General features: G+C 38.6%; 2 protein-coding genes across 2 annotated transcripts; both read left to right on the top strand.

Moving 5' to 3' along the window:
• The first annotated feature begins 32,013 nt into the window (after positions 1-32,013).
• Positions 32,014-32,967, top strand: LOC102393084 (olfactory receptor 2A2-like). The gene has a single exon (XM_025290752.3). It carries the CDS (start codon positions 32,035-32,037, stop codon positions 32,965-32,967), a length of 933 nt encoding a protein of 310 aa, XP_025146537.3. The 5' UTR covers positions 32,014-32,034.
• A 36,085-nt stretch (positions 32,968-69,052) lies between these two features.
• On the top strand, positions 69,053-69,997 carry LOC102392155 (olfactory receptor 2A2-like). The gene has a single exon (XM_025290753.3). The coding sequence runs from the start codon at positions 69,053-69,055 to the stop codon at positions 69,983-69,985; it is 933 nt and encodes a 310-aa protein (XP_025146538.3). The 3' UTR covers positions 69,986-69,997.
• Positions 69,998-72,089: the final 2,092 nt, after the last annotated feature.

A 72,089-nucleotide genomic window follows, 5' to 3' on the forward strand; every position in this document is an offset into this window, starting at 1 on the left:
TCCCTACTTTCTTCAATTTAAGTCTGAATTTGGCAATAAGGAGTTCACGGGCTGAGCCACAGTCAGCTCCTGGTCTTGTTTTTGCTGACTGTATAGAGCTTCTCCATCTTTGGCTGCAAAGAATATAATCAATCTGATTTCGGTGTTGACCATCTGGTGATGTCCATGTATACAGTCTTCTCTTGTGTTGTTGGAAGAGGGTGTTTGTTATGACCAGTGCATTTTCTTGACAAAACTCTATTAGTCTTTGCCCTGCTGCATTCCATATTCCAAGGCCAAATTTGCCTGTTACTCCAGGTGTTTCTTGACTTCCTACTTTTGCATTCCAGTCCCCTATAATGAAAAGGACATCTTTTTTGGGTGTTAGTTCTGAAAGGTCTTGTAGGTCTTCATAGAAGCGTTCAACTTCAGTTCCTTCAGCATTACTGGTTGGGGCATAGACTTGGATTACTGTGATATTGAATGGTTTGCCTTGGAAACAAACAGAGATCATTCTGTCGTTTTTGAGATTGCATCCAAGTACTGCATTTCAGACTCTTTTTTTGACCATGATGGCCACTCCATTTCTTCTGAGGGATTCCTGCCCACAGTAGTAGATATAATGGTCATCTGAGTTAAATTCACCCATTCCAGTCCATTTCAGTTTGCTGATTCCTAGAATGTCGACATTCACTCTTGCCATCACTTGTTTAACCATTGCCAATTTGCCTTGATTCATGGACCTGACATTCCAGGTTCCTATGCAATGTTGCTCTTTACAGCATCGGATCTTGCTTCTATCACCAGTCACATCCACAGCTGTGTATTATTTTTGCCCTGGCTCCCTCCCTTCATTCTTTCTGGAGTTATTTCTCCATTGATCTCCAGTAGCATATTGGGCACCTACTGACCTGGGGAGTTTCTCTTTCAGTATCCTATCATTTTGCCTTTTCATACTGTTCATGGGGTTCTCAAGGCAAGAATACTGAAGTGGTTTGCCATTCCCTTCTCCAGTGGACCACATTCTGTCAAATCTCTCCACCATGACCCTCCCGTCTTGGGTTGCCCCATGGGCATGGCTTAGTTTCATTGAGTTAGACAAGGTTGTGGCCCTAGTGTGATTAGATTGACTAGTTTTCTGTGAGTATGGTTTCAGTGTGTTTGCCCTCTGATGCCCTCTTGCAACATCTACCGTCTTACTTGAGTTTCTCTTGCCTTGGGTGTGGGGTATCTCTTCACGGCTGCTGGAAACAAAGAAAAGGTGAATTGATGTGGCACTTCAATCCAGTACTCTTGCCTGGAAAATCCCATGGATGGAGGAGCCTGGAAGGCTACAGTCCATGGGGTCGCTGAGGGTTGGACACGACTGAGCGACTTCACTTTCACTTTTCACTTTCATGCATTGGAGAAGGAAATGGCAACCCACTCCAGTGTTCTTGCCTGGAGAATCCCAGGGATGGGGGAGCCAGGTGGGCTGCGGTCTATGGGGTCGCACAGAGTCGGACACGACTGAAGCGACTTAGCAGCAGCAGCAGAAAGGAAATTAGTCTAAATTTACCTATGCGTATGTGCATGCTATGTCACTTCAGCCATATCCAACTCTTTGCAACCCCATGGACCATAGCCCACCAGGCTCCTCTGTCCATGGGATTCTCCTGACAAGAATACTGGAGTGGGTTGCTGTGCCATCCTCCATGGGATCTTCCTGACCTAGGGATCGAATCTGGGTCTCTTAAGTCGCCTGCATTGGCAGGCAGGCTCTTCACTACTGTCTCCACCCAGGAAGCCATATATTTGCTGGGAAATAAATCCAAGTAAGAATTATTAGATGGGCCAAATTTCAAGGATCCAGAGTGGGCAACAAATAAAACCAAAATTAAGTGTTCATTGCCTGATAAGAAACACTAAAGAAAACAAACACTTTTTCCATCCAAAAGAAATGCTTACTAATGATAATGGGTATAAATATTTTCTCTCATTTTTAAGAATATTTTATTTTTGGTTTTTAGAAGTGTGACTATAATATGTCCAAATGACATTTTAGTTCCATTTACCCTGCCTGTGATTTGGAGAGCTTTTTCTATTCATGAAAAATAACTTTTATTGTGCTTGGAAATACTCAAGTAATTTCCTCAAATTTTGCTTTTGTTCCATCGTATTTTTTACCTTTATTTCTCCAGTTTTATTGTGATATAATTGACATACAGCAGTGTTTAAATTTAAGGTATAGAGCATAATGATTTGACTTTCATACATGTGATTTTATCACAAGTTTAGTAAACATTTAACATTTCATATAGACACAAAATTATAGAAAGTGATTTGTTTTCTAGTGCTGGAAACTCAGCATTTTCTCCCTTTAAAACTTTCATATTTAATATATAACAACAGTGATAATATTTATTCTGTTGTACATCACATCCCTGGTACTTATTAATCTTATAAGTGGAAGTTTATAACTCTTGACTGCCATCGTCCAGTTTCTCTAGTCTCAATCCCACTGTATCTGATAACCACAACCTGATCTCCTTTTCTTTGAGTCTGTTTGATTGTTTGTTTGTTTATATAATTGACCGATAACACTACGTTAGTTCCTGCTACACATCATTGATATTTCTATACTTCTCAAATTGATTACCATGATAAGTCCAGTAAAAATTTATCACTATAAAACTATATTATGTAGGTGTTAACTATAAATCCCACACTGTTCATTTCATACTCCAGCTCACTTATTTTGCAATTGGAAGTCTGCACTTCCTAATTTCCTTCACCTATTTCTTTTCTGCTCTTCCCCCTTTCCCCCTCTAGCAACCTCCTGTTTGTTCCCTGTATCTGTCTCTAGTTCTGTTTTGTTATATGTTTGTTCATTTTTGATTCCACATATAAGTAAAATCATTACTCTTTGTCCTTCTCTGTCGGACTTATTTCACTAAGCTTAATAACACTGGATCCACCCATGATGCTGAAATCAGAAGATTTCATTCTTTTACATGGCTAAGTAATATTCTCTCATTCATACATGTAAATACATAATCACAGATACAACATCATCTTTATGCATTAATTTATTGATGGAATATCTTAAGGTTGAAATACTTAAGGTTGCTTAAGTATCTTGCCTATTGTAAATAATGCTTCAATGAATATAGAGGTGAATGTATCTTTTCTAATTTGTCGGGTTTTTTTGGGGGGGTGAGGGGGGTGGTGAATACCCAGGAGTAGAAGTGCTGGTCAATATGGTAGTTCTCTTTTCAATTTTTTGAGAAAATTCTGTATAGTTTCCATAGTGGCTGTAACAATTTACATTCCCACCATAGTCAACACATGTTCCCTTTTCTAAGGTCCTCATCAACATTTATTATTTCTTGTCTCTGATAATGTTATATCAACAGATGTGAGGTGATATCACTTTGTGATTTTTATTTGCATTTCTCCAATAATCAGTGTGATAATGAGCCCTTTTTCAGGTGCCTATTAGACATTTGTATATTTTCATTTTTAAAATATCTGTTCAGGTCTTATCACCATTTTTTTTTTCATTTGATTGTTCATTTTTTTCATATAGAGTTCAGTGAGCTGATATATGGGGCTTCCCTGATGCCTCAGTAGGTAAAGAATCTGCCTCAGCAGGTAAAGAATCTGCCTGCAAGAGACACAGGAGATGTGGGTTCAATCCTTACGTTGAGGAGATCGCCTGGAGGAGGAAATGGCAAACGACTCCAATACTCCAGTATTCTTTCTTGACAAATCCCATGAACAGAGGTTTGGATATTAGTTTCTTACTGGTCATGTTATTTACAAACTTGTTATTCCATTCCATAGTTTTGTTGTTGTTGTTGTTTGGTTTCCATGATTTCCTTTTCTGTGAGAAAGCTTTTAAGTTTAATTTGGTCTCATTTATTTTTGCTTATATTTCCTTTAGATTAGGAGACAGTTCTTAAAGAAAACTATTGCTATGATTTATGCCAGAGTGTATTCTGCCTCTAGTCTCTTCTAGGAGCTTTGTATTTTTAGATCTCCCATTTAATTATTTAGGTCATTTTTAATTTATTTTTGTATATGGTTCTAGAGAATAGTCAGATCTGATTCTTTTGCATGTAGCTTTCTGGCTTTCCCACCACCATTTATAGATGAAACTGTCTTTTCCCCATTGTATAATCTTGCCTTCTTTGACATAATTAATGGCCCGTATAACTGTGGGTTTATTTCTGAACTTTCTGTTCTGTTCCATGGATGTGTGTGTCTCTTTTTGTGCCACTGCTATGCTATTTTCGTTACTGTAGCTTTGTCGTATAGTTTGAAATCAGGGGCTGTGATACCTACAGCTTTGTTCTTCTTTCTTAAGATTGTCTTAGTTATTGGAATCTTTTGTATTTCCATACTAATTTTAGAGTTATTTCTTCTAGTTCCATGAAAAATTCCTTTGGTATTTTGATAGCTATTACATTGAATCTATGGGTTGTCTTAACCAGTATGGGCATTTAATCAATATTTCTTCCAATCCATGATCCAGTATATCTTTCCACCTGCTTGTGTCATCTTCAGTTTCTCATCAGCATCTTACAATTTCACAAGTCTTGATTATAGTCCACTTTGGGTTAATTCTCCTTGGCACTCTCTGTGCTTCCTGGACTGGAATCTGTATTTCCTTTCCCAGATTCATAAAGTTTTCAGCTATTATATTTGCAAATACTTTTCCTTCACCTTTCTCCTGTCTCCTTCTGGGACCCTCTATAATGCAAATGTTAGTACTCTTAATGCTGTCCCAGTGGTCTCTTATTCTGTTCCCATTTATTTTTGTTCATCTCTTCTCTGTACAGCTTCAGCAATTTCCACTAATCTGTCTTTCATCTTGCTGATCCATTACCTGTGTCATCTAATCTTGATTGTTTCTAAGGCATTTACATCTCAGTTCTTTTTTTTCTTCTAATTGGTTTTTTATACATTTTCTTAAACTCCTTGATAAGAACTTTAAACTTCTCACTCTATTCATCCAACCATTTCCTAAATTCTTTGAACATCGTACAGTCATCACCTTGAACTGTTTCTTGGGTAGATTGCTTATTTCCACTTCACTTAGTTCTGGAACTTTATCTTGTTCCTTTGTTTGGAACGTATTTTCTACCTCCACATTTTGCCTCCACAATTTGCTGTTTTTATTACCATGTATTCGGTAGGTTGATAGTGTTTCACAACCTTGGACATGTGGCTTTTCTAGAGGGTGTTCTCTATGTCCAAGAAACACACTAGCCTCTGATCACCAGGGTAATACTTTGCTATGGCATCACTAGAAAACTGACCTTTCAGTAAGAGATTTAAGAAATAATTGTCAGTTTAAAGTGTGCCAAGAAATGACATATGGAAGTCACTTATCAAATATAGTATTGGAAAATTCCCACCATGAAATGAAAAATGACAGATAGTACATTTCTTTTCAAGTTAGGGAAGAGATTTCTTTTTCATAATTGTAAATCTTCAAAATGAGATCTTCCAGAAAATAAGATCATATTTCAGTAATTACACAAAAATATCTTACTGTATTTCCAGTACCACTAGTATTTTAAGATGTCACAATAAATCACATCAGAAGTCCTTATTATAAGTCCTTTTCAGAAGTCCAGTCCCCCAAGCCTACATATCTCTGAGATACTCTGAAAGGAGCAGATGATCAAACTTCACCTTAAAAATTAATGAAAACCATTGGGAAATAAATACCATTTTGTGGACAAAGACTGTGCGTGTGTGTATGTTCTTAAATCCACAAACCAAGCTAATGATGAGCAAATTGAATTTAACAGAGCAAAAAGACAACTCCTCTTTGCTCAATCATTCCAACATTTGTGGTATAATCATCGAGAAGGGGACATTTGACTGAAATGTAAGAAGTCTTCTGAACCACAGAACCTACTTTCCAGGCTCCTACAAAGGTAGGCGTTTGTCAGGTGAAAGTCTAGAGAAGAGTCTTATAATTTATCTAAGCTTATATAATGTAAAGATAGTTTATGCTGTCTCTGAATAGACAGAATATATACTTTCATTTCAAAAAACACTGTTAGTCAATAGGAATATCAGAGTAAAGATTTCCAAAAATTATCTGCTACAGAAGAGCAAAAGAAACACTGACAAAATTTGTTAAAGTCATGTTATTCTAAACCCAGAAAGTAAAGGCTTGCAAAAATCTGATGAGTGTTAATCCAAGAAAAAGCTTGTGACTTGATAAGACATGAGCCCTGTGGAGTTTTAACTTGCTCCCTTGATCATCATTCCAGCTATGTGTGGTAACATAGAAAATAACAACCTGCAACCACAGTGAAAACGGGCATCCTTAAAGCCTCTGGGAGGAGTAGACAGGATTACAGGAACAAAATACATATGACATATAGAAAGAAAGTTACAGTTATGGCATGAACTTGGATGCTTCGATTAGAACTTAAGGAGAACATAGATCTTGTACTCATAAATTCTAATACAAATTTTGCAATCCAGTCTGAATTTTACAACCAACATTGGAAAAGAAAATAAATTCTTTTAGTTATTATTAGCAATAAAAAATGTATGTAAAGTACAATCACCAAAATAAACAAGGTTAAGAAACATTAAGCTTATAAAAGTTAAGTTTTTAAAATGTGTGTGTGTCAATAATAGTGGGAGACTTTAATACCCCACTCACACCTATGGATAGATCAACTAAACAGAAAATTAACAAGGAAACATAAACTTTAAACGATACAATAGACCAGTTAGATCTAATTGATATCTATAGGACATTTCATCCCAAAACAATGAATTTCACCTTTTTCTCAAGTGCACATGGAACCTTCTCCAGGATAGATCACATCCTGGGCCATAAGTCTAGCCTTGGTAAATTCAAAAAAATAGAAATCATTCCAAGCATCTTTTCTGACCACAATGCAGTAAGATTAGATCTCAATTACAGGAGAAAAACTATTAAAAAGTCCAACATATGGAGGCTGAATAACACGCTGCTGAATAACCAACAAATCACAGAAGAAATCAAAAAAGAAATCAGAATTTGCATAGAAACGAATGAAAATGAAAACACAACAACCCAATACCTGCGGGACACGGTAAAAGCAGTCCTAAGGGGAAAGTTCATAGCAATACAGGCATACCTCAAGAAACAAGAAAAAAGTCCAATAAATAACCTAACTCTACACCTAAAGCAACTAGAAAAGGAAGAAATGAAGAACCCCAGGGTTAGTAGAAGGAAAGAAATCTTAAAAATGAGGGCAGAAATAAATGCAAAAGAAACAAAAGAGACCATAGCAAAAATCAACAAAGCCAAAAGATGGTTCTCTGAAAGGATAAATAAAATTGACAAACCATTAGCCAGACTCATCAAGAAACAAAGGGAGAAAAATCAAATCAATAAAATCAGAAATGAAAATGGAGAGATCACAACAGAAAAAACAGAAATACAAAGGATCATAAGAGACTACTATCAACAATTATATGCCAATAAAATGGACAACGTGGAAGAAATGGACAAATTCTTAGAAAAGTAACACTTTCCAAACTGGACCAGGAAGAAAGAGAAAATCTTAACAGACCCATCACAAGCACGGAAATTGAAACTCTAATCAAAAATTTTCCAGCAAACAAAAGCCCAGGTCCAGATGGCTTCACAGCTGAATTCTACCAAAAATTTAGAGAAGAGCTAACACCTATCCTGCTCAAACTCTTCCAGAAAACTGCAGAGGATGGCAAACTTCCAAACTCATTCTATGAGGCCACCATCACCCTAATACCAAAACCTGACAAAGATCCCACATAAAAAGAAAACTACAGGCCAATATCACTGATGAACATAGATGCAAAAATCCTTAACAAAATTCTAGCAATCAGAATCCAACAACACATTAAAAAGATCACACAGCATGACCAAGTGGGCTTGATCCCAGGGATGCAAGGATTCTTCAATATCCGCAAATCAATCAATGTAATACACCACACTAACAAATTGAAAAATAAAAACCATATGATTATCTCAATAGATGCAGAGAAAGCCTTTGACAAAATTCAACATCCATTTATGATAAAAACTCTCCAGAAAGCAGGAATAGAAGGAACATGCCTCAACATAATAAAAGCTATATATGACAAACCCACAGCAAACATTATCCTCAATGGTGAAAAATTGAAAGCATTTCCTCTAAAGTCAGGAACAAGACAAGGGTGCCCACTTTCACCATTACTATTCAACATAGTTTTGGAAGTTTGGCCACAGCAATCAGAGCAGAACAAGAAATAAACGGAATCCAAATTGGAAAAGAAGAAGTAAAACTTTCACTGTTTGCAGATGACATGATCCTCTACATAGAAAACCCTAAAGACTCCACCAGAAAATTACTAGAACTCATCAATGATTATAGTAAAGTTGCAGGATATAAAATCAACACACTGGAATCCCTTGCATTCCTATACACTAATAATGAGAAAACAGAAAGAGAAATTAAGGAAACAATTCCATTCACCATTGCAACAGAAAGAATAAAATACTTAGGAATATATCTACCTAAAGAAACTAAAGACCTATATATAGAAAACTATAAAACACTGGTGAAAGAAATCAAAGAGGACACTAATAGATGGAGAAATATACCGTGTTCATGGATTGGAAGAATCAATATAGTGAAAATGAGTATACTCCCCAAAGCAATTTATAGATTCAATGCAATCCCTATCAAGCTACCAACAGTATTCTTCACAGAGCTAGAACAAATAATTTCACAATTTGTATGGAAATACAAAAAACCACGAATAGCCAAAGCGATCTTGAGAAAGAAGAATGGAACTGGAGGAATCAACCTACCTGACTTCAGGCTCTACTACAAAGCCACAGTTATCAAGACAGTATGGTACTGGCACAAAGACAGAAATATAGATCAATGGAACAAAATAGAAAGCCCAGAGATAAATCCACTCACATATGGACACCTTATCTTTGACAAAGGAAGCAAGAATATACAATGGATTAAAGACAATCTCTTTATCAAGTGGTGCTGGGAAATCTGGTCAACCACTTGTAAAAGAATGAAACTAGAACACTTTCTAACACCATACACAAAAATAAACTCAAAATAGATTAAAGACCTAAACATAAGACCAGAAACTATAAAACTCCTAGAGGAGAACATAGGCAAAACACTCTCCGACATATATCACAGCAGGATCCTCTATGACCCACCTCCCAGAATATTGGAAATAAAAGCAAAAATGAACAAATGGGACCTAATTAACCTTAAAAGCTTCTGCACAACAAAGGAAACTATTAGCAAGCTGAAAAGACAGCCTTCAGAATGGGAGAAAATAATAGCAAATGAAGCAACTGACAAACAACTAATCTCAAAAATATACAAGCAACTCCTACAGCTCAACTCCAGAAAAATGAATGACCCAATCAAAATATGGGCCAAGGAACTAAATAGACATTTCTCCAAAGAAGACATACACATGGCTAACAAACACATGAAAAGATGCTCAACATCACTCATTATCAGAGAAATGCAAATCAAAACCACTATGAGGTACCATTTCACACCAGTCAGAATGGCTGCGATCCAAAAGTCTACAAGCAATAAATGCTGGAGAGGGTGTGGAGAAAAGGGAACCCTCTTACACTGTTGGTGGGAATGCAAACTAGTACAGCCACTATGGAGAACAGTGTGGAGATTCCTTAAAAAACTGGAAATAGAACTGCCTTATGATCCAGCAATCCCACTGCTGGGCATACACACTGAGGAAACCAGAAGGGACAGAGACACGTGTACCCCAATGTTCATCGCAGCACTGTTTATAATAGCCAGGACATGGAAGCAACCTAGATGTCCATCAGCAGATGAATGGATAAGCAAGCTGTGGTACATATACACAATGGAGTATTACTCAGCCGTTAAAAAGAATACATTTGAATTCTTAGAACTGTCTAATGAGGTGGATGAAACTGGAGCCTATTATACAGAGTGAAGTAAGCCAGAAAGAGAAACACCAATACAGTATACTAACGCATATATATGGAATTTAGACAGATGGTAACAATAACCCTGTGTACGAGACAGCAAAAGAGACACTGATGTATAGAACAGTCTTATGGACTCTGTGGGAGAGGGAGAAGGTGGGAAGATTTGGTAGAATGGCATGGAAACATGTGTAATATCATGTATGAAACGAGTTGCCAGTCCAGGTTCGATGCACGATACTGGATGCTTGGAGCTGGTGCACTGGGACAACCTAGAGGGATGGTGTGGGGAGGGAGGAGGGAGGAGGGTTCAGGATGGGGAGCACATGTATACCTGTGGCGGATTCGTTTTGATGTTTGGCAAAACTAATACAGTGTTTGAGGTTTAAAAATAAAATAAAATTAAAAAAAATAAAATATGTGTGTGTGTGTATATATAGACACACACATACATACATTTTTAGTTCAGTCGCTCAGTCGTGTCTGAGTCTTTGCGACCCCATGAATTGCAGCACACCAGGCCTCCCTGTCCATCACCAACACCCAGAGTTTACCCAAACTCATATCCATTGAGTCGGTGATGCCATCCAGCCATCTCATCCTCTGTCGTCACCTTCTCCTCCTGCCCCCAATCCCTCCCAGCATCAGAGTCTTTTCCAGTGAGTTAACTCTTCGCATGAGGTGGCCAAAGTACTGGAGTTTCAGCTTTAGCATCATTTCTTCCAAAGAACACCCAGGACTGATCTCCTTCAGAATGGACTGGTTGGATCTCCTTGCAATCCATGGGACTCTCAGGAGTCTTCTCCAACACCACAGTTCAAAAGCATCTATTCTTCGGCGCTCAGCTTTCTTCACAGTCCAACTCTGACATCCATACTTGACTACTGGAAAAACCATAGCCTTGACTAGACGGACCTTTTTTGGCAAAGTAATGTCTCTGCTTTTGAATATGCTGTCTATGTAGGTATATGTAAATAATGGTGTACATTGTAAGCCAGACACTTTACAAAGGAGAGAGGAATACATGAGAGAAAATCTTATAATCAGCTCCTTGTAAGTGGCTTTTTAGCATTGGAATTACTCTAGGAAATGGGAGGTCAGAGGATCTGCTGATTCACTGATGCACAGTAGATAAACGTTGATTTTGGACAACTGAATTTGAGAAGAAATCTTGTGATATAAATTTGTGTGTTATCAGCATATGGAATGTGTAGAAATGCCTGGAATTCAAGAGGTGCTATAGAAAATGAGTAGAAAACAGCTACAAAGAACAAACCCTGAACAATGCCAGTGTTCCTAAATCAAGGAGGGGCATGAAGATCCAGGAAAGGAGTCTGAGAAGGAGCAATACAAAAGGTATAAAGACCACTGGAGGGGTGTAATTTTATAAAGTCAAGTGAATAAAGAGAGAGTGCCAATGAATAAGGTAAATGCCACAGGCAGGTCAAGTCAGATGATGACTAAGAACTGATCCTTGGATCTAGCAAATAGATAATTCATCTCAGTTCAGTAGCTCATTCATATCCAACTCTTTGCAACCCCATGGATGGCAGCACACCAGATCTCCCTGTCTATCACCAACACCTGGAGTTTACTCAAACTCATGTCCATTGAGTAGGTGATGCCATCCAACCATCTCATCCTCTGTCGTCCCCTTCTCCTCCCACTTTCGATCTTTCCCAGCATCAGGGTGTTTTCAAATGAGTCAGCTCTTTGCATCAGGTGGCCAAAGTATTGGAGTTTCAGCTTCAACATCAGTTCTCCCAATGAACACCCAGGACTGATCTCCTTTAGGATGGACTGGTTGGATCTCCTTGCTGTCCAAGGAACTCTTAAGAGTCTTCTCCAACACCACAGTTCAAAAGCATCAGTTCTTCAGTGCTCAATTTCTTCAGTGTTCAGAAAAACCGTAGCCTTGACTAGATGGACCTTTGTTGGCAAAGTAATCTCTCTGCTTCTTAATATGCTGTCTATGTTGGTCATAACTTTCCTGCCAAGGAATAAGCGTCTTTTAATTTCATGGCTGCAATCACCATCTGCAGTAATTTTGGAGCCCAGAAAGTAAAGTCTGCCGCTCTTTCCCATCTATTTGCCATGAAGTGATGGGACTGGATGCCATGATCTTAGTTTTCAAGAGGCTTTTAAGTTCTTCTTCATTTCTGCCCTAAGGGTGGTGTCATCTGCATATCTGAGGTTATTGATATTTCTCCTGGCAATCTTGATTCCAGCTTGTGCTTCTTCCAGCCCAGCATTTCTCATGATGTACCCTGCATATAAGTTAAATGAGCAGGGTGACAATATACAGCCTTGACATAGTCCTTTTCTTATTTGGAACCAGTCTGTTGTTCCATGTTCAGTTCTAACTGTTGCTTCCTGACCTGCATACAGGTTTCTCAAGAGGAAGGTCAGGTGGTCTGGTATTCCAATCTCTTTCAGAATTTTCCACAGTTTATTGTGATCCACACAGTCCATGGATTTGGCATAGTCAATAAAGCAGAAATAGATATTTTCTGGAACTCTCTTGCTTTTTTGACGATCCAGCGGACATTGACAATTTGATGTCTGGTTCTATGGCCTCTTCTAAATCCACCTTGAACATCTGGAAGTTCACGGTTCATGTATTGCTGAAGCCTGGCTTGGAGAATTTTGAGCATGACTTTACTAGCATGTGAGATGAGTGCAATTGGGTGGTCGTTTGAACATTCTTCAGCATTGCCTTTCTTTGGGATTGGAATGAAAACTGACCTTTTCCAGTCCTGTGGCCACTGCTGAGTTTTCCAAATTTGCTGGCATATTGAGTATGGCACTTTCACAGCATCAACTTTCAGGATTTGGAATAGCTCACCTGGAATTCCATCACCTCCCCTAGCTTTGTTCGTAGTGATGCTTTCTAAGGCCCACTGGACTTCACATTCCAGGATGTCTGGCTCTAGGTGAATGATCACACCATCGTGATTATCTTGGTCATGAAGATCTTTTTTATATAGTTCTTCTGAGTATTCTTGCCACCTCTTCTTAATATCTTCTGCTTCTGTTAGGTCCATAGCATTTCTAACCTTTATCGAGTCCATCTTTGCATGAAATATTCCCTTGGTATCTCTAATTTTCTGTAAGACATCTCTAGTCTTTCCCATTCTGTTGTTTTCCTCCATTTCTTTGCATTGATTGTTCAGGAAGTCTTTCTTATCTCTGCTTGCTATTCTTTGGAACTCTGCATTCAGATACCTATATCTTTCCTTTTCTCCTAGCTTTTCACTTTTCATCTTTTCACAGCTATTTGTAAGGCCTCCCCAGACAGCCATTTTGCATTTTTTTCCCCCTTTGGGATGATATTTACCCCTGTCTCCTGTACAATGTCACAAACTTCCATCCATAGTTCATCAGGCACTCTGTCTATCAGATCTAGTCCCTTGAATCTATTTCTCACTTCCACTGTATAATCATAAGGGATTTGATTTAGGTCATACCTAAATGGTCTAGTGGTTTTCCCTAATTTCTTCAATTTAAGTCTGAATTTGGCAATAAGGAGTTCATGGTCTGAGCCACAGTCAGCTCATGGTCTTGTTTTTGCTGACTGTATAGAGCTTCTCCATCTTTGGCTGCAAAGAATATAATCATTTTGATTTCAGTGTTGACCATTGGTGATGTCCATGTGTATAGTCTTCTCTTGTGTTGTTTAAGAGGGTGTTTGCTATGACCAGTGCATTCTCTTGGCAAAACTCTATTAGCCTTTGCCCTGCTTCATTCTGTATTCCAAGGCCTAATTTGCTTGTTACCCCAGGTGTTTCTTGACTTCCTACTTTTGCATTCCAGTCCCCTATAATGAAAAGGACATCTTTTTTGGGTGCTAGCTCTAAAAGATCATGTAGGTCTTCATAGAACCGTTCAACTTCAGCTTCTTCACTGTTACTGGTTGAACCATAGACTTGGATTACTGTGATATTGAATGATTTGCCTTGGAAACGAACAGAGATCATCTGTCGTTTTTGAGATTGCATCCAAGTACTGCATTTCGGACTCTTTTGTTGATCATGATGGCTACTCCATTTCTTCTAAGGGATTTCTGCCCCCAGTAGTTTTTATAATGGTCATCTGAGTTAAATTCACCCATTCCAGTCCATTTTAGTTTGCTGATTCCTAGAATGTCAGTGTTCACTCTTGCCATCTCCTGTTTGACCATTTCCAATTTGCCTTAATTCATGGACCTAACATTCCAGATTTCTATGCAATATTGCTCTTTACAGCATTGGACCTTGCTTCTATCACCAGTCTCATCTACAACTGGGTATTGTTTTTGCTTTGGTTCCATCCCTTCATTCTTTCTGGAGTTATTTCTCCACTGATCTCCAGTAGCATATTGGGCACCTACTGACTTGGGGAGTTCCTCTTTCAGTATCCTATCATTTTGCCTTTTCATGCTGTTCATGGGGTTCTCAAGGCATGAATACTGAAGTGGTTTGCCATTCCCTTCTCCAGTGGACCACATTCTGTCAGACCTCTGCACTATGACCTGCCCATCTTGGGTGGCCCCACAGGGCATGGTTTAGTTTCATTGAATTAGACCAGGCTGTGATCTGTGTGATTAGATTGACTAGTTTTCTGTGATTATGGTTTCAGTGTGTCTGAGAGGCATCAGAGGGCAGACACACTGAAACCATAATCACAGAAAACTAGTCAATCTAATCACATGGATCACAGTCCTGCTATTTACCTGGGGCCAAAATATGTTGGAGGTAATGAAGATAATGGTGACCTCCTTCAAAAGATCCCATGCTACACTCACTACCCCCAATCCTGCAGCAGGCCACCACGAACCCACATCTCCTCTGGAGACTTATGGACACTCACAAGCAAGTAAGGGTCAGTTTCCCACGGTGTTTCTGCTCCCTTCTTCTGGGTCCTGGGGCACAAGGTTCTGTTTATGTCCTCCAAGAGTCTTCTTCCCAGTCCTGTTTAAGTTCTGGTAGCTTTATGTTGGGTTTAAAGGTGACCTCCTCCAAGAGGGCTTATGCCATACCCAAATCTGCTGCACCTAGAGCCCCTGTCCCTGTGGCAGTCCACCTCTGACCCTTTTCTCCACAGGAGACACTCAAACACAGTTCTGTCTCAGTCTCTGTGGAATCCCTGGGCCCTGGCGCACACAAGGTTTGTTTGAGCCCTCTCAGCGTCTCTGGCGGGAATGGGGTTTGATTCGAATCGTGAATTCACCCCCTCCTACCATCTTGCTGGGGCTTCTCCTTTGCCCTTGGATGTCGGGTATCTCTTCACTGTCACTCCAGCACCTACCATCTTACTGGGGTTTCTCTGACCTTGGACATGGGGTATATCCTCAAGGCCAGTCCAGTGAAACACAGCCACTGCTCCTGACCTTGGATGTGGGGTAAATGCATAATTAGCATCTTTAAAATTTAGAGTTTCGCATTCTAACCCACTGTGTGCAAGTCAGATAGGAACAGAGATTTTATTGCTTGAGAGAAGTTCTTGAGAGAGGGTTTGAATTCATAGCATAAGTTTGGGGCTGTCCTTCACTAGGGAGAAAACTCATGACTCCTGAGTAAGAGAAGGCAAGTTGGGACAAATGCAAAGATTAATTAATTAATGTGTTAGTAGTGTACAAACTCATCTTATTGTTTCTGTGTTCTCAGTTACTCTCAATTACTAGCTGAGACTATGGGTGGAAGGACTTATAGAAGCTTAAAGAAAGAAAATAAGAGAAAAAGTCATCTGAGAGAAGACCAGTGAAATACAGTATACTTTCGGGGAACGTCAAAGTCCAAATCAATGTGAACACTCATGAATTTAAGGGATCTGAGTCATCACGCTTTGTGTTGTCTCTGGATTCGTGGGTGCAGGCAAAGCCATGTCTCATCTAAAGTCAGTGCTTACAACGATGTGTTTACAACAGAAAGGGACAGCGGCCTCTCTAAATGTAGAACATGTATTTCTGGAAAAAGTGTTTTCAAAATGGGACACATACTTAAAAAGTATATTAAAGCAAGAAAGCACTGAGGCCATAGGATTCCATCTCCAAAGCTTTCCAAGTAATGATTAGTATTTGCAATGGAAAATTTCTATAATTATTACACATTAACACTTTTCAGCAGACAGAGATTGTTCACTCCCTGAGAGAGAGTTCTCTGAGGGGCTACTTTAATAAGGTCCATGGGAGTCATATTTATTACATTATGAATCTTTCTAAAATTAGAATACAGAAGCAGAATCAATGTCAAGTATATACTGCATTCCTATCCTTGGAGACTGTACTATGGGACGTAATCAATAGAGTATGACTTATCTGTTAAAAATTTTTATAGCAAGATTCTCTTGAATACGGAGATCTTTGCCATTTTTCTTGAGATTTTCTCCTGCATAAGCAGGAGCACACACACACAGAGACACAAACTCTTTTAAATAACAAATCAGGAAACCCAGAGGGAAGGGAGAGTATTTGTACTACTTTGTGGGGGAAATGGAGAAAGGTAAAAAGAGACATAGTAATTGTTCCCTGAGCTCCACAGGACTCTGTCTGGGGAATGGGTTGGTTTTAGGTGATCAGACTCTAAAGCACTCAGACCTAGAGACTCCTGAATTCTGTTTCCTCCGTCAGTACGGAAAAGGTGTCTGGGACTTATCATCCTTGTACTCGCTTCAGGGAGCAGGCAACTCAGCTCCAACCATTTCCATCTCTGTGAGTTTCCTGTAACATTCAATCCCAATTTAATTAATTCCAGCAATTGTACCACAACCCCTTTGTAGAAATTATTATTTTTACAATGGTTACCAGGTACAGAAGAGCAGGACAGAAGATTGGAAACAATTATCAGGTTTAGGAAGAAGGAAAAGCCACCTTCATGAAGACCCTTGCACTGTGCCTGGGATCTCAGAATAACCTCTGATACTCATGCTGTCTAAATGTAGGTTTCTTACTCCTCCTGATCAGAGTCCCTCCCTGGTCCTGCATATAGGAAGGAAGGGGCTGGTGAAACTCAATGTCCCTGAGTCTTGGTATCAAACAAAAAGGGGCAGAAGAGCCATCTAGAGCTGATGCCTCTCCTACCAAATGATGAAGCCGGAGGTGTTGTGTGACTTGTCTTCCACTGTCTTTCATTTCTTCCCCTGCTAAGGACCATCTGCTCCTGGAAATATCCTCCTGCCAGGAAGTGAGAACAAGGGGGCTCCTTTCTTTGCTGCCCAGTGGGGAGGCGTTAGTAAAGAACAGGGAGAAATCCTCTAGCTATGTGATAAAGATCCCATTAGTATTTCTTTTGTAGCAGAGAATCTTGTATAAGTACCAGGTTAGCTTATCGTGATTTGTTGTCCAGTGTTACTCTCCAGGGATGGTTGTCCTCCTCTGAGGATAACTCTTTGTCATCCTCACACAAATATGACTGCCATTGTCACTTACCAATTTGGGGGGAAAGTTCTACCGGGTAAAAATATGGTAAAATGTCCCTACTGCAAAAGATATTTCTCTATTTTGTAATGCTTGAAATTAAAATAAATCATTGTTAAGTATTACCAAATGCATAAGGAAAATCAGGGTAATCCTATCTTTGTAATGTTACAGTCAGGCATAGTATTTCTAACAACTTCCTCTCAGTTCAGTTCAGTTGCTCAGTCGTGTCCGACTCTTTGCGACCCCATGAATCACAGCATGCCACGGTCCCTGTCCATCACCAACTCCTGGAGTTTACTCAAACTCATATCCATCGAGTCAGTGATCCCATCCAGCCATCTCATCCTCTGTCGTACCCTTCTGCTCCTGCCCCCAATCCCGCCTAGCATCAGGGTCATTTCCAATGAGTCAACTCTTTCAATGAGGTGGCCAAAGTATTGGAGTTTCAGCTTCAACATCAGTCCTTCCAATGAACACCCAGGACTGATCTCCTTTAGGATGGACTGGCTGAACCTCCTTGCAGTCCAAGCAACTCGCAAGAGTTTCCTCCAACAGCACAGTTAAAAAGCATCAATTCTTCAGCGCTCAGCTTTCTTCACAGTCCAACTCTCACATCCATAAATGACCACTGGGAAAACCATAGCCTTGACTAGATGGACTTTTGTTGGCAAAGTAGTATCTCTGCTTTTCAATATTCTATCTAGGTTGGTCATAACTTTCCTTCCAAGGAGTAAGCATCTTTTAATTTCATGGCTGCAGTCACCATCTGCAGTGGTTTTGGAGCCCAACAAATAAAGTCTGACACTGTTTCCACTGTTTCCCCATCTATTTCCCATGAAGTGATGGGACCAGATGCCATGATCTTAGTTTTCTGAATGTTGAGCTTTAAGCCAACTTTTTCACTCTCCACTTTCACTTTCATCAAGAGGCTCTTTAGTTCCTCTTCACTTTCTGCCATAAGGGTGGTGTCATCTGCATATCTGAGGTTATTGATATTTGTCCCAGCAATCTTGATTCCAGCTTTTGCTACTTCCAGCCCAGCGTTTCTCATGATGTACTCTGCATATAAGTTAAATGAGCAGGATGACAATATGCAGCCTTGACATCCTCCTTTTCCTATTTGGAACCAGTCTGTTGTTCCACATCCAGTTCTAACTGTTGCTTCCTGACCTGCATGTAGCTTTCTCAAGAGGCAGGTCAGGTGGTCTGGTATTCCCATCTCTTTCAGAATTTCCACAGCTTATTGTGATCCACACAGTCAAAGGCTTTGACATAGTCAATAAAGCAGAGATAGATGTTTTTCTGGAATTCTCTTGCTTTTTTGATGATCCAGTGGATGTTGGCAATCTGATCTCTGGTTCCTCTGCCTTTTCTAAAACCAGCTTGAACATCTGGAAGTTCACGTATTGCTGAAGCCTGGCTTGGAGAATTTTGAGCATTACTTTACTAGCGTGTGAGATAATTGCAATTGTGCGGTAGTTTGAGCATTCTTCGGCATTGCCTTTCTTTGGGATTGGAATGAAGACTGACCTTTTCCAGTCCTGTGGCCACTGCTGAGTTTTCCAAATTTGCTGACTAACTTCCTCGACACTACAGTAATTTCATTATTCTCACCCTTATTTCAGCATTTTAATAGTATAATTCTAGTCAATATTTAGGAGGCTAACAGAGTTTTCGTGTTCATATTGTCTGACTTCTGTTGTGTATAAGATAAGAGTTGATGGCCCGCTAACACGAAGTTACTGGAAAGGCATTCTCCATCGACCTCCATAGACCTGAGCTTCTAAGCTATCAGAGTCCCCTCAGCTAGTTGAGGTGTTGGACCAAAGGGTTTCACTTCTGCAGCAAGTCAAGGAAAGCAGTGATTATTTCCTGTAGATGTGAGGTAAGATCATTGGAAAAGACCTTGTTGCTGGGCAAGATTGAAGGCAGGAGGAGAAGGGGAGGATAGAGGATGAAATGGTTGGATGGCATCACTGACTCAATGGACGTGAGTTTGAGCAAGCTCCAGGAAAGCCTAGTGTGTATCAGTCCATGGAGTCACAAATAGCTGGACATGACTGAGTGACTGGACTGAACTGAACTGAGGAAATGTTCTAGGACTAATGCATATATAAAGATACAACCCTCTGATAGTCATCTTGCAATGTAAAATTATATATAATGCTTATTAATGCTGCTTATAACTTTCTTACTAAATAAACTTTTCTCAGTATATATAATATAATGTAATAATTTAAATATATTAACTGAATCTCCTCTAAGGTATATTCTAATATGTGACAAGTATATTCTTTTAAACTGTAATGACAACATATATGAAATACAGAATGAATTTTAGAGATATTGATTACTGGCAGCTGGACTTAGAAACTAATGTCAAATAACTGGGAGATCCCAACAGAGATGACAAAGAAAGACAGTTGTTTGAGAGCACAAGTCTGGGAGCCAAGAATCAGGCAGTGTTATCAGGGAGCTACTACTTGTAAGATAACTCAAGCTACTGCAGATTAGATTTATCTGCAAATATATGAATATGTACAAAAAGAAAATTCTACATTAAACTAAGTTGCTGAGTCCCTAAGCACACAACTCAAGACAGGAAGATAGACCAGAACCGGCAGTTAAACCAACAGCCAGTGTACAGAACCTGAATGCTGTGATGTTTATGCTAACATTTATTGTAACATCAGTACCTAAAACTTGAATGTTACAGGCATGCACTGATATAGGATGAAGGCTTTGGAGTCACTTTTATTAGCTGGATGAGTCAACCTGCTTGAGAGTATCTATGATTTCATGTATGTATGATGTATGTTCACATATTTTGCCCAATTTAAATTGGATTGTCTATCTTTTCAGTATCAATATACAGAAATTCTTTACATATTCTGAATATGAATACTATTGATTGCATATGTTATAAACATTTCCTTCCACTCTGTAGATTTCATTTTTATTCTCTTAATGATGCCTCTAGGTAGACAGGAGTTAGGCTCTTAATTTTATCAATCTTTTCTTTAATACTGTTTTTTATTTTGTTGCAGAAACTTTTCTTCTCTCTGATGCTTTCACTATAAAGCATTAATTAATGTTCTACAAAGCTTGTTTTCATCTTTTATGATTAATTCTAAAACCTACCTGATGTATAGAACAGCCTTATGGACTCTGTGGGAGAGGGATAGGGTGGGAAGATTTGGGAGAATGGCATTGAAACATGTAAAATATCATGTATGAAACGAGTTGTCAGTCCAGGTTCGATGCACGATACTGAATGCTTGGGGCTGGTGCACTGGGACGACCCAGAGGGATGGTATGGGGAGGGAGGAGGGAGGAGGGTTCAGGATGGGGAACACATGTATACCTGTGGCAGATTCATTTTGATATTTGGCAAAACTAATACAATTATGTAAAATTTAAAAATAAAATAAAATTAAAAAATAAAAGAAAAGAAAACCTACCTGAATTTTTGTAGTATAATGGTAGAAGTCATGTTTTAGGTTTTATTCATTTAGATAGTCTATTGATCCATAATTATTTATTAAAAACCCCATTGCCTTTGTCTTGGTTCAGGTATGTATGTGTAAGCATGTTTGTGTGCATACATTTCTGAATTTCTGAGTAAACCTTGCTCTTTGATTGGTCTGTTTATTTATCCTTGCTCCAATAAAATATTGACTGTATAAAGGTACTATAGCCTTGTAGGTCTCAGTATCCCACCAAGTAAGTACTTTTCCTTTATTCTTTAAAATTGCCTTATTCTGCTTCATTTTTATAATTTCATATGAAATTTTTTAAATTTTATTTTATTTTTAAACTTTACAATATTGTATTGGTTTTGCAAAATATCAAAATGAATCCGCCACAGGTATACATGTGTTCCCCATCCTGAACGCTCCTCCCTCCTCCCTCCCCATACCATCCCTCTGGGTCATCCCAGTGCACCAGCCCCAAGCACCCAGTATCGTGTATCGAACCTGGACTGGCCACTCGTTTCATACATGATATTATGCATGTTTCAATGCCATTCTCTCAAATCTTCCCACCCTCTCCCCCTCCCACAGAGTCCATAAGACTGTTCTATACATCAGTGTCTCTTTTGCTGTCTCGTACACAGGGTTATTGTTACCATCTTTCTAAATTCCATATATATGTGTATAGAATACTGTATTGGTGTTTTTCTTTCTGGCTTACTTCACTCTGTATAATAGGCTCCAGTTTCATCCACCTCATTAGAACTGATTCAAATGTATTCTTTTTAATGGCTGAGTAATACTCCATTGTGTATATGTACCACAGTTTACTTATCCATTCATCTGCTGATGAACATCTAGGTTGCTTCCATGTCCTGGCTATTATAAACAGTGCTGCGATGAACATTGGGGTGCATGTGTCTCTTTCAATTCTGGATTCCTCAGTGTGTATGCCCAGCAGTGGGATTGCTGGATCATAAGGCAGTTCTATTTCCAGTTTTTTAAGGAATCTCCACACTGTTCTCCATAGTGGTTGTACTAGTTTGCATTCCCACCAACAGTGTAAGAGGGTTCCCTTTTCTCCACACCCTCTCCAGCATTTATTGCTTGTAGACTTTTGGATCGCATCCATTCTGACTGGTGTGAAATGGTACCTCATAGTGGTTTTGATTTGCATTTCTCTGATAATGAGTGATGTTGAGCATCTTTTCATGTGTTTGTTAGCCATGTGTATGTCTTCTTTGGAGAAATGTCTATTTAGTTCTTTGGCCCATTTTTTGATTGGGTCATTCATTTTTCTGGAGTTGAGCTGTAGGAGTTGCTTGTATATTTTTGAGATTAGTTGTTTGTCAGTTGCTTCATTTGCTATTATTTTCTCCCATTCTGAAGGCTGTCTTTTCACCGTGCTAATAGTTTCCTTTGTTGTGCAGAAGCTTTTAAGGTTAATTAGGTCCCATTTGTTCATTTTTGCTTTTATTTCCAATATTCTGGGAGGTGGGTCATAGAGGATCCTGCTGTGATGTATGTCAGAGAGTGTTTTGCCTATGTTCTCCTCTAAGAGTTTTATAGTTTCTGGTCTTACGTTTAGATCTTTAATCCATTTTGAGTTTATTTTTGTGTATGGTGTTAGAAAGTGTTCTAGTTTCATTCTTTTACAAGTGGTTGACCAGTTTTCCCAGCACCACTTGATAAAGAGATTGTCTTTAATCCATTGTATATTCTTGCCTCCTTTGTCAAAGATAAGGTGTCCATATGTGCGTGGATTTATCTCTGGGCTTTCTATTTTGTTCCATTGATCTATATTTCTGTCTTTGTGCCAGTACCATACTGTCTTGATAACTGTGGCTTTGTAGTAGAGCCTGAAGTCAGGTAGGTTGATTCCTCCAGTTCCATTCTTCTTTCTCAAGATCGCTTTGGCTACTCGAGGTTTTTTGTATTTCCATACAAATTGTGAAATTATTTGTTTTAGCTCTGTGAAGAATACTGTTGGTAGCTTGATAGGGATTGCATTGAATCTATAAATTGCTTTGGGGAGTATACTCATTTTCACTATATTGATTCTTCCAATCCATGAACACGGTAAATTTCTCCATCTATTAGTGTCCTCTTTGATTTCTTTCACCAGTGCTTTATAGTTTTCAATATATAGGTCTTTAGTTTCTTTAGGTAGATATATTCCTAAGTATTTTATTCTTTTCATTGCAATGGTGAATGGAATTGTTTCCTTAATTTCTCTTTCTGTTTTCTCATTATTAGTGTATAGGAATGCAAGGGATTCCAGTGTGTTGATTTTATATCCTGCAACTTTACTATAATCATTGATGAGTTCTAGTAATTTTCTGGTGGAGTCTTTAGGGTTTTCTATGTAGAGGATCATGTCATCTGCAAATAGTGAGAGTTTTACTTCTTCTTTTCCAATTCGGATTCCGTTTATTTCTTGTTCTGCTCTGATTGCTGTGGCCAAAACTTCCAAAACTATGTTGAATAGTAATGGTGAAATTGGGCACCCATGTCTTGTTCCTGACCTTAGAGGAAATGCGTTCAATTTTTCACCATTGAGGATAATGTTTGCTGTGGGTTTGTCATATATAGCTTTTATTATGTTGAGGTATGTTCCTTCTATTCCTGCTTTCTGGAGTTTTTATCATAAATGGATGTTGAATTTTGTCAAAGGCTTTCTCCGCATCTATTGAGATAATCATATGGTTTTTATTTTTCAATTTGTTAGTGTGGTGTATTACATTGATTGATTTGCGGATATTGAAGAATCCTTGCATCCCTGGGATCAAGCCCACTTGGTCATGGTGTGTGATCTTTTTAATGTGTGGTTGGATTCTGACTGCTAGAATTTTGTTAAGGATTTTTGCATCTATGTTCATCAGTGATATTGGCCTGTAGTTTTCTTTTTATGTGGCATCTTTGTCAGGTTTTGGTATTAGGGTGATGGTGGCCTCATAGAATGAGTTTGGAAGTTTACCTTCCTATGCAATTTTCTGGAAGAGTTTGAGTAGGATAGGTGTTAGCTCTTCTCTAAATTTTTGGTAGAATTCAGCTGTGAAGCCGTCTGGACCTACGCTTTTGTTTGCTGGAAGATTTTTGATTACAGTTTCAATTTCCGTGCTTGTGATGGGTCTGTTAAGATTTTCTATTTCTTCCTGGTCCAGTTTGGAAAGTTGTACTTTTCTAAGAATTTGTCCATTTCTTCCACGTTGTCCATTTTATTGACATATAATTGTTGATAGTAGTCTCTTATGATCCTTTGTATTTCTGTGTTGTCTGTTGTGATCTCTCCATTTTCATTTCTAATTTTATTGATTTGATTTTTCTCCCTTTGTTTCTTGATGAGTCTGGCTAATGGTTTGTCAATTTTATTTATCCTTTCAAAGATCCAGCTTTTGGCTTTGTTGATGTTTGCTATGGTCTCTTTTGTTTCTTTTGCATTTATTTCTGCCCTCATTTTTAAGATTTCTTTCCTTCTACTAACCCTAGGGTTCTTCATTTCTTCCTTTTCTAATTGCTTTAGGTGTAGAGTTAGGTTATTTATTTGACTTTTTTCTTGTTTTCTGAGGTATGCCTGTATTGCTAGGAACTTTCTCTTAGGACTGCTTTTACGGTGTCCCACAGGTTTTGGGTTGTTGTGTTTTCATTTTCATTCATTTCTATGCAAATTCTGATTTCTTTTTTGATTTCTTCTGTGATTTGTTGGTTATTCAGCAGCGTGTTATTCAGCCTCCATATGTTGGAATTTTTAGTAGTTTTTCTCCTGTAATTGAGATCTAATCTTACTGCATTGTGGTCAGAAAAGATGCTTGGAATGATTTCTATTTTTTTGAATTTACCAAGGCTAGATTTATGGCCCAGGATATGATCTATCCTGGAGAAGGTTCCATGTGCGCTTGAGAAAAAGATGAAATTCATTGTTTTGGGATGAAATGTCCTATAGATATCAATTAGGTCTAATTGGTCTATTGTATCATTTAAAGTTTGTGTTTCCTTGTTAATTTTCTGTTTAGTTGATCTATCCATAGGTGTGAGTGGTGTATTAAAGTCTCCCACTATTATTGTGTTATTGTTCATTTCTCCTTTCATACTTGTTAGCATTTGTCTTACATATTGCTGTGCTCCCGTGTTGGGTGCATATATATTTATAATTGTTATATCTTCTTGGATTGATCCTTTGATCATTATGTAGTGACCATCTTTGTCTCTTTTCACAGCCTTTGTTTTAAAGTCTATTTTATCTGATATGAGTATTGCTACTCCTGCTTTCTTTTGGTCCCTATTTGCATGGAAAATGTTTTTCCAGCCCTTCACTTTCAGTCTGTATGTCTCCCCTGTTGTGAGGTGGGTCTCTTGTAGACAACATATGTAGGGGTCTTGTTTTTGTATCCATTCAGCCAGTCTTTGTCTTTTGGTTGGGGCATTCAACCCATTTATGTTTAAGGTAATTACTGATAAGTATGATCCTGTTACCATTTACTTTATTGTTTTGGGTTCGAATGTATACACCGTTTTTTGTGTTTCCTGTCTAAAAAATATCCTTTAGTATATGTTGGAGAGCTGGTTTGGTGGTGCTGAATTCTCTCAGCTTTTGCTTGTCTGAGAAGCTTGTGATTTCTCCTTCATATTTGAATGAGATCCTTGCTTGGTACAATAATCTGGGCTGTACGCTATTTTCTTTCATCACTCTAAGTATGTCTTGCCATTCCCTCCTGGCTTGAAGAGTTTCTATTGAAAGATCAGCTGTTATCCTTATGGGAATTCACTTGTGTGTTATTTGTTGTTTTTCCCTTGCTGCTTTTAATATTTGTTCTTTGTGTTTGATCTTTGTTAATTTGATTAATATGTGTCTTGGGGTGTTTCACCTTGGGTTTATCCTGTTTGGGACTCTCTGGGTTTCTTGGACTTGAGTGATTATTTCCTTTCCCATTTTAGGGAAGTTTTCAACTATTATCTCCTCAAGTATTTTCTCATGGTCTTTCTTTTTGTCTTCTTCTTCTGGGACCCCTATGATTCGAATGTTGTAGTGTTTAATATTGTCCTAGAGGTCCCTGAAATTGTCCTCATTTCTTTTAATTCATTTTTCATTTTTCCTCTAATATGAAATTTATAGTTAGGTTCTCAATTTCTATACTTGAACTAACCTTGGATTCTGATTTTTATTTTATTGAACCAATAGAACAATTTGGAGAGATTTGCAATCTTTACAAAATGATCATTCCATAAACAAAGTATGTAAATCTCCCCATTTGTACATCATCCTTGAGCCCAAATTTTTGGATATTTACTTATTTGTAATAGTAGACCATCTATAAACATTTATTTTTAATATATGCAAATATGTTTTCAATAATTATATTTTATTTTCCATTTTAAATCCTAGCCCTTCTATTGTTTCTTTTTGTCTTAATGTCAGATGGTTCCTGAATCAACATTAAAAAGAAGTGGTTTAAATAAAGCATGTTAAAATCATTTCCTAACTCAAAGGGAAAGCTTTTAAAGTTTTACTATCATTAATAATGTTTTTGTATGTTTTTCTGGGGTAAACAAGTTTCCTGCTGTATAAAGTGTACTTATTTCATAGGGAATAAGCACACCATGCATTTTCCTCTTTTAGCAGATTGCTCACCTTATCCTGACTTTGTAGCATCCTTTGTATGCCCACCTGTGCTTAGGTCTTATATCAGTATTGCCACTACCGTCACTGTAGGCATGAACCCTTTTTTTTCATTATTTTATTATCAGTCTTTTTTGGTTTGGGGTGTTCATGTATGCTTGTGTGCATTTATGTGTAGGTGTGAGTGTTCTAAGAAGTTCATAAGTAGATTTTCTGTTTTTGATCTGATATGATCATCTTTGTCTTTTGCTCGATGAATATAATTCATTTACATTTGGTACATTAATGGATATACATAGACTTATTTATATCAGCATATTTTGTGTTTCTGAATATCAACAATTTTTTTGCTTCTCTTTTTCTATTTTCTTGCCTTTTACCTTCCTTTTGATTGATAATGCTTTAGTGTTTCATTTGTTGGCACGGTAATTTGAAAATAATAGAGTCTACATCATTTTCTATTGATGGTAATCTATAAGTGCTAACATCAACATTAATAATTTATTGTAATGAATTTAAAATCTTTCAGTGTTATGAAAGCCTCTTGAAAAAGGTAGTATTCTTCATGTTCAAATACATCTCTTCATTTATTTTTAAAATTTTACTTTTATAATTTTAAGCATCAAAATCACTTTATAGCTCATAAGTTATTAAATATAAGGTCATATTTTATTATAATGTTTGTTCAATATTACTTATATGTGTTTGATTAACTCTGAATTCACTTCTGAGCTTATTAAGGAAGAATTTTTATTAGAATACTAAAGAGATATAGAAGGAAATGGCAACCCACTCCAGTGTTGTTGCCTGAAGAATCCCAGGGACAGCAGAGCCTGGTGGGCTGCCGTCTGTAGGGTTGCACAGAGTCGGACACGATTGAAGCGACTTAGCAGCAAAGAGATATATGCCCCAAACGTTTATAATTTACATAGGATAAATCTCTTCTTTTGTTCTCATTCCTTCAGGAGAGTTCCTGCGGTTCTTGTCACGTTCTTGACTGAGAGCCTCTCTGCCTCTTGGTGTATATTTAATACCTCTTGTCTTCAGATCTTGTGCTGCTGATAAGAAATCTGCTGTCAGTGAAATTGTTGTTCCTGTGTAGATACTTTTCTTTTACCTTTAATTTTTTTTAATATTTCCTTTTGATCTCGGAACATTTAAATATTGAAATACTGTAAGAAAACTTTTAAGGAGGCAAATAAAATTATAGCTTTTATTAAATATTAAAACTTTTTTTAAAAACTAACAGTAATTTGTAGGTAGCCCTAGGAAATTATTTTAAAAAAAAAAAACATGAAAACAATGGTCAAATATTTGTGTTTGTTTATATTCATTAAGAATTTATATTTAATCTATCTTAATCTCAAATTTTTGATATTAAGATTAATTTTATCTTCAATTATCAGAAGTTCTTCGATGTCATTATGGGTACATTTACCTTTACTCTACTCTTTCAGAATACATTTTTATCATGTTGGAGATTAAGTAAGGTCTTTCTACAATCTGGGGTACTTTTGGTAAACCTCTTCTAATACCGCTTCTTCAGTTCAGTTCAGTCACTTAGTCGTTTCTGACTCTTTGCAACCCCATGGACTACAGTATGCCAGGCCTCCCTATCCAGTCACCAGACAGGTCAAGCCAACATCCAGAATTCTGTGCGTGTAAAGTATATTCTGCTCCTTTTGGTAGTGAGTGTACATCAGAAGTGCAGACTATCTTTTTTAGAACTGCTCCTGAGCTACAGAGTGGGGGATGGAATCAGGGCAAGTTAAAATGCTACAGATGTCTCCCATTGATTTTCAGGTTGATGGTTTGTTTTCCATATTAAGCATGTGTACTGCTGCTATAGCTTTTGATTAGATTCCAGAAGTCCAAAGAGGCTTCTTTTTACAGGGGTTCCCATATTGTATGTTGCTTTTCTAGAGAGAAGTACTTTTTTGATTTTTCTATTCCGTCTTTTAACCCATGTCCCTCCAGGGAGTTAATAATTTCCTGATTTTACTCAGACATTTTAGCAAATTGTCTGTAAAGATATTCAATTTTTCACTTAATGACAGGTGTCAATCCCTTACTTTTTCTTAAAGCAGAACTTTTACATTTATATATAGGAATATGTGCTGCTCATGGATCAAATTTTTCAGTACAGTTGAGTGATTAAGGAAAAAGTGTGTGGAAAAAGTCTAATGAACATCAGTAGCTATATTGTCTGTCAAAATGCATGGAAATTAGAACTTTTAATTCCCATTAGCCTCTTCCCAATATATACACTGTTACATATTTAGTTCAGCCTTGTTCTAGGTCCCAGAGGACACTTCCAGAATTCTTTGTACAGTGTGTCTGCTTATTTTTGTAAATGTATTGCTACTTTCCTTGATCTGTATTTTTACAGTGTGAATTTTCTTTCTAGGATCACTTGTTCCCTGTTTGAAATGAAATCTTGGAATTTCCTTCAGTAAGAATAGTTGAATCCAGACTATCTCAGCTCAAGACGAGTTTTGTGTGCATGCTAAGTCACTTCAGTGGTTTCTGCCTCTTAGCTGTTTTTAAAGAAGAGTGTGGTGTAGGGTATGTAGTCTCTAATCTTGCCAGAAACTGAAATCTAAATCTCAATGTTTGTAAACTATATCCTTCAAATTTGAACACTTGACTTTTAACTTCCCATTTCACAACTGGGGAAAATGGTTTTCTTATGATTTCTTGTAATTCACCTCGCATAACAGCTGATTTTTGTTGGCTTTTGTAATATTCATTTTACATTGTTAAGATCTGTACTGTTCACATTCTGTTTAGTCATTATCATTACCACAATTTTGACCATTCTTCCCCTACTAAAATGAATTTAATGCTGCATGATAGTTCTCTAGTCACAATTCATGCATATATCTGCAATATACAACTGACTGAAAAAGATTTTTTTCCAAGATATATGTTAGGGTCATATTTTATGAATTTATACATGCATCAAAATTATATATATGTATGTGTATCTCTGAATGTATATATAGTGACTATATTTTACTGTCAGTTCAGTTCAGTTCAGTTGCTCAGTCGTGTCCAACTCTCTGTGACCCCATGAATCGCAGCACACTAGGCCTCCCTGTCCATCACCAACTCCCGGAGTTCACTCAAACTCACGTCCATCGAGTTGGTGATGCCATCCAGCCATCTCATTCTCTGTCGTCCCCTTCTCTTCCTGCCCCCAATCTCTCCCAGCATCAGTAAAATGCATTATTTTACTGTAATAATATATTAATAATATAATAATATTAATAGTAATTTCATATATTATGCATAATATATATGGGGCTTCCCAGTGGGGTGCTAGTTGTAAAGAACCCACCTACCAATGCAGGAGATGTAAAAAATGCAGGTTTCATCCCTGAGTTGAGAAGACAAATCACCCAGATGAGGGCATGGTAACCTAGTATTCTTGCCTGGAGAATCCCATGGACAGGAGAGCCTGGTGGGCTACAGTTCATAGGGTCACAAAGAGTCAGACACGACTGAAGCGACTTAACACACACACATACACACACACACACACACTGATATATGTAAATGTGTTGTTGTTGTTGTTCAGTCACATATGCTATCCAACTACGTGCAATCCCATGACTACAGCACGGCAGTCTCCCCTCCTCACTGTCTCCTGGTTGTTCAAACGCATGTCCATTGAGTGATGATTCCATCCAACCATCTCATCCTCTATCACCCCCTTCTCCTCCTGACCTCAATCTTTCCCAGCACGGTCTTTTCTAATGAGTCAGCTCTTGCATCAGGTGGCCAAAATATTGGAGTTTCAGCTTCAGCATCAGTCCTCCAAGGAATATTCAGGGTTGATTTCCTTTAGGATTGACTAGTTTGATCTTGCTATCCAAGGGACTCTCAAGAGTCTTCTCCAACACCATGGTTCAAAAGCATCAGTTTTTCAGTGCTCAGACTTCCTTATGATCCAACTCTCACATCCATACATGACTACTGGAAAAACCATAGTTTGGACAATACGGACATTTGTCAGCAAAGTGATATCTCTGCTTTTTAATATACTGTCTAGGTTGGTCATAGTTTTCCCTCCAAGGAGGAATTATCTTTTAATTTCATGGCTGCAGGCACTGTTCAACCAAGATCTGGAAGCTTTTGGTTCATGTACTTTTGAAGCCTGTGCACAGTGATTTTGGAGCCCCAGAAAATAAAATCTGCCACTGTTTCCATTTTCCCCCATCTATCACCATCAAGTGATCGGACAGGTGCCATGATCTTTGTTTTTTGAATCCTGAATTTTAAGCAAGCTTTTTCACTCTCCTCTTTCACTTTCATCAAAAGGCTCTGTGTTCCTCTTCGCTTTCTGCCATTAGGGTAGTATCATCTGCATATTTGAGATTATTGATATTTCTCCCAGCAATCTTGATTCCAGGTTATGATTCATCCAGCCTGGCATTTCGCAGATGTACTCTGCATATAAGTTAAATAAGCTGGGTGACAGTATACAGCCTTGACAAACTCCTTTCCCAATTTTGAACCAATCTGTTGTTCCATGTCCAGTTTTAACTGTTGCTTCTTGACCTGAAAGCAGGTTCCTCAGGAGGCAGGTAAGATGGTCTGGTATTCCCATCTCATGAAGACTTTTCCACAGTTTGTTGTGATCCACACAGTCAAAGGCTTTAGCATAGTCAATGAAGCAGGAATAGATTTTTTCTGGAATTCTCTTGCTTTTTTATGATCCAATGGATATTGTTAATTTGATCTCTGGCTACTCTGCCTTTTGGAAATCCAGCTTATAGATCTGGAAGATTTTGGCTCATGTACTTTTGAATCCGAGTTTGAGCTTTACTTTGTTAGCATTTGAAATGTGTGCCACTGTATGATAGTTTGAATATTCTTCGGTGTTGTCTTTCGTTGGGTTTGGAATGAAAACTGATTGTTTCTAGTTCTATGGCTACTGCTGAGTTTTCCAAATATGCTGGCATGTGGAGTGCAGCACTTTCACAGCATCATATTTCAGGATTTTTAACAGCTCAACTATATTTCCTTCACTGCACTAGATTTGTTTATATATATTATACAAATATATAATATATGCAATATAATAATGTTGCAGGAAGAAGGACCCTTCCAAGAGTCTAGGAATAAATTGTCAATATGTAAATATGGTTTTACTTCAGTTTTCAGTGTTCTATAGAAACTTAATACACTGTCCATTTGGAGAAAATAAGTGATAAGCCAAAAATGAATAAAAATTAGTGAAACCTATATAATATATACTAGTATGGTTATAATCCCTAATACTTACCAGTAATAGCAACCCACTCCAGTATTCATGCCTGGAAAATCCCATGGACCAAGGAGTCTGAGGGGCTACAGTCCATGGAGTCGCAGAGTCGGGCATAACTGAGCGACTTCCCTTTCATTTTCACAAAAAAAACTAAGAAACAAAAAGGCAAAGGAACTTTGAAGAAAAAAACTTCAGGGAGGTAGGGACAACACAAGCTTCCTCTGAATTCACTTCACATAAATAACTCCTATTTTCATTGCTATCCAGCCCTGACCTTCCCATCACACTTCAGTCCTTTGCAGACTGTCACTGGCAATGGAGGGCAACCAAACACAGATCACAGAATTCATCCTGGTGGGATTTCAGCTCAGCAAAAATGTGGAATTGCTCCTCTTTGGTATCTTCTCCCTGTTATATACATTCAACCTGCTGGCAAATGGCATGATCTTGGGACTCATTTGGTTTGACCCCAGGCTGCACTCCCCCATGTACTTCTTCCTTTCCCACTTGGGCCTTATTGACATATTCTATGCTTCCAGCAATTTGCCCAATCTGCTGGCAAATCTAGCAAAACACAAGAAATCCATCTCCTTTGTCCCATGCAATTTGCAGATGCTTCTCATATTGAGTTTTGGTTCTGTGGAGTGCCTCATTTTGTTGGCGATGTCCTATGACAGGTATGTGGCAATCTGCCATCCCCTCCAGTACATGGTCATCATGAACTGGAGAATGTGCTCCATCCTGGCCATTGCTTGCTGGGTGTGTGGATTTGCCCTGGCCCTGGTCCAAGTAATTCTCTTGTTAAGATTACCCTTCTGTGGGCCCCAGAAGGTGAACCACTTCTTCTGTGAAATTCGCTCTGTCCTCAAATTGGCCTGTGGTGACATCTGGATCAATGAAATATTCCTCTTTGCTGATGGCATTCTTATCTTAGTCGGGCCCCTTTCCCTGATGTTGGTCTCCTATATGCATATTCTCTGGGCCATCCTGAAGATCCAGTCAAAGGAGGGCCGCAAGAAAGCCTTCTCCACCTGTTCCTCCCACCTCTGTGTGGTTGGGTTCTACTTTGGCTTAGCCATGATCGTTTACATGGTTCCCGACAACAGTCAACGAGAAGAACACCTGAAGATCCTTTTCCTGTTTTATACTCTTTTCAACCCATTGCTGAACCCTCTTGTCTACAGTGTAAGAAATGCTCAAGTGAAGGCTGCCTTCCACAGAGTACTGAGGAAGAAGGGGACAACGTGAAGGAGGGTCCAGTTTTGGTTCAGTGCATTCTTTTCCCTTCAGAGATGTGATTGCTGGTGCAAGAAATCTCAAAATTCCCAGGAAGGTGACATGATTTAATGAAGAGCACTAACATCAATATGATGGAAGACTAGGAATCCCTAAGCCTCCATTCCTCCATGGAGACAAGAACATATAGACCTAATTTCCTTTGTGAAAACACTGGAAATCAGATAATAGGTAGCAAAACCCCAGAAAAACACAATGCCAAGAAGAAACACAGTAAGCATTCAGGCAAGTTTGTCAATATCAGGAGAATATCTCCAACTCCCAACACTCCCTCAAAGGGGGAAAAGAAGAATGGATCATGTAGACTATTTTTGAGTTTTCAGGGAATGGCTTGAGGATTTGTTAGTTGTCTTGCCTGACTCAGAGCACCGATGGGAATGCCAGTGTGGACTCCTGATTGGGATCTCTGAGAAAGATGGCAAGCACCAAGCTTTCTACAGCTGTATAGGGATATTTTGTATTTTCACAGTTCTCATAAATCTGCACTGGTATCTCATTCTAGTTTTCAAATGAAATTCCTTGATGACATGTAATGTTCAGTTTTTTAGCAGTTGTTTCCTTGCTATCTGTATATCTTCCTTGGTGAGATGTCTCTTTACATCTTTTCCCCATTGTTATGTAATAAACTTTACTTTTTAGAGCAATTCCAGAGTCACTGCAAAATTGAGTGGAAATTGCAGACACCCTGTATAGCACTCTGCGTCCAAACATGTATAGCCTCCCCTGTTATCAATATCCCCCTTCAGAGTGGCACATTGTTATTCACACACCTATATCAGCACATCATCATCACCCAAAGTCCATAATGTACATTTGAACTCACTCATGGTGTTGTATATTCTGTGTGTTTGCATGGGTGTACAGGTATGTACATCCACCATTATATTATCATACACAGTATTTTCACTGCCCTAAACGATTACCTCTTCCTTCTTCCCTTCTTGCAAATCTCTGGCAACTACTCATCACTTAATTCCCTCCAGAAAAGAAGAAAAAAGGTAGTCACTCAATCATGTTCCACTCTTTGTGACTCCATGGACTATAGCCCACCAGGCTCCTCTGTGCATGGAATTCTCCAGGCAAGAATGCTCTAATCTTCCCAGCCTAAGTATCAAAACTGGGTTTCCTGCATTGCAGGCAGATTCTTTACCGTCTGAGACATCAGAGAAGCCCAATTCCCTCCATAGTTTTGGCTTTCCCAAATATCATATGGTAGGAAAAATATGTAATTTTTTTCGTATTGGTTCCCTTCACTCAATTCTACGCATCTGTTTCCTCTGTCTTTATTTTTGCTTGATAGTTCATTTCATTTTCATGGAGAATGTATTTCCTTTGTCTGAATGCACCGTGTTTTATTTATCCATTTACCTACCAAACAACATCTTGATTACTTTCAGATTTAAGCAAGTATGAATAAAGTTACTTTAAACATCTCTGTGCAGGTTTTTGTGTTGACATAAATTTCAAATCCTTTGGATACATACCAGGCAGTGCAATTTGTAGATCCTGTTGTTAAGAGGAAGCTTAGTTTTTTGAGAAAATGTGAAAATTTCAAAGTGACTATATGATTTTCTTGAATGAAAATGAATTTTCTTCAGCAATATATGAAAGTTCCTGTTGATTCACACACTAGTCATTATTTGGTGCTGTCAGTTTCCTGGATTTTAGCCATTCTACTAAGTGCATAATGATATTTTATTGTTTCACTTTGTATTTTCCTGATGACAGAGACATGGAGTATCTTTTCATCTGTTATTTACCATCTGTCTGTCTGTCTTTGAAAGATGCCTGTTAGGATTTTTGGCTCATTTTTAAATAGAGTTGCTTGTTTTCTTACTATTTTAAGAGTTCTTTATATATTTCAGAATCAAATTATTGTTGCTATATGCACAAAGATTTTCCTCCATTCTACAGCTTGAGTTTTTATATTCTTACCAGTGTCTTTCACAGAGCAAGAATTTGTCTTTTGATCACTATTCATTTCTATTATCAATTTTTAATTGATGTATAATTTATTTACAATGTGTTTCTATTGTACAGAAAAGTGATTCAGTTACATACATGTATACATATGTACATTCTTTTTTCTATCTTTTCCATTATGGTTTACCATGCAATATTGAATACAGTTCCCTGTGCTATACAGTAAGACCTTGTTGTTTATCCATTCTATATATAATAGTTTTCAACTGCTAACCCCCAAATCCCACTTCATCCTTCCCCCATCCTTCTTCCCCTTGGCAACCATAAATCTTTTTTGTATATCTGAGAGCCTGTTTCTGTTTTGTAGTTTGTTTCATTTGTGCCCTATTTTAGATTCCACATATAAGTGAGACTGTATTGTATTGGTTTTTCTCTTTCTGACTTACTTCACTCAGTATGATAATCTCCAAGTCTGTCCGTGTTGCTGCAAATGGCTTTATTTCATTCTGTTTATTGTTCCATATTGCTTTGCCAACAAAAGTCCATCTAGTCAGGGCTATGGTTTTTCCAGCAATCATGTATGGATGTGAGAGTTGGACTGTGAAGAAAGCTGAGCACCGAAGAATTGATGCTTTTGAACTGTGGTGTTGGAGAAGACTCTTGCGAGTCCCTTGGACTCCAAGGAGATCCAACCAGTCCATTCTAAAGGAGATCAGTCATGGGTGTTCTTTGGAAGGAATGATGCTAAAGCTGAAACTCCAGTACTTTGGCCACCTCATGCGAGGAGTTGACTCTAGTACTTTGGCCACCTCATGTGAAGAGTTGACTCATTGGAAAAGACTCTGATGCTGGGAGGGATTGGAGGTAGGAGGAGAAGGGGATGACAGAGGATGAGATGGCTGGATGGCATCACCGACTCGATGGATGTGAGTTTGAGTGAACTCCAGGAGTTGGTGTTGGACAGGATGCCTGGCGTGCTGCAATTCATGGGGTCACAAAGAGTTGGACATGACTGAGGGACTGAACTGAACTGATACCATGGTATATATGTGCCACATCTTCTTTATCCATTTATCTGTTGATGGATTTAGGTTGTTTCCATGTCCTGGCTATTTTGAGTAGTGCTATTGTTAAAATAGGAGAAGGCAATGGCACCCCACTCCAGTACTCTTGCCTGGAAAATCCCATGGACAGAGGAGCCTGGTGGGCTGCAGTCCATGGGGTCGCTAAGAGTTGGACATGACTGAGAGACTTCACTTTCACTTGTAGGGGTGCATGGGTTTTTTAAATTATTGTCTTGTCCAGATACATTCCCAGGAGTCGAATTGCTGGATCAGATGACACTTCTATGGTTAGTTTTCTGAGGAACTTCCATACTGTTTTCCACAGGGCTGTACTAACTTGCATTCTCACCAACACTGTAGCAGCATTCCCTTTTCTCCATACCCTCTCGAGCATTTGTTATTTGTCGACTTTTCAATGATAGCCCTTCCATCTGGTGGGAGGTGGTTCCTCACAGTGGTTTGATTTGCATTTCTCCAGTAATTAGCAATATTGAGCACGTTTTTGTGTGTCCGTTGGCCATCTGTATGTGTTCCTTAGAGAAATGTGTATTTAGGTCTTCTTCCCATTTCTTCATTGCTTTAAAAAAAAAATTCATGTTGAATCGTATGAGTTGTTGTTCCATTTTGGATATGAAACCCTTATAGTCATATCAGTTATAAATATTTTTCCTCCATTCCATATCTCTACATATTGCAACAGTTTTCAAATTTAATTAAATGCATCATATAAATTTTTTATGATGAAGAGCTTTTGACTTTCAGTTTAGGGTTGTCATTTTGTGTTTAGGAGGAAAGAGGAGTGGATAGCTGTGTATCTCTGTGGTTCACCCTGAAGCAAGGCTTAACACTGAATGTTTAAAACAGTAATCCCAAGATCAAGGCCACAAATAACTCTACTGTGAAGTGCAGAATCATGGTAGACTGAAGGATACTTTTACATCACTTATTATTAACTTACATGAGATTAGTAGTTAAGTCTACATCTGGAAACAAAGAAAAGGTGAATTGATGTGAACTGAAAGGAAATTAGTCTAAATTTACCTATGCGTTTGTGCATGCTATGTCACTTCAGCCATGTCCAACTCTTTGCAACTCCATGGACCATAGCCCACCAGGCTCCTCTGTCCATGGGATTCTCCTGACAAGAATACTGGAGTGGGTTGCTGTGCCATCCTCCATGGGATCTTCCTGACCTAGGGATCGAATCTGGGTCTCTTAAGTCGCCTGCATTGGCAGGCAGGCTCTTCACTACTGTCTCCACCCAGGAAGCCATATATTTGCTGGGAAATAAATCCAAGTAAGAATTATTAGATGGGCCAAATTTCAAGGATCCAGAGTGGGCAACAAATAAAACCAAAATTAAGTGTTCATTGCCTGATAAGAAACACTAAAGAAAACAAACATTTTTCCATCCAAAAGAAATGCTTACTAATGATAATGGGTATAAATATTTTCTCTCATTTTTTAGAATATTTTATTTTTGGTTTTTAGAAGTGAGACTAAAATATGTCCAAATGACATTTTAGTTCCCTTTACCCTGCCTGTGATTTGGAGAGCTTTTTTTATTCATGAAAAATAACTTTTATTGTGCTTGGAAATACTCAAATAATTTCCTCAAATTTTTCTTTTGCTCCATCGTACTTTTTAGCTTTATTTTTTCCAGTTTAATTGTGTATAATTGACATATAGCAGCTGCAGTCTATGGGGTCGCACAGAGTTGGACATGACTGAAATGACTTAGCAGCAGCAGCAGCAGCAGCGTTTAAATTTAAAGTATAGAGCATAATGATTTAACTTTCATACATGTGATTTTATCACAAGTTTAGTAAACATTTAACATTTCATATAGACACAAAATTATAGAAAGAGATTTGCTTTCTGGTGCTGGAAACTCAGCATTTTCTCCCTTTAAAACTTTCATATTTAATATATAACAACAGTGATAATATTTATTCTGTTGTACATCACATCCCTGGTACTTATTAATCTTATAAGTGGAAGTTTATAACTCTTGACTGCCATCGTCCAGTTTCTCTAGTCTCAATCCCACTGTATCTGATAACCACAACCTGATCTCCTTTTCTTTGAGTCTGTTTGATTGTTTGTTTATATAATTGACCGATAACACTATGTTAGTTCCTGCTACACAACATTGATATTTCTATACTTCTCAAACTGATTACCGTGATAAGTCCAGTAAAAATTTATCACTATAAAACTATATTATGTAGGTATTAACTATAAATCCCACACTGTTCATTTCATACTCCAGCTCACTTATTTTGCAATTGGAAGTCTGCACTTCCTAATTTCCTTCACCTATTTCTTTTCTGCTCTTCCCCCTTTCCCCCTCTAGCAACCTCCTGTTTGTTCCCTGTATCTGTCTCTAGTTCTGTTTTGTTATATGTTTGTCAATTTTTGATTCCACATATAAGTAAAATCATTACTCTTTGTCCTTCTCTGTCGGACTTATTTCACTAAGCTTAGTAACACTGGGTCCATCCATGATGCTGAAATCAGAAGATTTCATTCTTTTACATGGCTAAGTAATATTCTCTCATTCATACATGTAAATACATAATCACAGATACAACATCTTCTTTATGCATTAATTTATTGATAGAATATCTTAAGGTTGAAATACTTAAGGTTGCTTAAGTATCTTGCCTGTTGTAAATAATGCTTCAATGAATATACAGGTGATGTATCTTTTCTAATTAGTCAGTTTTTTTGCGGGGGCGAGAGGAGGGTGGTGAATACCCAGGAGTAGAAGTGCTGGTCAATTTGTATATTTTCATTTTTAAAATATCTGTTCAGGTCTTCTCACCATTTTTTTTTTCATTTGATGTTTCATTTTTTTCATATTGAGTTGAGTGAGCTGATATTTGGGGCTCCCCTGATGCCTCAGCAAGTAAAGAATCTGCCTCAGCAGGTAAAGAATCTGCCTGCAAGAGACACAGGAGATGTGGGTTCAATCCCTACGTTGAGGAGATCCCCTGGAGGAGGAAATGGCAAATGACTCCAATACCCCAGTATTCTTTCTTGAAAAATCCCATGAACAGAGGTTTGGATATTAGTTTCTTACTGCTCATGTTATTTACAAACTTTTTATTCCATTCCATAGCTTTTTTTGTTGTTATTGTTTTGTCCATGATTTCCTTTTCTGTGTGAAAGCTTTTAAGTTTAATTTGGTCTCATTTATTTTTGCTTATATTTCCTTTAGATTAGGGGGCATTTCTTAAAGAAAACTATTGATATGATTTATGCCAGAGTGTATTCTGCCTCTAGTCTCTTCTAGGAGCTTTGTATTTTTAGATCTCCCATTTAATTATTTAGGTCATTTTTAATTTATTTTTGTATATGGTTCTAGACAATAGTCAGATCTGATTCTTTTGCATGTAGCTTTCTGGCTTTCCCACCACCTTTTATAGATGAAACTGTCTTTTCCCCACTGTATAATCTTGGCTTCTTTGACACAATTAATGGCCCGTATAACTGTAGGTTTTTCCTGAACTTTCTGTTCTGTTCCATGGATGTGTGTGTCTCTTTTTGTGCCACTGCTATGCTATTTTCATTACTGTAGCTTTGTCGTATAGTTTGAAATCAGGGGCTTTGATACCTACAGCTTTGTTCTTCGTCCTTAAGATTGTCTTAGTTATTGGAATCTTTTGTATTTCCATACTAATTTTAGAGTTATTTCTTCTAGTTCCATGAAAAATTCCATTGGTATTTTGGTAGTTATTACATTGAATCTATGGGTTGTCTTAACCAGTATGGGCATTTAATCAATATTTCTTCCAATCCATGATCCAGTATATCTTTCCACCTGCTTGTGTCATCTTCAGTTTCTCATCAGCATCTTACAATTTCACAAGTCTTGATTATAGTCCACTTTGGGTTAATTCTCCTTGGCACCCTCTGTGCTTCCTGGACCAGAAACTGTATTTCCTTTCCCAGGTTCATAAAGTTTTCAGCTATTATATTTGCAAATACGTTTTCTTCACCTTTCTCCAGTCTCCTTCTGGGACCCTCTATAATGCAAATGTTAGTACTCTTAATGCTGTCCCAGTGGTCTCTTATTCTGTTCCCATTTATTTTTGTTCATCTCTTCTCTGTACAGCTTCAGCAATTTCCACTAATCTGTCTTTCATCTTGCTGATCCATTACCTGTGTCATCTAATCTTGATTGTTTCTAAGGCATTTACATCTCAGTTCTTTTTTTTCTTCTAATTGGTTTTTTATATATTTTCTTAAACTCCTTGTTAAGAACTTTAAACTTCTCACTCTATTCATCCAATCTTTTCCTAAATTCTTTGAACATCTTACAATCATCACCTTGAACTGTTTCTTGGGTAGATTGCTTATTTCCACTTCACTGAGTTCTGGAACTTTATCTTGTTCCTTTGTTTGGAACATATTTTCTATCTCTACATTTTGCCTCTGCAATTTGCTGTTTTTATTACCATGTATTTGGTAGGTTGATAGTGTTTCACAACCTTGGACATGTGGCTTTTCTAGAGGGTGTTCTCTATGTCCAAGCAACACACTAGCCTCTGATCACCAGGGTAGTACTTGGCTATGGCATCACTAGAAAACTTAAACTTTCGGTAAGAGCTTTAAGAAACAATTGTCAGTTTAAAGTGTGCCAAGAAATGACATATGGAAGTCACTTATCAAATATAGTATTGGAAAATTTCCACCATGAAATGAAAAATGACAGATAGTACATTTTTTTCAACTTAGGGAAGAGATTTCTTCTTCATAATTGTAAATCTTCAAAATGAGATCTTCCAGAAAATAAGATCATATTTCAGTAATTACACAAAAATATCTTACCATATTTCCAGTCAGATCAGATCAGATCAGTCGCTCAGTCGTGTCCGACTCATTGTGACCCCATGAATCGCAGCACACAAGGCCTCCCTGTCCATCACTAATTCCCGGAGTTCATGCAGACTCACATCCATCGAGTCAGTGATACCATCCAGCCATCTCATCCTCTGTCGTGCCCTTCTCCTCCTGCCCCCAATCCCTCCCAGCATCAGAGTCGATTCCTATGAGTCAACTCTTTGCATGAGGTGGCCAAAGTACTGGAGTTTCAGCTTTAGCATCATTCCTTCCAAAGAAATCCCAGGGCTGATCTCCTTCAGAATGGACTGGTTGGATCTCCTTGCAGTCCAAGGGACTCTCAAGAGTCTTCCCCAACACCTCAGTTCAAAAGCATCAATTCTTCGGTGCTCAGCCTTCTTCACAGTCCAACTCTCACATCCATACCTGACCACAGGAAAAACCATAGCCTTGACTAGACAAACCTTTGTTGGCAAAGTAATGTCTCTGCTTTTGAATATGCTATCTAGGTTGGTCATAACTTTCCTTCCAAGGAGTAAGTGTCTTTTAATTTCATGGCTGCAGTCACCATCTGTAGTGATTTTGGAGCCCAGAAAAATAAAGTCTGACACTGTTACCACTGTTTCCCCATCTATTTCCCATGAAGTGGGGGGACCGGATGCCATGATCTTCATTTTCTGAATGTTGAGCTTTAAGCCAACTTTTTCACTCTCCACTTTCACCTTCATCAAGAGGCTCTTGAGTTCCTCTTCACTTTCTGCTATAAGGGTGGTGTCATCTGCATATCTGAGGTTATTGATATTTCTCCCGGCAATCTTTTTTTTTTTTTTCCCAGAAACAATGTTTAATCTGGGTTTTGTGGTCAAACTGACATATAAAATTGACCATCACAGGCAGTATAGTGTTATTACTGTTGTTCAGTTACTTAGTCGTGTCCAACACTTTACAACATGGACGGCAGCACGCCAGGCCTCCCTGTCCTTCACCATCTCCCAGGTGTGCTCAAACTCATGTCCATTGAGTCAGTGATGGCATCCAACCGTCTGTCCTCTGTTGTCTCCTTCTCCCCCTGCATTTTTTTTAAATTTTATTTTATTTTTAGACTTTACATAACTGTATTAGTTTTGCCAAATATCAAAATGAATCCGCCACAGGTATACATGTGTTCCCCATCCTGAACCCTCCTCCCTCCTCCCTCCCCATTCCATCCGTCTGGGTTGTCCCAGTGCACCAGCCCCAAGCACCCAGTATCGTGCATCGAACCTGGACTGGCACTCGTTTCATACATGATATTTTACATATTTCAATGCCATTCTCCCAAATCTTCCCACCCTCTCCCTCTCTCACAGAGCCCATAAGACTGTTCTATACATCAGTGTCTCTTTTGCTGTCTCGTACACAGGGCTATTGTTACCATCTTTCTAAATTCCATATATATGCATTAGTATACTGTATTGGTGTTTTTCTTTCTGGCTTACTTCACTCTGTATAATAGGCTCCAGTTTCATCCACCTCATTAGAACTGATTCAAATGTATTCTTTTCAATGGCTGAATAATACTCCATTGTGTATATGTACCACAGCTTGCTTATCCATTCATCTACTGATGGACATCTAGGTTGCTTCCATGTCCTGGCTATTATAAACAGTGCTGCGATGAACACTGGGGTACACGTGTCTCTATCCCTTCTGGTTTCCTTGGTGTGCATGCCCAGCAGTGGGATTGCTGGATCATAAGGCATGTCTATTTCCAGTTTTTTAAGGAATCTCCACACTGTTCTCCATAGTGGCTGTACTAGTTTGCATTCCCACCAACAGTGTAAGAGGGTTCCCTTTTCTCCACACCCTCTCCAGCATTTATTACTTGTAGACTTTTGGATCGCAGCCATTCTGACTGGTGTGAAATGGTACCTCATAGTGGTTTTGATTTGCATTTCTCTGATAATGAGTGATGTTGAGCATCTTTTCATGTGTTTGTTAGCCATGTGTATGTCTTCTTTGGAGAAATGTCTATTTAGTTCTTTGGCCCATTTTTTGATTGGGTCATTTATTTTTCTGGAGTTGAGCTGTAGAAGTTGCTTGTATATTCTCGAGATTAGTTGTTTGTCAGTTGCTTAATTTGCTATTATCTTCTCCCATTCTGAAGGCTGTCTTTTCACCTTGCTAATAGTTTCCTTTGATGTGCAGAAGCTTTTAAGGTTAATTAGGTCCCATTTGTTTATTTTTGCTTTTATTTCCAATATTCTGGGAGGTGGGTCATAGAGGATCCTGCTGTGATGTATGTCAGAGAGTGTTTTGCCTATGTTCTCCTCTAGGAGTTTTATAGTTTCTGGTCTTACGTTTAGATCTTTAATCCATTTTGAGTTTATTTTTGTGTATGGTGTTAGAAAGTGTTCTAGTTTCATTCTTTTACAAGTGGTTGACCAGAGTTCCCAGCACCACTTGTTAAAGAGATTGTCTTTAATCCATTGTATATTCTTGCCTTCTTTGTCAAAGATAAGGTGTCCATATGTGCGTGGATTTATCTCTGGGCTTTCTATTTTGTTCCATTGATCTATATTTCTGTCTTTGTGCCAGTACCATACTGTCTTGATAACTGTGGCTTTGTAGTAGAGCCTGAAGTCAGGTAGGTTGATTCCTCCAGTTCCATTCTTCTTTCTCAAGATCACTTTGGCTATTCGAGGTTTTTTGTATTTCCATACAAATTGTGAAATTATTTGTTCTAGCTCTGTGAAGAATACTGTTGGTAGCTTGATAGGGATTGCATTGAATCTATAAATTGTTTTGGGTAGTATACTCATTTTCACTATATTGATTCTTCCAATCCATGAACATGGTATATTTCTCCATCTATTAGTGTCCTCTTTGATTTCTTTCATCAGTGTTTTATAGTTTTCTATATATAGGTCTTTAGTTTCTTTAGGTAGATATATTCCTAAGTATTTTATTCTTTCCATTGCAATGGTGAATGGAATTGTTTCCTTAATTTCTCTTTCTGTTTTCTCATTATTATTGTATAGGAATGCAAGGGATTTCTGTGTGTTGATTTTATATCCTGCAACTTTACTATAATCATTGATTAGTTCTAGTAATTTTCTGGTGGAGTCTTTAGGGTTTTCTATGTAGAGGATCATGTCATCTGCAAACAGTGAGAGCTTTACTCCTTCTTTTCCACTTTGGATTCCTTTTATTTCTTTTTCTGCTCTGATTGCTGTGGCCAAAACTTCCAAAACTATGTTGAATAGTAATGGTGAAAGTGGGCACCCTTGTCTTGTTCCTGACTTTAGAGGAAATGCTTTCAATTTTTCACCATTGAGGATAATGCTTGCTGTGGGTTTGTCATATATAGCTTTTATTATGTTGAAGTATGCTCCTTCTATTCCTGCTTTCTGGAGAGTTTTGATCATAAATGGATATTGAATTTTGTCAAAGGCTTTCTCTGCATCTATTGAGATAATCATATGGTTTTTATTTTTCAATTTGTTAATGTGGTGTATTACATTGATTGATTTGCGGATATTGAAGAATCCTTGCATCCCTGGGATAAAGCCCACTTGGTCATGGTGTATGATCTTTTTAATGTTTTGTTGGATTCTGATTGCTAGAATTTTGTTAAGGATTTTTGCATCTATGTTCATCAGTGATATTGGCCTGTAGTTTTCTTTTTTTGTGGGATCTTTGTCAGGTTTTGGTATGAGGGTGATGGTGGCCTCATAGAATGAGTTTGGACGTTTACCATCCTCTGCAATTTTCTGGAAGAGTTTGAGCAGGATAGGTGTTAGCTCTTCTCTAAATTTTTGGTAGAATTCAGCTGTGAAGCCATCTGGACCTGGGCTTTTGTTTGCTGGAAGATTTTTGATTAGAGTTTCAATTTCCGTGCTTGTGATGGGTCTGTTAAGATTTTCTATTTCTTCCTGGTCGAGTTTTGGAAAGTTGTACTTTTCTAAGAATTTGTCCATTTCTTACTTGTTGTCCATTTTATTGGCATATAATTGTTGATAGTAGTCTCTTATGATCCTTTGTATTTCTGTGTTGTCTGTTGTGATCTCTCCATTTTCATTTCTAATTTTATTGATTTGATTTTTCTCCCTTTGTTTCTTGATGAGTCTGGCTAATGGTTTGTCAACTTTATTTATCCTTTCAAAGAACCAGCTTTTGGTTTTGTTGATTTTTGCTATGGTCTCTTTTGTTTCTTTTGCATTTATTTCTGCTCTAATTTTTAAGATTTCTTTCCTTCTACTAACCCTGGGGTTCTTCATTTCTTCCTTTTCTAGTTGCTTTAGGTGTAGAGTTAGGTTATTTATTGGACTTTTTTCTTGTTTCTTGAGGTGTGCCTGTATTGCTATGAACTTTCCCCTTAGGACTGCTTTTACTGTGTCCCACAGCTTTTGGGTTGTTGTGTTTTCATTTTCATTCGTTTCTATGCAAATTTTGATTTCTTTTTTGATTTCTTCTGTGATTTGTTGGTTATTCAGCAGCGTGTTGTTCAGCCTCCATATGTTGGAATTTTTAATAATTTTTCTCATGTAATTGAGATCTAATCTTACTGCATTGTGGTCAGAAAAGATGCTTGGAATGATTTCTATTTTTTTGAATTTACCAAGGCTAGCTTTATGGCCCAGGATGTGATCTATCCTGGAGAAGGTTCCATGTGCGCTTGAGAAAAAGGTGAAATTCATTGTTTTGGGATGAAATGTCCTATAGATATCAATTAGGTCTAACTGATCTATTGTATCGTTTAAAGTTTGTGTTTCCTTGTTAATTTTCTGTTTAGTTGATCTATCCATAGGTGTGAGTGGTGTATTAAAGTCTCCCACTATTATTGTGTTATTGTTCATTTCTCCTTTCATACTTGTTAGCATTTGTCTTACATACTGCGGTGCTCCCGTGTTGGGTGCATATATATTTATAATTGTTATATCTTCTTCTTGGATTGATCCTTGGATCATTATGTAGTGACCATCTTTGTCTCTTTTCACAGTCTTTGTTTTAAAGTCTATTTTATCTGATATGAGTATTGCTACTCCTGCTTTCTTTTGGTCCCTATTCGCATGGAAAATGTTTTTCCAGCCCTTCACTTTCAGTCTGTATGTGTCCCCTGTTGTGAGGTGGGTCTCTTGTAGACAACATATGTAGGGGTCTTGTTTTTGTATCCATTCAGCCAGTCTTTGTCTTTTGGTTGGGGCATTCAACCCATTTACGTTTAAGGTAATTACTGATAAGTATGACCCCGTTGCCATTTACTTTATTGTTTTGGGTTCGAATTTATACACAATTTTTGTGTTTCCTGTCTAGAGAATATCCTTTAGTATTTGTTGGAGAGCTGGTTTGGTGGTGCAGAATTCTCTCAGCTTTTGCTTGTCTGAAAAGCTTTTGATTTCTCCTTCATACTTGAATGAGATCCTTGCTGGGTACAATAATCTGGGCTGTACGCTATTTTCTTTCATCATTTTAAGTATGTCTTGCCATTCCCTCCTTGCTTGAAGAGTTTCTATTGAAAGATCAGCTGTTATCCTTATGGGAATTCCCTTGTGTGTTATTTGTTTTTTTTTCCCTTGCTGCTTTTAATATTTGTTCTTTGTGTTTGATCTTTGTTAATTTGATTAATATGTGTCTTGGGGTGTTTCACCTTGGGTTTATCCTGTTTGGGACTCTCTGGGTTTCTTGGACTTGGGTGATTATTTCCTTCCCCATTTTAGGGAAGTTTTCAACTATTATCTCCTCAAGTATTTTCTCATGGTCTTTCTTTTTGTCTTCTTCTTCTGGGACCCCTATGATTTGAATGTTGTAGCGTTTAATATTGTCCTGGAGGTCTCTGAGATTGTCCTCATTTCTTTTAATTCGTTTTTCTTTTATCCTCTCTGATTCATTTATTTCTACCATTCTATCTTCTAATTCACTAATCCTATCTTCTGCCTCTGTTATTCTACTATTTGTTGCCTCCAGAGTGTTTTTAATTTCATTTATTGCATTATTCATTATATATTGACTTTTTTATTTCTTCTAAGTCCTTGTTAAACCTTTCTTGCATCTTCTCAATCCTTGCCTCCAGGCTATTTATCTGTGATTCCATTTTAATTTCAAGATTTTGGATCAATTTCACTATCATTATTCGGAATTCTTTATCAGGTAGATTCCCTATCTCTTCCTCTTTTGTTTGGTTTGGTGGGCATTTATCCTGTTCCTTTATCTGCTGGGTATTCCTCTGTCTCTTCATCTTGTTTAAATTGCTGAGTTTGGGGTGTCCTTTCTGTATTCTGGCAGTTTGTGGAGTTCTCTTTATTGTGGCGTTTCCTCGCTGTGTGTGGGTTTGTACAGGTGGCTTGTCAAGGTTTCCTGGTTAGGGAAGCTTGTGTCAATGTTCTGGTGGATGGAGGTGTATTTCTTCTCTCTGGAGTGCAATGAAATGTCCAGTAATGAGTTATGAGATGTCTATGGTTTTGGGGTGACTTTGGGCAGCCTGTATCTTGAAGCTCAGGGCTGTGTTCCTTTGTTGCTGGAGAATTTGCTTCTTATGTCTTTCCCTGGAACTTGTTGGCCCTTGTGTGGTGCTTGGTTTCAGTGTCGGTATGGAGGCGTTTGATGAGCTCCTGTCAATTAATATTCCTTGGAGTCAGGAGTTCCCTGGAGTCAGGGTTTGGACTTAAGCCTCCTACTTCCAGTTATCGGTCTTAATTTTACAGTAGTTTCAAAATTTCTCCTTCTATACAGCACCACTGATAAAACATCTACGTTAAAGATGAAAAGTTTCTCTACTGTGAGGGTCACTCAGAGAGGTTCACAGCGTTACATGGAGAAGAGAAGAGGGAAGAGGGAGTTAGAGGTGACCCAAATGAGATGAGGTGGAATCAATAGTGGAGAGAGTGGGCTAGCCAGTAGTCACTTCCTTATGTGCACTCCACAACTGGACCGCTCAGAGACGTTCGCGGAGTTATACAGAGAAGAGAAGAAGGAGGCAGGAGACAGAGGTGGCCAGAAGGATAAAAGGGGGAAATGAAAAGGAGGGAGACAGATCCAGCCAGTAATCAGTTCCTTAAGTGTTCTCCACCGTCTGGAACACACAGAAATTCACAGAGTTGGGTAGAGTAGAGACGGGTTAGGGAGGAGATACAGGTGACCTGGTGGAGAAAATGGAGAGTCCAAAGGGAGAGAGAGCAGTCAAGCCAGTAATCTCGTACACTAGTGAAAAATGGGTCCTGAAGATTGGGTTCTTAAAGGTACAAAATTGGTAACAAATACATAAAAGCAAAAATTAGGAATCTAGAGTAGAGTTTGGAATTTCAAAAATGCGATGTTAATGAAAAGAAGAAGGAAAAGAAAGAGAGAAAAAACGAACAAAGAAAAACAAACAAGGTCATGAAAATTATAAAGAAACTACAGGTACAAAATTGATAACTAATACCAAAAAGCAAAAATTAAAAATCTAGAGTAGAGTTTGGAATTTCAAAAATACAATGTTAAGAAAAAAAAAAAGAAGAAGAAGAAAAATAAAGAGAGAAAACAAACAAACCAACAAAAACAATGTCGCAAAAATTATAAAGAAAATACAGGTACAAAATTGATATCAAATACCAAAAAGCATAAATTAAAAATCTTGAGTAGAGTTTGGAATTGCAGATATATGATGTTATATAAAAGAAGAAGAGAAAGAAACAGAGGAAAAAAAAAAGTCACAGAAATTATGAAAAAAACTATAGGTACAAAATTGATAACATATACCAAAAGGCTAAAATTAAAAATCTAGAGTAGAGTTTGGAATTTCAAAAATACAATGTTAAAGAAAAGAATAAAAAGAAAAAAAAAAAAAAAACACGGTCAAAAAATTATAAAATATATATATGAAGTTTGCTGAAGAAGAAAAAAAAAATAGGGTCTTTTTTTTTTGTCAAAGTAATAGTTATAAAAGTGAAAATTAAAGGACAATAGAGGACTTAAAAAAATTTTTTTTAATTAAAAAAAAAAGAAAGAAAGATTGATCGTAAAAATAGTAAAAATATATCTAGGTCTTTCTCTGGTTTTGTTGTGAGTATTGTGGGTTCAGTTCATTTTTGGCAGTTCCTTAGTCCGACTTATATTTCTCAAGATCTATAGGCCCCTTCCTATGTAGTCCGTAGTAACCACAGGGTTTTAATCTATGGCCTGTAGCTTCCAAGGCATTTCCCTCTGTTATAGCTTCTTCTGTTTTCTGGTCTCTTCAGTGTCTGGTTCCTGCCCTGACACAAAGAGGATGGTTGAGGACACTATTTTTTTTTTTTTTTTTTAATTTAGGCTCACTTGTTCAGCCGCGCTGTGGGGAGGGAGGGAGGGATGCTGCAAACAGATAACACTGGCGTGCGCTCGCAGTGCCTCAGCCACACTGGGTCTGCCCCCGCTCATGGCTTGTGTAGCCTCCCTGCCCACACTGCTCGAGCTCTAGGTTGTTCCGCCAGGAACAATCAGAGGCCGGCCCTGGGCTGAGCTCCCAGGTCCAAGCCGCTCAGGTTCAGGCACTCGGGTAGTCCTCAGAGGCGCAGACTCGGTTGGGCCTGCGTTTTGTGCTCTTCCCAGATCCGAGCAGCTCAGGTGATGAGGTGTTTGGCGAGCGCCAATGCTGCGACTTATCGCCTCCCTGCCACTCAGTTATCTGGGTGTAAAACCAGCGCACCTTCTCAGGCAGCTGTTGACCGTCCAGACCCCCAAGAAGTTTTAGTTAGCAAAGAAGCCTGCTTACAGTTTTATAGATAGTGTCTCTCTGGGGCTGCGATTGCCCCCTTCCGGCTCTGGCTGCCTGTCACTGGAGGGGGAAGGTCTGCAGCCGGCTATCTCTGTTCAGTCCTTTGTTCTGTGCGCGGGCCTGGCGGTGTCTTAGGTTAGGGCTGGCTTTTCGCGTGGTAGATATCCCACAGTCTGGTTTGCTAGCCCAAATTATTTCGCTCAGATAGCGCTCAGGACATTCGGCCTGATTCTTACCCTAAGGGACACAGCCCTCGCTGCACTTCCCTGCCCAGCCCCCGCTTGCTAATGCCGTGTGCAGGCGTCTGCGCTGATTCTCCGCTGGGGGAGTTACCGTAGGGCTCACAATCCGCGATTTTTAATTGTTTATTTTTTTTTTCCCCTCCCTTTTATGTTGCCCTCTGTGCTTCCAAAGCTCGGCACAGATTCAGCAGTGAGAGGGTTTCCTGGTGTTTGGAGACTTCTCTCTTTTTAAGACTCCCTTCCCTGGACGGAACTCCGTCCCTCCTTCTTTTGTCTCTTTTTTTGTCTTTTATATTTTTTCCTACCTCCTTTCGAAGAGTTGGGCTGCTTTTCTGGGTGCCTGATGTCCTCTGCCGGCATTCAGAAGTTGTTTTGTGGAATTTACTCGACGTTTAAATGCTCTTTTGATGAATTTGTGGGGGAGAAAGTGTTCTCCCCGTCCTACTCCTCCGCCATCTTCTCCCGGCAATCTTGATTCCAGCTTGTGTTTCTTCCAGTCCAGCGTTTCTCATGATGTACTCTGCATAAGTTAAATAAGCAGAGTGACAATATACAGCCTTGATGTACTCCTTTTCCTATTTGGAACCAGTCTGTTGTTCCATGTCCAGTTCTAACTGTTGCTTCCTGACCTGCATACAGATTTCTCAAGAGCAGGTCAGGTGGTCTGGTATGCCCATCTCTTTCAGAATTTTCCACAGTTTATTGTGATCCACACAGTCAAAGGCTTTGGCATAGTCAATAAAGTGGAAATAGATGTTTTTCTGGAACTCTCTTGCTTTTTCCATGATCCAGCGAATGTTGGCCATTTGGTGTCTCGTTCCTCTGCCTTTTCTAAAACCAGCTTGAACATCAAGAAGTTCACGGTTCACACATTGCTGAAGCCTGACTTGGAGAATTTTGAGCATTACTTTACTAGTGTGTGAGATGAGTGCAATTGGGAAGTAGTTTGAGCATTCTTTGGCATTGCCTTTCTTTGGGATTGGAATGAAAACTGACCTTTTCCAGTCCTGTGGCCACTGCTGAGTTTTCCAAATTTGCTGGCATATTGAGTGCAGCACTTTCACAGCATCATCTTTCAGGATTTGAAATAGCTCAACTGGAATCCCATCACCTCCACTAGCTTTGTTCTTAGTGATGCTTTCTAAGGCCCACTTGACTTCACATTCCAGGATGTCTGGCTCTAGGTCAGTGATCACACCATCGTGATTATCTGGTTCATGAACATCTTTTTTGTATAGTTCTTCTGTGTATTCTTGCCATCTCTTCATAATATCTTCTGCTTCTGTCAGGTCCATACCATTTCTGTCCTTTATCGAGCTCATCTTTGCATGAAATATTCCTTTGGTATCTCTGATTTTCTTGAAGAGATCCCTAGTCTTTCCCATTCTGTTGTTTTCCTCTATTTCTTTGCATTGATCGCTGAAGAAGGCTTTCTTATCTCTTCTTGCTATTCTTTGGAACTGCATTCAGATGTTTATATCTTTCCTTTTCTCCTTTGCTTTTCACTTCTCTTCTTTTCACAGCTATTTGTAAGGCCTCCCCAGACAGCCATTTTGCTTTTTTGCATTTCTTTTCTATGGGAATGGTCTTGATCCCTGTCTCCTGTACAATGTCATGAACCTCATTCCATAGTTCATCAGGCACTCTATCTATTAGATCTAGGCCCTTAAATCTATTTCTCACTTCCACTGTATAATCATAAGGGATTTGATTTAGGTCATACCTGAATGGTCTAGTGGTTTTCCCTACTTTCTTCAATTTAAGTCTGAATTTGGCAATAAGGAGTTCATGGGCTGAGCCATAGTCAGCTCCTGGTCTTGTTTTTGCTGACTGTATAGAGCTTCTCCATCTCTGGCTGCGAAGAATATAATCAATCTGATTTCGGTGTTGACCATCTGGTGATGTCCATGTATAGAGTCTTCTCTTGTGTTGTTGGAAGAGGGTGTTTGTTATGACCAGTGCATTTTCTTGTCAAAATTGTATTTGTCTTTGCCCTGCTTCATTCCATATTGCAAGGCCAAATTTGCCTGTTACTCCAGGTGTTTCTTGACTTCCTACTTTTGCCTTCCAGTCCCCTATAATGCAAAGGACATCTTTTTTGGGTGTTAGTTCTAAACGGTCTTGTAGGTCTTCATAGAACCGTTCAACTTCAGCTACTACTAGTATATTAACATGTCACAATAAATCACACCAGAAGTCCTTATTATAAGTCCTTTTCAGAAGTCCAGTCCCCCAAGCCTACATATCTCTGAGATACTCTAAAAGGAGCAGATGATCAAAATTCACCTTAAAAATTAACTAAATCCATGGGGAAATAAATACCGTTTTGTGGACAAGACTGTGCGTGTGTGTATGTGTGTATGTTCTTCAATCCACAAACGAAGCTAATGATGAGCAAATTGAATTCAACAGAGCAAAAAGACAACTCCTCTTTGCTAAATCTTTCCAACATTTGTGACATAACCATCGAGAAGGAGACATTTGACTGAAATGTAAGAAGTCTTCTGAACCACAGAACCTACTTTCCAGGTTCTTAAAAAGATAGGAGTTTGTCAGGTGAAAGTCTAGAAAAGAGTCTTAAAATTTATCTAAGCTTATATAATATAAAGATAGTTTATTCTGTCTCTGAATAGACAGAATATATACTTTCATTTCAAAAAACACTGTTAGTCAATAGGAATATCAGAGTAAAGATTTCCAAAAATTATCTGCTACAGAAGAGCAAAAGAAACACTGACAAAATTTGTTAAAGTCATGTTTTTCTAAACCCAGAAAGTAAAGGCTTGCAAAAGTCTGATGGGTGTTCATCCAAGAAAAAGCTTGTCCCTTGATAAGACATGAGCCCTGTGGAGTTTTAACTTGCTCCCTTGATCATCATTCCAGCTATGTGTGGTAACATAGAAATAACAACCTGCAACCACAGTGAAAACGGGCATCCTTAAAGCCTCTGGGAGGAGTAGACAGGATTACAGGAACAAAATACATATGACGTATAGAAAGAAAGTTACAGTTATGGTATAAAGTTGGATGTTTTGATTAGAACTTAAGAAGAACATAGATCCTGTACTCATAAATTCTAATACAAATTGTGGAATCTAGTCTGAATTTTACAACCAACATTGGAAAAGAGAATGAATTCTTTCAGTTATTATTAGCAATACAAAGATGTATGTAAAGTACAATCACCAAAGAGAAAGAAGGTAAGAAATAAAAAGAAACATTAAGCTTATAAAAGTCAAGTTTTTAAAATGTGTGTGTGTATACACACACACACACACACACACGTATGTATATGTATATAATGGTGTACATTGTAAACCAGACATTTGACAAAGGAGAGAGGAATACATGAGAGAAAATCTTATAATCAGCTCCTTGTAGGTGGCTTTTAAGCATTGGAATTACTCTAGGAAATGGGACGTCATAGGATCTGCTGATTCACTGATGCACAGTAGATAAAATTTGATTTTGGACAACTGAATTTGAGAAGAAACCTTGTGATATAAATTTATGTGTTATCAGCATATGGAATGTGTAGAAATGCCTGGAATTCAAGAGGTGCTATAGAAAGTGAGTAGAAAATAGCTACAAAGCATAAACCCTGAACAATGCCAGTGTTCTTAGATCGAGGAGGGGCATAAAGATCCAGGAAAGGAGTCTGAGAAGGAGCAACACGAAAGGTATAAAGACCACTGGAGGGGTGTAATTTTATAAAGTCAAGTGAGAAATGTTTCACAGAGAGAGAGAGAGCGTGCCAATGAATAATGTAAATACCACAGGCAGGTCAAGTGAGATGACAACTAAGAAATGATCCTTGGATCTAGCAAATAGATAATTCATCTCAGTTCAGTAGCTCAGTCGTATCCGACTCTTTGCAACCCCATGGATGGCAGCACATCAGGCCTTCTGTCCATCACCAACTCCTGGAGTTCACTCAGACTCACGTCCATCGAGTCAGTGATGCCATCCAGCCATCTCACCCTCTGTTGTTCCCTTCTCCTCCCACCTTCAATCTTTCCCAACATCAGGGTCTTTTCAAATGAGTCAGCTCTTTGCATCAGGTCACCATAGTATTGGAGTTTCAGCTTCAACATCAGTCCTCCCAAAGAACACTCAGGACTGATCTCCTTTAGGATGGACTGGTTGGATCTCCTTGCAGTCCAAGGGACCCTCAAGAGTCTTCTCCAACACCACAGTTCAAAAGCATCAATTCTTTGATGCTCAGCTTTCTTTATGCTCTAACACTCACGTCCATACACTACTACTGGGAAAACCATAGCCTTGACTAGACAGACCTTTGTTGGCAAAGTAATGTCTCTGCTTTTGAATATGCTATCTAGGTTGGTCATAACTTTCCTTCCAAGGAGCAAGCGTCCTTTAATTTCATGTCTGCAATCACCATCTGCAGTGATTTTGGAGCAAAATAAAGTCTGTGACTGTTTCCCATCTATTTGCCATGAAGTAATAGGACCGTATGCCATGATCTTAGTTTTCTGAATGTTGAGCTTTAAGGCAAAATTTTCACTCACCTCTTTCACTTTCATCAAGAGGCTCTTAAGTTCTTCTTTACTTTCTGCCCTAAGTGTGGTGTCATCTGCATATCTGAGGTTATTGATATTTCTCCCGGCAATCTTGATTCCAGCTTGTGCTTCTTCCAGCCCAGCATTTCTCTTGATGTACTCTGCATATGAGTTAAATGAGCAGGGTGACAATATACATCCTTGACGTACTCCTTTTCTTATTTGGAACCAGTCTGTTGTTCCATGTCCAGTTCTAACTATTGCTTCCTGACCTGCATACAGATTTCTCAAGAGGCAGATCAGGTGGTCTGGTATTCCCATCTCTTTCAGAATTTTCCACAGTTTATTGTGATCCACACAGTCAAAGGCTTTGGCATAGTCAATAAAGCAGAAATAGATGTTTTTCTGGAACTCTCTTGCTTTTTTGATGATCCAGCGGATGTTGGCAATTTGATCTCTGGTTCCTCTGCCTTTTCTAAAACCAGCTTGAACATTAGGAAGTTCACGGTTCACATATTGCTGAAGCCTAGCTTGGAGAATTTTGAGCATTACTTTACTAGTGTGTGAGATGAGTGCAATTGTGTGGTAGTTTGAGCATTCTTTGGCATTGCCTTTCTTTGGGATTGGAATGAAAACTGACTTTTTCCAGTCCTGTGGCCACTGCTGAGTTTTCCAAATTTGCTGGCATATTGAGTGCAGCACTTTCACAGCATCATCTTTCAGGATTTGAAATAGCTCAACTAGAATTCCATAGCCTCCACTAGCTTTGTTCATACTGATGCTTCCTAAGGTGCACTTGACTTCACATTCCAGGATGTTTGGCTGTACATGAATGATCACACCATCGTGATCAACCTGGTAATGAAGATCCCTTTTGTACAGTTCCACTATGTATTCTTGCCATCTCGTCTTAATATCTTCAGCTTCTGTTAGGTCCATACCATTTCTGTCCTTCATCGAGTCCATCTTTGCATGAAATGTTCCCTTGGTATCTCTAGTTTTCTTGAAGAGATCTCTAATCTTTACCTGTCTATTGTTTTCCTCTATTTCTTTGCACTGATCACTGAGGAAGGCTTTCTTATATCTCCTTGCTGTTCTTTGGAACTTTGCTTTCAGATGCCTATATCTTTCCTTTTCTCCTTTTCCTTTCACTTCTCTTCCATTCACAGCTATTTAAAGCCTCCCCAGGCAGCCATTTTGCGTTTTTGCATTTTTTTTCCCTTGGGGATGATCTTGATCCTTGTCTCCTGAACAATGTCATGAACCTCTGTCCATAGTTCATCAGGCACTGTGTATCAGATCTAGTCCCTTAAATTTCTCACTTCTGCTGCATATTCGTAAGGGATTTGATCTAGGTCATACCTGAATGGTCTAGTGGTTTTCCCTACTTTCTTCAATTTAAGTCTAAATTTGGCAATAAGGAGTTCATGATCTGAGCCACAGTCAGCTCCCGGTCTTGTTTTTGCTGACTGTATAGAGCTTCTCCAACTTTGGCTGCAAAGAATATAATCAATCTGATTTCAGTGCTGACCATCTGGTGATGTCCATGTGTAGAGTCTTCTCTTGTGTTGTTGGAAGAGGGTGTTTGCTATGACCAGTGCGTTCTCTTGGCAAAACTCTATTAGCCTTTGACCTGCTTCATTCTGTAGGCCTTCATTCTTCAAGGCCAAATTTGCCTGTTACTCCAGGTATTTCTTGGCTTCCTACTTTTGCACTCCAGTCCCCTATAATGCAAAGGACATCTTTTTTGGGTGTTAGTTCTACAAGGTCTTGTAGGTCTTCATAGAACCATTCAACTTCAGCTTTTTCAGCATTATTGGTTCGGCATAGACTTGGATTACTGTGATATTGAATTATTTGCCTTGTAAATGAACAGAGATCATTCTGTCATTTTTGAGATTGCATCCAAGTACTCCATTTCGGACTCTATTGTTGACCATGATGGCTACTCCATTTCTTCTAAGGGATTCCTGCCCACAGTAGTAGATATGATGGTCATCTGAGTTAAATCCACCCATTCCAGTCCATTTCAGTTTGCTGATTCCTAGAATGTCAACGTTCACTCTTTCCATCTCCTCTTTGACCACTTCCAATTTGCCTTGATCCATGAACCTAACATTCCAGGTTCCTATGCAATATTGCTCTTTACAGCATTGGACCTTGCTTCTATCACCAGTCACATCCACAACTGGATATTGTTTTTGCTTTGGCTCTGTCTCTTCATTCTTTCTGGAGTTATTTCTCCACTGATCTCCTGTAGCATATTGGGCATCTACTGACCTGGGGAGTTCCTCTTTCAGTATCCTGTCATTTTGCCTTTTCATACTGTTCATGGGGTTCTCAAGGCAAAAATACTGAAGTGGTTTGCCATTCCCTTCTCCAGTGGGCCACATTCTGTCAGATCTCTCCACCATGACCCACCCATCTTTGGTGGCCCCACATGGCATGGCTTAGTTTCACTGAGTTAGACAAGGCTGTAGATTGTCTAGTTTTCTGTGATTATGGTTTCAATGTGTCAGAGAGGCATCAGAGAGCAGACACACTGAAACCATAATCACAGAAAACTAGTCAATCTAATCACATGGACCACAGCCCTGCTATTTACCTGGGGCCAAACTATGTTGGAGGTATTGAAGATAATGGTGACCTCCTCCAAAAGATCCATGCATGAACTGCTACACTCACTACCCCCAATCCTGCAGCAGGCCACCTCGAACCCATGTCCCCTTGGAGACTCCTGGACACTCACAGGCAAGTATGGGTCAGTCTCCCATGGGATGACTGCTCCCTTCTTCTGGGTCCTGGTGCACAAGGTTCTGTTTATGCCCTCCAAGAGTCTTTTCCCCAGTCGTGTTTAAGTTCTGGTAGATTTATGTTGTGTTTAATGGCGACCTCCTCCAAGAGGGCTTATGCCATACCCAAATCTGCTGCACCTAGAGCCCCTGTCCCTGTGGCAGTCCACTGCTGACCCTTTTCTCCACAGGAGACACTCAAACGCAGTTCTGTCTCAGTCTCTGTGGAATCTCTGGGCCCTGGCGCACACAAGATTTGTTTGAGCCCTCTCAGTGTCTCTGGCAGAAATGGGGTTTGATTCTAAACCTGAATTCACCCCCTCCTACCATCTTGCTGGGGCTTCTCCTTTGCCCTTGGTTGCCGGCTATCTCTTCACTGTCACTCAAGCACCTACCATCTTACTGGGGTTTCTCTGACCTTGAATGTGGGGTGTCACCTCAAGGCCAGTCCAACGAAGCACAGCCACTGCTCCTGACCTTGGATGTGGGGTAAACACATAATTAGTGTCTTTAAAATTTAGAGTTTCACATTCTAACCCACTGTGTGCAAGTCAGATAGGAACAGAGATTTTATTGCTTGAGAGAAGTTCTTGAGAGAGGGTTTGAATTCATAGCATAAGCTGGAGGCTGGCCTTCACTAGGGAGAAAACTCATGACTCCTTAGTAAGAGAAGGCAAGTTGGGATAAATGCAAAGATTAATTAATTAATGTGTTAGTAGTGTACAAACTCATCTTCTTGTTTCTGTGTTCTCAGTTACCCTCACTTACTAGCTGAGACTATGGGTGGAAGGACTTATAAAAGCTTAAAGAAAGAAAATAAGAGAAAAAGTCATCTGAGAAAAGACCAGTGAAATACAGTACACTTTCTGGGAACATCAAAGGCCAAATCAATGTGAACACTCATGAATTTAAGGGATCTGAGTCATCACGCTTTGTGTTGTCTCTGGATTCATGGGTGCAGGCAAAGCCATGCCTCATCTAAAGTCAATGCTTACAACGATGTGTTTACAACAGAAAGGGACAGAAGCCTCTCTAAATGTAGAACATATATTTCTGGAAAAAGTGTTTTCAAAATGGGATGCATACTTAAAAAGTATATTAAAGCAGGAAAGCACTGAGGCCATAGGATTCCATCTCCAAAGCTTCCCAAGTAATGATTACTATTTGCAATGGAAAATTTCTATAATTATTACACATTAACACTTTTCAGCAGACAGAGATTGTTCACTCCCTGAGAGAGAGAGTTCTCTGAGGGGCTACTTTAATAAGGTCCATGGGAGTGATATTTATTACATTATGAATCTTTCTAAAATTAGGATATAGAAGCAGAATCGATGTCAAGAATATACTGTGGGACACAATCAATAGAGTATGACTTTTCTGTAAAAATTTTTTATAACAAGATTCTCTTGAATACAGAGATCTTTGCCATTTTTCTTGAGATTTTCTCCTGCATAAGCAGGGGCACACACACAGAGAGACACAAACTCTTTTAGATAACAAATCAAGAGACCCAGAGGGAAGGGAGAGTGTTTGTACTACTTTGTGGGAAAAAATGGAGAAAGGTAAAAAGAGACATAGTAATTGTTCCCTGAGCTCCACAGGACTCTGTCTGGGGAATGGGTTGGTTTTAGGTGATCAGACTCTAAAGCACTCAGACCTAGAGACTCCTGAATTCTGTTTCCTCCGTCAGTACGGAAAAGGTGTCTGGGACTTATCATCCTTGTACTCGCTTCAGGGAGCAGGCAACTCAGCTCCAACCATTTCCATCTCTGTAAGTTTCCTGTACATTCAATCCCAATTTAATTAATTCCAGCAATTGTACCACAACCCCTTTGTACAAATTATTATTTTTACAATGGTTACCAGGTACAGAAGAGCAGGACAGAAGACTGGAAACAATTATCAGGTTTAGGAAGAAGGAAAAGCCACCTTCATGAAGACCCTGGCACTGTGCCTGGGATCTCAGAATAACCTCTGATACTCATGCTGTCTAAATGTAGGTTTCTTACTCCTCCTAATCAGAGTCCCTCCCTGGTGTTGCTTATAGGAAGGAAGGGGCTGGTGAAACTCAATGTCCCTGAGTCTTGGTATCAAACAAAAAGGGGCAGAAGAGCCATCTAGAGCTGATGCTTCTCCTACCAAATGATGAAGCGGGAAGTCTTGTGTGACTTGTCTTCCACTGTCTTTCATTTCTTCCCCTGCTAAGGACCATCTGCTCCTGGAAATATCCTCCTGCCAGGAAGTGAGAACACGGAGGCTCCTTTCTTTGCTGCCCAGTAAGGAGGCTTTAGTAAAGAACAGGGAGAAATCCTCTAGCCATGTGATAAAGATCCCATTAGTATTTCTTTTGTAGCAGAGAAGCTGGTATAAGTACCAGGTTAGCTTATCGTGATTTGTTGTCCAGTGTTACTGTCCAGGGATGGTTGTCCTCCTCTGAGGATAACTCTTTGTCATCCTCACACAAATGTGACTGCCATTGTCACTTACCAATTTGGGGGGAAAGTTCTAGCTGGTAACAATATGGTAAAATGTCCCTATTGCAAAAGATATTTCTCTATTTTGTAATGGTTGAAATTAAAATAAATCATTGTTAAGTATTACCAAATGGATAAGGAAAATCAGCGTAATCCTATCTTTGTAATGTTACAGTCAGGCATAGTATTTCTAACAACTTCCTCTCAGTTCAGTTCAGTTGCTCAATCATGTCAGACTCTTTGCAGCCATGAATAGCAACACGCCAGGCCTCCCTGTCCATCACCAACTCCCGGAGTTCACTCAAACTCATGTCCATCGAGTCATTGATGCCATCCAGCCATCTCATCCTCTGTCGTCCCCTTCTCTTCCTGACCCCAATCCCTCCTGACATCAGGGTCATTTCCAATGAGTCAACTCTTCGCATGAGGTGGCCAAAGTATTGGAGCTTCAGCTTCAACATCAGTCCTTCCAATGAACACCCAGGACTGATCTCCTTTAGGATGGACTGGCTGGACCTCCTTGCAGTCCAAGCGACTAGCAAGATTCTTCTCCAACACCACAGTTCAAAAGCATCAATTCTTCGGTGCTCAGCTTTCTTCACAGTCCAATTCTCACATCCATACATGACCACTGCAAAAACCATAGCCTTGACTAGATGGACCTTTGTTGGCAAAGTAATATCTCTGCTTTTCAATATGCTATCTAGGTTGGTCATAACTTTCCTTCCAAGGAGTAAGCGTCTTTTAATTTCATGGCTGCAGTCACCATCTGCAGTGATTCTGGAGCCCAAAAAATAAAGTCTGACACTGTTTCCACTGTTTCCCCATCTATTTCCCATGAAGTGATGGGACAAGATGCCATGATCTTTGTTTTCTGAATGTTGAGCTTTAAGCCAACTTTTTCACTCTCCTCTTTCATTTTCATCAAGAGGCTTTTGAGTTCCTCTTCACTTTCTGCCATAAGGATGGTGTCATCTGTATATCTGAGATTATTGATATTTCTCTTGGCAATCTTGATTCCAGCTTGTGCTTCTTCCAGCCCAGCGTTTCTCATGATGTACTCTGCATATAAGTTAAATAATCAGGGTGACAATATACAGCCTTGATGTCCTCCTTTTCCATTTGGAACCATTCTGTTGTTCCATGTCCAGTTCTAACTGTTGCTTCCTGACCTGCATATTGGTTTCTCAAAAGGCAGGTCAGGTGGTCTGGTATTCCCATCTCTTTCAGAATTTTCCATAGCTTATTGTGATCCACACAGTCAAAGGCTTTGGCATAGTCAATGAAGCAGAAATAGATGTTTTTCTGGAACTCTCTTGCTTTTTTGATGATCCATCAGATGTTGGCAATTTGATCACTGGTTCCTCTGCCTTTTCTAAAACCAGCTTGAACACCTGAAAATTCAAGTATTGCTGAAGCCTGGCTTGGAGAATTTTGAGCATTAATTTACTAGTGTGTGAGATAATTGCAATTGTGTGGTAGTTTGAGCAGTCTTTGGCATTGCCTTTCTTTGTGATTGGAATGAAAACTGACCTTTTCCAGTCCTGTGGCCACTGCTGAGTTTTCCAAATTTGCTGGCTAACTTCCTCGACACTACAGTAATTTCCTTATTCTCACCCCTATTTCCGCATTTTAATAGTATAATTCTAGTCAATATTTAGGAGGCTAACAGAGTTTTCGTGTTCATATTGCCTGGCTTCTGTTGTGTATAAGATAAGAGTTGATGATCCGCTAACACGAAGTTACTGGAAAGGCATTCTCCATAGACCTGACCTGTGCTTATAAGCTATCAGAGTCCTGTCAGCTAGTTTAAGTGTTAGACCAAAGGGTTTCACTTCTGCAGCAAGTCAAGGAAAGCAGTGATTATTTCCTGTAGATGTGAGGTAAGATCATTGGAAAAGACCCTGTTTCTGGGCAAGATTAAAGGCAGGAGGAGAAGTAGGGGATAGAGGATGAAATGGTTGGATGGCATCACCGACTTGATGGATGTGAGTCTGAGCAAGCTCCAGGAACTGGTGATGGGCAGGAAAGCCTAATGTGCAGCAGTCCATGGAGTCACAAATAGTTGGACATGACTGAGTGACTGGACTGAACTGAGGAGATGTTCTAGGACTAATGCATATATAAAGATACAACCTTTTGATAGTCATCTTGCAATGTAAAATTATATATAATGCTTATTAATGCTACTTATAATTTTCTTACTAAACTTTTCTCAGTATATATAATATAATGTAGTAATTTAAATATATTAACTGAATCTCCTCTAAGGTATATTCTAATATGTGACAAGTATATTCTTTTAACCTGTAATGACAACATATCTGAAATACAGAACGAATTTTAGAGATATTGAGCATTGGGAGCTGGACTTAGAAACGAATGGCAAATAACAGGGAGATCCCAATAGAGATGACAAAGAAAGACAGTTGTTTGAGAGCACAAGTCTGGGAGCCAAAGAATCAGGCAGTTATCAGGGAGCTACTACTTGTAAGATAACTCAAGCTACTGCAGATTAGATTTATCTGCAAATATATGAATTTGTACCGAAGGGAAATTCTACATTAAACTAAGTTGCTAAGTCCCTAAGCAGACAACTCAAGACAGGAAGATAGACCAGAACTGGCTGTTAAACCAACAGCCAGTGTAGAGAACTTGAATGCTGTGATGTTTATGCTAACATTTATTGTAACATCAGTACCTAAATTTTGAATGTTACAGGCATGCACTGATATAGGATGAAGGCTTTGGAGTCACTTTTATTAGCTGGCTGACCCAACCTGCTTGAGAGTATCTATGAGTTCATGTATGTATGATGTATGTTCACATATTTTGCCCAATTTAAATTGGATTATCTATCTTTTCAGTATCAATATACAGAAATTCTTTACATATTCTGAATATGAACACTATTGATTGCTTATGTTATAAATATTTCCTTCCACTCTGTAGATTTCACTTTTATTCTCTTAATGATGCCTCTAGGTAGATAGGAGTTAAGTTCTTAATTTTATCAATCTTTTCTTTAATACTGTTTTTTATTTTGTTGCAGAAACTTTTCTCCTCTCTGAGGCTTTCACTATAAATCATTAATTAATGTTCTACAAAGCTTGTTTTCATCTTTTATGATTAATTCTAAAACCTACATGATTTTTTGTAGTATACTGGTAGAAGTCATGTTTTAGGTTTTATCCAGAATTATTTATTAAAAACCCCAGTGCCTTTGTCTTGGTTCAAGTATGTATGTGTAAGCGTGCTTGTGTGCATACATTTCTGAATTTCTGAGTAACCTTGCTGTTTGATGGGTCTGTTTATTTATCCTTGCTCCAATACAATAGTGACTGACTGTATAAAGGCACTACAACCCTGTAGGTCTCAGTATTCCACCGAGTAAGTACTTTTACTTCATTCTTTAAAATTGCCTTATTCTTCTTCATCTTTTATAATTTCATATGAAATTTATAGTTAGGGTCTCAATTTCTACACCTGAACTAACCTTGGATTCTGATTTTTATTTTATTGAACCAATAGAACAATTTGGAGAGATTTGCAATCTTTACAAAATGATCATTCCATAAACAAAGTATGTAAGTCTCCCCATTTGTACATCATCCTTGAGCCCAAATTTTTGGATATTTGCTTATTTGTAATAGTAGATCATCTATAAATATTTATTTTTAATATATGCACGTGTGTTTTCAATAATTATATTTTATTTTCCATTTTAATTCCTAGCCCTGCTACTTTTTCTTTTTGTCTTAATGTCAGATGGTTCCTGAATCAACATTAAAAAGAAGTGGTTTTAATAAGATATGTTAAAATCATTTCCTAACTCAAAGGGAAAGCTTTTAAAGTTTTACTATCATTAATAATGTTTTTGTTTGTTTTTCTGGGGTAAACAAGTTTCCTGCTGTATAAAGTTTACTTATTTCATAGGGAATAAGCACACCATGCATTTTCCTCTTTTAGCAGATTGCTCACCTTATCCTGACTTTGTAGCATCCTTTGTATGCCCACCTGTGCTTAGGTCTTATATCAGTATTGCCACTACTGTCACTGTAGACATAAACCCTTTTTTCATTATTTTATTATCAGTCTTTTTTGGTTTGGGGTGTTCATGTATGCTTGTGTGCATTTATGTGTAGGTGTGAGTGTTCTAAGAAGTTCATAAGTAGATTTTCTGTTTTTAATCTAATATGGTCATCTTTGTCTTTTGCTGGATGAATATAATTCATTTACATTTGATACATTAATGGATATACATAGACTTATTTATATCAGCATATTTGTGTTTCTGAATATCAACAATTTTTTTGCTTCTCTTTTTCTATTTTCTTGCCTTTTACCTTCCTTTTGATTGATAATGCTTTAGTGTTTCATTTATTGGCACTGTAATGTGAAAATCATAGATTCTACATCACTTTCTATTGATGGTAATCTATAAGTGCTAACATCAACATTAATAATTTATTGTAATGAATTTAAAATCTTTCAATATTATAAGCCTCTTGAAAAAGGTAGTATTCTTCATGATCAAATACATCTCTTCATTTATTTTTAAAATTTTACTTTTGTAATTTTAAGCATCAAAATCATTTTATAGCTCATAAGTTATTAAATATAAGGTCATATTTTATTATAATGTTTGTTCAATATTACTTACATGTGTTTGATTAACTCAGAATTCACTTCTGAGCTTATTAAGGAAGAACTTTTATTAGAATACTAAAGAGATATAGAAGGAAATGGCAACCCACTCCAGTGTTCTTGCCTGGAGAATCCCAGGGATGGCGGAGCCTGGTGGGCTGCTGTCTGTAGGGCTGCACAGAGTCAGACATGACTGAAGCGACTTAGCAGCAAAGAGATATATGCCCCAAACATTTATAATTTACATAGGATAAATCTCTTCTTTTGTTCTCATTCCTTCAAGAGAGTTCCTGCGGTTGTTGTCACGTTCTTGACTGAGAGCTTCTCTGCCTCTTGGTGTATATTTAATACCTTTTGTCTTCGGATCTTGTGCTGCTGATAAGAAATCTGCTGTCAGTGAAATTGTTGTTCCTGTGTAGATACTTTTATTTTACCTTTAATGTTTTTTTAGTATTTCCTTTTGATCTCGGAACAATTAAATATTGAAATACTGTAAGAAAACTTTTAAGGAGGCAAATAAAATTATAGCTTTTATTAAATATTAAAACTTTTTTTAAAAACTAACAGTAATTTGTAGGTAGCCCTAGGAAACCATTTTTTTTAAACAGGAAAATAATGGTCAAATATTTGTGTTTGTTTATATTTATTAAGAATTTATATTTAATCTATCTTAATCTCAAATTTTTATATTAAGATTAATTTTATCTTCAATTATCAGAAGTTCTTCGATGTCATTATGGGTACATTTACCTTTACTCTACTCTTTCAGAATACATTTTTATCATGTTGGAGATTAAGTAAGGTCTTTCTACAATCTGGGGTACTTTTGGTAAACCTCTTCTAATACCACTTCTTCAGTTCAGTTCAGTCACTCAGTCGTGTCTGACTCTTTACAACCCCGTGGACTGCAGTATGCCAGGCCTCCCTGTCCACTCACCAGACAGGTCAAATCCAACATCCAGAATTCCGTGAGTGTAAAGTATATTCTGCTCCTTTTGGTAGTGAGTGTACATCAGAAGTGCAGACTATCTTTTTTAGAACTGCTCCTGAGCTACGGAGTGGGGGATGGAATCAGGGCAAGTTAAAATGCTACAGATGTCTCCCATTGATTTTCAGGTTGATGGTTTGTTTTCTGTATTAAGCATGTGTGCTGCTGCTATAGCTTTTGATTAGATTCCAGAAGTCCAAAGAGGCTTCTTTTGACAGGGGTTTCCATATTGTATGTTGCTTTTCTAGAGAGAAGTACTTTTTTGATTTTTCTATTCCGTCTTTTAACCATGTCCCTCCAGGGAGTTAATAATTTCCTGATTTTACTCAGACATTTTAGCAAGTGGTCTGTAAAGATATTCAATTTTTCACTTAATGACAGGTGTCAGTCCCTTTTTCTTAAAGCAGATTTTTTACATTTATATATAGGAATATGTACTCCTCACGGCTCAAATTTTTCAGTACAGTTGAGTGATTAATGTTGTGTGGAAAAAGGCTAATGAACGTCAGTAGCTATATTATCTGTCAAAATGCATGGAAATTAGAACTTTTAATTCCCATTAGCCTCTTCCCAATATATACACTGTTACGTATTTAGTTCAGCCTTGTTCTAGGTCCCAGAGGACACTTCCAGAATTCTTTGTACAGTATGTCTGCTTATTTTTGTAAATGTATTGCTACTTTCCTTGATCTGTATTTTTACAGTGTGAATTTTCTTTCTAGGATGACTTCTTCCCTGTTTGAAATGAAATCTTGGAATTTCCTTCAGTAAGAATAGTTGAATCCAGACGATCTCAGCTCAAGACGAGTTTTGTGTGCATGCTAAGTCACTTCAGTGGTTTCTGCCTCTTAGCTGTTTTTAAAGAAGAGTGTGGTGTAGGGTATGTAGTCTCTAATCTTGCCAGAAACTGAAATCTAAATCTCAATGTTTGTAAACTATATCCTTCAAATTTGAACACTTGACTTTTAACTTCCCATTTCACAATTGGGGGAAATGGTTTTCTTATGATTTCTTGTATTTCACCTCCCATAACAGCTGATTTTTGTTGACTTTTGTAATATTCATTTTACATTGTTAAGATCTGTACTGTTCACATTCTGTTTAGTCATTATCCTTACCACAATTTTGACCATTCTTCCCCTATTAAAATGAATTTAATGCTGCATGATAGTTCTCTAGTCACAATTCATGCATATATCTGCAATATACAATTGACTGACAAAGATTTTTTTCCAAGGTATATGTTAGGGTCATATTTTATGAGTTTTTACATGTATCAAAATTATATATATGTATGTGCATCTCTGAATGTATATATAGGGACTATATTTTACTGTCAGTTCAGTTCAGTTCAGTTGCTCAGTCATGTCTGACTATTTGTGACCCCATGAATCGCAGCACACCAAGCCTCCCTGTCCATCACCAACTCCCAGAGTTCACTCAGACTCACGTCCATCGAGTCAGTGATGCCATCCAGCCATCTCATCCTCTGTCGTCCCCTTTTCCTCCCGCCCCCAATCCCTCCCAGCATCAGTAAAATACATAATATATACAGGGCTCCCCAGTGGGGTGCTAATTGTAAAGAACCCACCTGCCAATGCATGAGACATAAAAAATGTAGGTTTCATCCCTGAGTTGGGAAAACAGATCACCCAGATGAGGGCATGGTAACCTAGTATTCTTGCCTGGAGAATCCCGTGGACAGGGGAGCCTGGTGGGCTACAGTTTATAGGGTCACAAAGAGTCAGACATAACTGAAGCGACTTACACACACACACACACACACACACACACACTGATACATGTAAATGTGTTGTTGTTGTTGTTCAGTCACATATCCTATCCAACTATGTGCAACCCCATGACTACAGCATGGCAGTCTCCCCTCCTCACTGTCTCCTGGTTGTTCAAACGCATGTCCATTGAGTGATGATTCCATCCAACCATCTCATCCTCTATCACCCCCTTCTCCTCCTGACCTCAATCTTTCCCAGCACGGTCTTTTCTAATGAGTCAGCTCTTCACATCAGGTGGCCAAAATATTGGAGTTTCAGCTTCAGCATCGGTCCTTCCAAGGAATATTCAGGGTTGATTTCCTTTAGGATTGACTAATTTGATCTTGCTATCCAAGGGACTCTCATGGTATCCAAGGGACACCATGGTTCAAAAGCATCAGTTTTTCAGTGCTCAGACTTCCTTATGATCCAACTCTCACATCCATACATGACTACTGGAAAAACCATAGTTTGGACAATACGGACATTTGTCAGCAAAGTGATATCTCTGCTTTTTAATATACTGTCTAGGTTGGTCATAGTTTTCCCTCCAAGGAGGAATTATCTTTTAATTTCATGGCTGCAGGCACTGTTCAACCAAGATCTGGAAGCTTTTGGTTCATGTACTTTTGAAGCCTGTGCACAGTGATTTTGGAGCCCAAGAAAATAAAATCTGTCACTGTTTCCATTTTCCCCCCATCTATCACCATCAAGTGATGGGACAGGTGCCATGATCTTTGTTTTTTGAATCCTGAATTTTAAGCAAGCTTTTTCACTCTCCTCTTTCACTTTCATCAAAAGGCTCTATATTCCTCTTCACTTTCTGCCATTAGGGTAGTATCATCTGCATATTTGAGATTATTGATATTTCTCCCAGCAATCTTGATTCCAGGTTATGATTCATCCAGCCTGGCATTTCGCAGATGTGCTCTGCATATAAGTTAAATAAGCTGGGTGACAATATACAGCCTTGACAAACTCCTTTCCCAATTTTGAGCCAACCTGTTGTTCCATGTCCAGTTTTAACTGTTGCTTCTTGACCTGAAAGCAGGCTCCTCAGGAGGCAGGTAAGATGGTCTGGTATTCCCATCTCATGAATACTTTTCCACAGTTTGTTGTGATCCACACAGTCAAAGGCTTTAGCATAGTCAATGAAGCAGGAGTAGATTTTTTCTGGAATTCTCTTGCTTTTTTATGATCCAATGGATATTGTTAATTTGATCTCTGGCTACTCTGCCTTTTGAAATCCAGCTTATAGATCTGGAATATTGTGGCTCATGTACTTTTGAAGCCTAGTTTGCAGGAGTTTGAGCATTACTTTGTTAGCATTTGAAATGTGTGCCACTGTATGATAGTTTGAATATTCTTCGGTGCTGTCTTTCTTTGGGTTTGGAATGAAAACTGAGTTTTTCTAGTCCTGTGGCCACTGCTGAGTGGAGTGCAGCACTTTCACAGTATCATCTTTTAGGATTTTTAATAGCTCAGCGATATTTCCATCACCACACTAGCTTTGTTTATATATATTATATAAACATATAATATATGTAATATAATAATGTTGCAGGAAGAAGGACCCCTACAAGAGTCTAGGAATAAATCATCAATATGTGAATATGGCTTCACTTTAGTCTTAAGTGTTCTAGAAAGTTAATACAGTGTCCATTTGGAGAAAATAAGTGATAAACAAAAAATGAATAAAAATTAGTGAAACCTATATACTGTATACTAGTGTGGATTATAATCCCTAATACTTACCAGTAATAGCAACCCACTCCAGTATTCATGCCTGGAAAATCCCATGGACCGAAGAGCCTGCGGGGCTACAGTTCATGGGGTCACAAAGAGTCGGACATGACTGAGCGACTTCACTTTCACAATAAAAACTAAGAAACAAAAAGGCAAAGGAATTTTGAAGAAAAAAACTTCAGGGAGGTAGGGACAACACAAGCTTCCTCTGAATTCACTTCACATAAATAATTCCTATCTTCTTTGCTATCCAGCCCTGACCTTCCCATCACACTTCAGTCCTTTGCAGACTGTCACTGGCAATGGAGGGCAACCAATCACAGATCACAGAATTCATCCTGGTGGGATTTCAGCTCAGTGAAGACTTGGAGTTGCTCCTCTTTGGTATCTTCTCCCTGTTATATGCATTCAACCTGCTGGCAAATGGCATGATCTTGGGACTCATTTGGTTTGACCCTAGACTGCACTCCCCCATGTATTTCTTCCTTTCCCACCTGGCCATCATTGACATATCCTATCCTTCCAGCAATTTGCCCACCTTGCTGGAAAACCTAGTGAAACACACAAAAAACATCTCCTTTGACCCTTGCACTGTGCAGATGCTTTTCAGTTTGACTTTTGGATCTACAGAGTGCCTCATTTTGTTGGCGATGTCCTATGACAGGTATGTAGCGATCTGCCATCCCCTCCAGTACACGGTCATCATGAACTGGAGAGTGTGCTCCATCCTGGCCATTGCTTGCTGGGTGTGTGGATTTGCCCTGGCCCTGGTCCAAGTAATTCTCTTGTTAAGATTACCCTTCTGTGGCCCTCAGAAGGTGAACCACTTCTTCTGTGACATTCACTCTGTCCTCAAATTGGCCTGTGGTGACATCTGGATCAATGAAATATTCCTCTTTGCTGATGGTGTTCTTATCTTAATCGGGCCTCTTGCCCTGATGTTGGTCTCCTATATGCGTATTCTCTGGGCCATCCTGAAGATCCAGTCAAAGGAGGGCCGCAAGAAAGCCTTCTCCACCTGCTCCTCCCACCTCTGTGTGGTTGGGTTCTACTTTGGCTTAGCCATAATTGTTTACATGGTTCCCGACAACAGTCAACGAGAAGAACACCTGAAGATCCTTTTCCTGTTTTATACTCTTTTCAACCCATTGCTGAACCCTCTTGTCTACAGTGTAAGAAATGCTCAAGTGAAGGCTGCCTTCCACAGAGTACTGCAGAAGAAGAGGACAACATGAAGGAGGGTCCAGTTTTGGTTCAGTGCATTCTTTTCCCTTCAGAGATGTGATTGCTGGTGCAAGAAAACTTAAAATTCCCCAGAAAGTGACATGATTTAATGAAAAGCATTACTGCAGAGTAGCATCAGCAAGATGGAAGAATAGGAATCCCTAAGCCTCCATTCCTCCATGGAGACAAGACCATACAGACCTAATTTCCTTTGTTAAAATATCAGAAGTTGGATAATTGAGTGCTGCACCCCAGAAAAGCACAATGCCAAGAAGAGATACAATAAGTGTTCAGGCAAATTTATGGTACTGTATCCGCCATACCTACTCCCCTTCCACGGCAATGTGTCAGGAATAGGAGAAAATCTCCACCTCCCAGATCTCCCTCAAGGGGGAAAAAGAAGAATGGATCGTTCAGACTACTTTTAGCTTTTCAGGGAGTGATCTGAGAGTTTGTTAGTTGTCTTGCCTCTGAAGCACTGATGGAAGTGGCAGTTTGGACTCCTGGTTAGGATCCCTGAGAAAACCTGCAAGGAACGAAACTTTTTAAAGATACAGAGATACTTTGGATTTTCAAAATTCTTGGAGATCTGCACCTGTATCTCATTCTTGTCTTAACGTAAAATTTCTTGTTAATGTGTGATATTGAGTTTCCTTGCAGTTGCTTCCTGGCCATCTGTATATCTTCTTTGATGAGCTGTCTGTTTAGGGCAGCAGAGGATGTGATGATGGTTAGATGACATTACTGACTCAGTGGACATGAATTTGAGCAAATTCCTGGATGTAGTGAAAGTCAGAAGAATCTGGCATGTTCAGTCCATGGAGTCACAGATTTGGACATGACATAGCAAATGAATAAAGCAACAACTCTTTGCATCTTTTGCCCATTTTTATGTAATGAATTGTATTTTTAAAGAAATTTTTGATCACAGCAAAATTCAGTGGAAGGGACAGAAATGCCCTGTACACCCCCTACCTCCCCACATGTATAAGCTCCCCCATTACCAACGACCCTCCCTAGAGTGGCATGTTTGTTATTATTCATGCACCTATATTAACAGTTCATCATCACCCAAAGTCTATAGTGTACATTTGAATTCACTCACGATGTTGTACATTCTGTGTTTTGGACAAGTGTTTAATTATGTGTATCCACATTATATTATCATACTCAATATTTTCAGTGCCCTAAAAATCACCTCTTCCTTCCTCCCTTCAGTTCTAATCCTTGACAACCACTGATCTCTTAACTGCTTCCATAGTTTTGGCTTTTCCAAATATTTGGGGAGGAATTATAGAGTATGTATGTATAATATAGTTTTCCACACTGGTTCTGTTCACTCAGTCAAATGCCTTTAAGTTTCCTCTTTTTTTCTTTGCTTGATAGTTCATTTCTGAACTCTCTTCCGTTGTCTGGATGCAGCACAGTTTATCCATTTACCAACTGAAGCACACTTTGATGGCTTCCAAGTTTAGGCAATTATGAACAAAGTTGCTTTAAACATCTCTGTGCAGGTTTTTGTGTAGATGCATGTTTTCAAATCCTTTGGATACATACCAAGTACTGCATTTGGTAGATTGTATAGTAAGAGTAGGTTTAGTTGTTTTTTTTTAACTATGAAATTGCCTTTCAATATGACTGTATCATTTTACATGAATGAAAATGAATTCCACTTCAGAAGTATGTGAAAGTTCTTGTTGATCCACATCATTATCAGTGGTGTTGTCGGTGCTCTGGAGTTTAGCCATTCCACTAGGTGTATAGTGATAATTCATTGCTGTCTTCATTTACTTCCCTCGTGATAGAGATATGGAGCATCTTTCCGTGTGCTCATTTGCAATCTGTATTTTTTTTTCATTTTTAAAATTTATTTTTAAATTAAAGACTGTTTTTCTTTTTTTAATTTTAGAGTTGGAAGAAAATTGCTTTACAGTGTTGAATAAACATTGTAAACGTGCTGCCATACAACATGAATCAGCCATAAGTATACATAAGCCCCCTCCTTATTGAACCTCCATTCCCCACTGCTGCCCCATTCCATCCCTCTAGGTTGCTGCGGAGCAGGCTGAGTCCAAGTGTTGTACAGCAACTTTATACTCGCTATCTATGTGAACA

The sequence above is a fragment of the Bubalus bubalis genome, chromosome 8, assembly GCF_019923935.1.
Source record: "Bubalus bubalis isolate 160015118507 breed Murrah chromosome 8, NDDB_SH_1, whole genome shotgun sequence".
In the NCBI taxonomy this organism is placed as follows: Eukaryota; Metazoa; Chordata; class Mammalia; order Artiodactyla; family Bovidae; genus Bubalus; species Bubalus bubalis.

Coding starts and splice junctions, on each gene's coding strand:
- LOC102393084 (XM_025290752.3), top strand. CDS start 32,035: ATGGAGGGCAACCAAACACAGATCACAGAATTCATCCTGGTGGGATTT.
- LOC102392155 (XM_025290753.3), top strand. CDS start 69,053: ATGGAGGGCAACCAATCACAGATCACAGAATTCATCCTGGTGGGATTT.